This window comes from Chiloscyllium punctatum, chromosome 42 (genome assembly GCF_047496795.1).
Source record: "Chiloscyllium punctatum isolate Juve2018m chromosome 42, sChiPun1.3, whole genome shotgun sequence".
In the NCBI taxonomy this organism is placed as follows: domain Eukaryota; kingdom Metazoa; phylum Chordata; class Chondrichthyes; order Orectolobiformes; family Hemiscylliidae; genus Chiloscyllium; species Chiloscyllium punctatum.
Window position 1 is genome coordinate 39,628,203 of NC_092780.1, and position 72,089 is coordinate 39,700,291.

Genomic DNA, 72,089 nt, shown 5'->3' on the forward strand with positions numbered 1-72,089 from the left:
CTGCACTTCCACATACATCATCTAATGTGTCCATTGTTCCTGATGTGGTTTCTTCTACACTGGGGAGACAAGACACCCTACTTGCAGAACTCTTCAGAGAACATCTCCAAGATACACACACATAGCAACCCACCACTCCATGGCCAAACACTTTAACCCCCCATCCCACTCCCCCAGGGACATGCTGGTTCTGGGCCTCCTCCATCGCCAAACCCTAACCACCCGACACCCGAAGGAGGAATGCCTCATCTTCCGCTTTGGGACCCTGCAGCCACATGGGATCAAAGTTGATTTCACCAGTTTCCTCATTTCCCCCACCTTATCTCAGATCCAACCTTACAACTTGGCACTGCTCTCTTGACCTGTCCTACCTGTTTATCTGGATTAGTGGTGCTGGAAAACCCAGCAGTTCAGGCAGCATCCGAGGAGCAGTAAAATCTACATTTCGGGCAAAAGCCCTTCATCAGGAATACCTGTCTATCTTCCTTCCCACCTATCCGTTCCACCCTCCGCTCTGACCTATCACCATTACCCCCACCTTCACCTACCTATCACATTCCTAGCTACCTTCCCCCAGTCCCACCCCACTCCCATTTATTTCTCAGCCACCTGGCCCACAAGCCTCATTCCCGATGAAGGGCTTATGCTCAAAACATCGATTTTCCTGCTTCTCAGATGCTGTGCTTTTCCAGCATAATAACCTTGACTCTGATCTCCAGCATCTGTAGTCCTCACTGTCTCCTGATAGATGCTAATAGCAAATTAGTAGGTGGCATGGTGGCTCAGTGGTTAGCACTGCTGCCTCACAGCACCAGAGACCTGGGTTCAATTCCCACCTCAGACAACTGTCTGTGGGGAGTTTGTACATTCTCCCCGTGTCTGTGTGGGTTTCCTCCGGGTGCTCCGGTTTCCTCCCACAGTCCAAAAATGTGCAGATTACGTGAATTGGCCATGCTAAATTGCCCATAGTGTTAGGGGAATGGGTTTGGGTGGGTTTCTCTTCGGCGGGTCAGTGTGGACTTGTTGGGCTGAAGGGCCTGTTTCCACAGTGTAAGTAATCTAAAGCAATCTAATCTAGTTTAAGAAAACAAAATGGAGATGGCGAGCAGGTGATGTGTTGCAACTACAATATGTGGGTGCTGATGGACACCAGTGTGATCCATGTGACTAGAACTGTTGCAGGTAACTGCAACTGAAGAGATGTTAGTTTAGAGTTGACAAACTCAAGCTTCAGATGTTATGAGGTACCAAAGAGGAAGACCCTTCATTTCAGGAGGCAGTCATGCCATTTAGGTTAGGGTCATCTGGTTTGATTCATGGTCAGGGCATAAGGGTGCGACTGTAAGTGAGATGGGTATGGAGATCAAGAAGGTAGTAAGGTAGGAAGTTCAGCCCTTGCAATTGTCTGAAAGTACTGCATTATTACAGCCTGTGTGGATGAGAGTGGGGACTGTAGGAAAGATGAGCAAACCAACCATGGCACCATGGTGAAGAGAGCCATTAAAGAGCGGAGAATAAAAAGGCATATAATTATAGTAGATTGTAGCACAGTTAGGAAGAAAAGCTCTGTTCTCTGCACTCGAGATCTTAGGTCCTGAAGGCTGTGATGCTGAGCCAGAGTAAGTGTTAAGGACATCTCCTCAGGACAGGAGATGGACTTGAACTGAGAGTTGTTCTGGTCCATGTGGATACCATTGATGCAGGTAGGACCAAGAAAGAGGTTCTACTTTGGAAGCTGCTGCTAAATCAGTGCTAAATGTGAAAAGCAGAACCATAAAGGATATAATCTCTGAACTATTACGTGAATCACAAACAAACTGTAAAAGGGTAAATAAGATCAGGAATTGAATGCATGACTTCAATAGTCACCTTGAAGAAATGAGTTTCGATTCAAAGGATATTCCCATTAATGCCAAGGAAAGAAGGAGCTGTGCCATTGGGATGGTCCTCACTCAAACCACATTGAGACAAACAAAAACAGAAATTGCTGGAAACATTCAGCAGGTCTGGCAGCATCTGTGGACAGAAATCAGAATTTATATTTCAGGTCCAGTGACCCTTCCTCAGAATTGATGGTAGATAGGAAAAAGTTGATTTTTATGCAGAAGACAGGGTGAGGGGGAGGCATAAGGAGTAAATGATAAGTTGGGTTAGAGCCCAAAAAGAGAGAAGAATTGTTGTACTGACAAAGGTATGGGTAACAATCTGGCTAGGAGGGTGAATAGCTATTAATGGGGACTGTTAGTGGCTAACAATGGGTCATGTGTAATAGCAGATTCTGAGATTAAAAAGCCCTGGTATGTTGGAGTTGGGGTAAGGACAAGGGAAAGCTCAAGCCTTAAAGTTGTTGAACCCAATATTAAGTCGAAAAGGTTGCACAGTCCCCAGGCGGAACATGGGGTGTCGTTCTTCCAGCTTGCACTGAGTTTCACTGGAGCACTGCAGCAAGCCTGAGACACATGTTGGCCAGGATACAGGGTGGGATAAGTAACCAGTTATATTGATGACTTGCATAAAGAGGCAGAGTTAATATGTTTAGATCTCCTGGTGAAATGAAGTTAGATTGGAATGCAAGCCTCAAGAAGGAAAAAAGATATTGCAAAAGTACATAGACAGTTTAGTGAATATAGAACAATGTCACTATTGGAACATGACATAGGAATTGTGAGATTATTCAATTTGCTTGTAAGAATGGAAAATCAGAACACTTATTAAAGGCATCAAACTTATAAATGTTGATGTTCAGAAGATTTGGATAAAAGGAGAAAATGACGACGGCAGATGCTGGAGAATGTTAGAATCGAAAAGTGTGGCACAAGAAAAGCACAACAGGTCAGGCAGCACCTGAGGAGCAGGACAGTCCATATTTCGGGCATAAGCCCTTCTTCAGGAATTTGGATATATCCACACAAGGAGGACAAACAAATAGCCAGCAAACAAATAAACAGAATACAATGAAGAAAGCAGGTGGTATGTTGGATTTTGTTACAACGAAATTGGAGAACAAGAATAAAGGAGTTTTGCTACAATTGTCCTTGGGATAAGAGTGTATTGAGTGGATGAATACATTTGGCCTCCACTCTCTGGAATTTAGGAAAATGGGAGGAGATTTTATCAAAACAAATAAGCCTATGAAGGTGCTTGACAAGGTAGACACTGAGAGATTGTTTCCCTAGTTGGGGAATCCAGAACTTAGAGACACAGGGACAAACATTTAGGACTGAGGTGAGGAGTAATTTCTACACTCAATGGATTGAGTGTCTTTGGATATCTGTACCCCAGAGGGTTGTGGATAGAGTCATAGAGTCATTCATATGGAAATAGCCTATTCAGTCCAACTCATCCACGCAAACAGATATTCTAATCTTGTCCTACCTGCCAGCATTTTACCAAAATCCCTCTAAACCCTTCCTTTTCATATACCCATCCAGATGCCTTTTAAATGTTGTAATTGTACCCAACTATACCAGTGAGTGAGAACGTGGAGTTGAAGCCATGATCGTCCTGACTGATGGAGCAGATTTGACAGATCACAAGACAAGCTCCTGCTTCTGTCTGAAGCTCTTGCTTCTGTCTCCAGTTCTTTTTGCATTGCTGAAGCATCAGTCCCAAGAGTGGCAAGAGTAAGCTGTTTCCTCCCTCAGGAAGTTAGCACCATTAAACCCCTCCCAAGTAGCTGAAGCAGCAGACCCATAGTTTCAGATGTTGATGGTTTGCTCTACAACCCTCCTGCTTTTAGCATAACTCTCATTGGATACATATTGTCCATGTGTGGTCTCTAAGCAGAAGGGAGCCATGACTGTGTGCAGGGCAGTAAGCTCTAGTCAGTTAACAACCCCAGTTTTTGTTTCTGACCTGTCAATGCTACCTTGTATACAGCAGGAACTAAGTAACTGGAGCACCATGGGTGCTGCCAGGATGAGCCGTTTGACCCACATGTCGCTCTGTTCATGTTACAAACCAAGCTCACATTAAGGGAGTGTGGTTCTAGTCTACCTTCTCCGTTGAGCAGTGTTGACTGTAAAGGCATATGGGCAGAGATGTTGATTCCCTGATGCATTGGGAATCCTGAATCCCTTGAAGGTCACATCCAAGTCTGTCTTCGATCTCTGTACTGAAGGAAGACCGAGAAGTGCCTTCTCCTGGTGTAGGGGGCCTGTTGCAGCCTCCCTGATATAGTAAATGGGAATGTTGCTGTTTCCAGGTTGAAAGAGGCCCTGAGGTATAGAGATTGAGGGCAAAAGTATGATCACTGGCAACACCATGCTCAATTCACTGATGATACAAAGATTGGCAGGAAAGTAAGTTTTGAGGAGAACCCAAAGAATCTTCAAAATTAGGTGGCTTAAAAGTGTGTCAGAAAATTATCAGCTGGAGTATAATGGAAGAAATAAGGAGGTGATCTCACTTCAGGAAGAATGGAAAATATGGATATTGTTTAAATGAAGAATGCCTACATAAAGCTGCAATACAGAGGGATCTAGATGTCTTTGTAACTGAAGCACAAAGGGTCAGTATGTAAGTGCAGCAAATAACTAGGAAGGCAAGTGGAAAGTTGGCCTGTATTGCAAGTGGGATAAAGTATAATAGTGGGGGAGATGGTAGTGTCACCCAACCAGCAATCCAGAAATCCAGCTGATGCTGTCGGTATAAGGGTTCGAAACTCTCAAGTTGATTGTGAAATATGAATTCAGCAACAACCTGAAATTTAAAAAAAGCTAGCCTCTTGGCAACCATGTTTCCATTTCTTTCTGTTGTTAAAAACCCAAGTGGTTCACTAATGCTCTCGAGGAAAGGTAACTTCCATATTTACCTGGCCTGGCCTTGATGTGACTCCAAAACCAGAACAACTCTTAAGTACCCTCTGGGTAATTAGGGAATACAATACCTGTGAGCCTACGTCCCATGAACGAATACATTTTTGAAAGTTTTACTATTGATGTTTAGGTCTACGGTGAGACCACGTCTGGAGTTCCACATATACTTTAGGTCACTTTACTTAAGAAGGGTTAAAATTGCACAGGATATAGTTTGGAGAAGATTAACTAGGCTGGTTCCTGGAATGAAAGGAACTTAGATTTGGATTTAGATTTAGATTTAGATTTAGATTTTATTGTCTTGTGTACTCAAGTACAGGGTACAGGAGCACAGTGGAATGTATATAATGTCACCACACATGGTGCCATCTTGGGTACAAAGTAACTCAGTACAAAATCTTAGTTACAAAAGTAGAAAAATAAAGAAATTATTTAAAAAGTTCAGCACATTTAAAAAGTTCATGGTATAAAAATGGAAAATAAAGAAATGAAGTTAAAAGATCAAACATTACCGTCCTTTCTTAAGCCATGGGCCTGCAAGCTGGGCTTTTCCCAAAAGGGCTCGCTCTCCCCTGTGATGTACCCATGCTTGCCAGCTATCTTCACTTCTAACCTCTGCTGCTGACCTCCATTGGTCAGGCCAGGCCTCACTGCAAGGCTTCGGCCCCAACTGTTGTTTCACTGTTGCTAGGAGACAGTGAGGTCTGCAGATGCTGGAGATCAGAGTTGAGAGTGTGTTGCTGGAAAAGCACAGCAGGTCAAGTAGCATCCGACGAGCAGGAAAATCGATGTTTTGGGCCAGATCCCTTCATCAGGAAGGAGGCTGGGAGCCTCGGGAGAGATAAATGGGAGAGAGGTGGGGCTGGGGAGAAGGTAGCTGAGAGTGCAATAGGTGGATGGAGGTGGGGTAAAGGTGATAGGTTGAGAGGAGGGTGGAGCAGATAAGTGGGAAACAAGATGGACAGGTCATGAGGGCAGTGCTGAGCTGGAAAATTGGAACTGGGGTAAGGTCAGGGAGGAAGTGAGGAAACCAGTGAAGACCACATTGATGCCCCGGTGGTCAAGGGTTCTGAGGGGGAAGATAAGGCGTTCTTCCTCCAGGCTTCGGATGATATAGGAGTGGCGATGGAAGAGGCCCAGGACCTGCATGTCTTCAGCAGAGTGGGAGGGGGAGTTGAAATGTTCAGCCACAGAGTGGTGGGGTTGGTTGGTGTGGGTGTCTCTGAGATGTTCTCTAAAGCGCATTGCGAGAAGGTGTCCAGTCTCCGCAGTGTAGAAGAGACTGCATTGGAAGCAACAGATTCAAAAAATGACATGTGTGGAAGTGCAGGTGATGGATGTGGAAGGCTCCTTTGGGGCCTTGGATGGAGGTGTGGTGGGGGGGGGGGGGGGTGTGTGAGAGTGTGGACGCTGGTTTTTCAATACCTGTGGTGACAGGGGAAGGTGCCAGGAGGAGAGAGTGGCTTGTTGGGGGGCGTGGACCTGACCAGGTGGTCACAGAGGGAATGGTCTTTGCGGAAAGCGGATGGGGTGGGGAGGGAAATATATCCCTGGTGGTGAGGTCCATTTGTAGGTGGCGGAAATGTCGGCGGATGATGTGATTTATGCGGAGGTTGGTGGGGTGGAAGGTGAGGATTGTTTCACTGCTGCTGCCTTGCGAGCTCACGCTGGGCCCCAGCTGATGTCATGTTCCATTGCTGCGTTAGCTGCCTCACTGCAGAGTCCTGTGCTGGTATCGCTCCAGACATCAATGAATCCGCGATGCTGCCGATGATGACCAGCAATCTCAAAGTCCCCCACACACTGCCGTCACTGCTGCTGCCTCCATGACTGAGCTCGAAAGACTAAGGAACTAAAAGAAAGATAGAAAAAAAAGCATGAACAGAAGAAAGAAGAAGAAAAAAAGCCGTCAGAACAGATGAGCTGTAATGAGAAGCCCTACTCCATGGTTATCTTGTCTGATGAATCTTCTGAGGAAAGAAGGAGAAGGTTAGCCTCATACCCACTGGAGATTAGAAGAATGAGAGTTCATGTCACTGAAACACATAGGATTCCAGTTGGTCTTTGCAGAGTGGATTCTAAGAGAATTCCTTCAAGGGGGATCTGGATCTAAGGGCATAGCTTCACAATACGGTGTAGATGTAGATGAGGAGAAATTACTTTTCCCAGAAGTTTTTGGAATTCCCTACGAAATAGTCTTTGGAATTCTCTTTCCCTGCAATCAGTGGAGTCTAGATAAAAGCAAATTACTGCGGATGCTGGAATCTGAAACCAAAAAAAAGAAAATGCTGGAAAGTCTCAGCAGGTCTGGCAGCATCTGTAAGGAGAGAAAAGAGCTGACGTTTGGAGTCTCACTAACAAAGCTTTGACAAAGGGTCAGTTAGACTCGAAACGTCAGCTCTTTTCTCTCCTTACAGATGCTGCCAGACTTGCTGAGATTTTCCAGCATTTTCTCTTTTTTGGAATGGAGTCTAGATCATTGACTTTATTTAAGGCTGGAGTTCAGCTGAGTTTTGATTGACAAGGAATCAAGGTTTATAAGTGCCAGGGATCCGGGTTCAATTCCTGCCTCAGGCAACGGTCTGTGTGAAGTTTGCGCATTCTCCCCGTGTCTGTGTGGGTTTCCTCCAGGTGCTCCGGTTTCCTCCCACAATCCAAAGATGTGTAGGTTAGGCGAACTGTCCATGCTAAATTGCCCGTAGTGTTAGGTGCATTAGTTAGGGGAATGGGTCTGGGTGGGTTGCTCTTTGGAGGGTCGGTGTGGACTTGTTGGGCTGAAGGGACTGTTTCCACATTGTAGGAAATCTAATCTAATAGGTCAGTGGAAAGTGGAGTTCAGATAACTGTCAGGTCAACCATGATCCTACTGAGTGACAAAGCAGGCTTGACAGGGTGAATGGCCTACCTATTCCTTCACCTAAATTTTGCATTTTTATTTTTATCCATCTTAAGAATTGTAGGTTCTTTCAGAGGAGCTGCAATAGTTCTATGTCTATTTGGAATACTGTGATCAGTTTTTGGCCCCGTATCTAAAGAAGGATGTGCTGGTATTGAAAGGAGTCCAGATGAGGTTTACAAGAATGATCCCAAAGATGAAGGGCTTGTCATATGAAGAACAGAGAGGGCTAACTAGATTGGAAAGGATGTTTTCACTAGTAGGAAAGACAAGGACCTTATAGAAGGCTGTGGAGGCCAAGGTATTGAGTGTCTTTATGAGAGAGATAGATAGATTCTTGATTAGTAAGGGGATCAAGGGTTACAGAGGGAAGGCAGAAAAATGGGATTGAGAAACATATCAGCCATGATTGAATGGTGGGGCAGACTTGATAGGTCAAATGTCCTAATTTTACTCCTGCATCTTATGGCTTTACCTCCTTAGTACATCATCACCACCTCAGTTACTGCTCATAGTTGAAAAAGGCGAGGAGATGTGCTGTCTGAATATTTTGGAGGATATAAAATTGTATTGGATGTGAGCATCTGCTTTCTCACCTTGCACACAGCTCTCTGTCTCCCTTCAATGTTGCAGCCAGGCAGAACCATTCCATTCAGCTATTGGCTGAAAGACCTTCAAACTCCACTGGATTCCCTGAAAAAAATCCAATGCCACTTCTTTCTGATTCTAACAACTTGTCCAAGTTCTTCCAACAACTCAGTCTGCAGTACTTCCGAAACAGGAAATAGAAAGTGTCTTGCTTGAGGGTCCCACAGTGATGTCTTTGAAGAATGCTGTTAGGAAAACAGAGAATCCTTAAAGTGTCAAAGAGGCATTTAGAATCATAGAATCCTGACAGTGTGGAAGCAGGCCCTTTGGCCCAACAAATCCACACCCCTACCCTTGCCTCCACCCACAAAGAGTAAACCACCTAGTCACATTGCCCTATATATCACCTGACCACTGCACCTAACCCACACATCCCTGATCACAATAGGAAATTTAACATGGCCAATTCACCTAACATGCACATCTTTGGACTGTGGGAGGAAATCCACAAAGACACGGGGAGAATGTGCAAACTCCACACAGACAGTTTCCCGAGGCTGGAATCGAAGCTGGGTCCCTTGCACTGTGAAGCAGCAGTGCTAAAAACTGAGCCACCGTGCTGCTTCAACCCATCAAGTCCACTTCATCCCTCCAAAGAGCATCCCACCAAGACCCACCACCCTGACCCGAGAACCCTGCATATCCCACAGTTAATCCACCTGGCCTGCAGATCTCTGAACACTATGGGCAATTTAGCATGACCATCCATCTAACATGCACACCTGGACTATGGGAGGAAACTAGAATATGCAGAGGAAACCCACACAGAGACAGGGAGAATGTGCAAACTCCACACAGACAGTCGCCCAAGGGTGAAATCAAACCTGGGTCACTGGCAGTGTGTAGCAGCAATGTTAACCACTGAGTCACTGTGCCACCCAGTGTCCATGTCCATCTTGAAGAGAGGGTATTTACAGGGATTTCAACAAATTCAGACAGCAGACATCTCCACTAGTGTGGCTGTACTGACATTAATACGTCATGGGCAGCACAGTGGCTCAGTGGTTAGCACTGCTGCCTCACAGCACCTGGGTACAATCCCAGCGTCAGGTGACTGTCTGTGTGAAGTATGCACATTCTTCTTGCGTCTGCACTGGTTTCCTCCTACAATCCAAAGATGTACAGGTTAGGTGAATTGGCCATGTTAAATTGTCCACATTAGGTGCATTAGTTAAGAGGTAAATGTAGGGTAGGGGAATGGGTCTGGGTGGGTTACTCTTCAGAGAGTTGGTATGGACTTGTTGGGTCAAATGGCCTTTTTCCACACTGTAGGGATTCTATGTGAGGGGCTAACAAATTGGCAATATACAGAGGTGCACTGGGATGTGTTCATACTGTTTGCTCTAGTGCACGTACACCTCTCTCAATCCTGGCTTTCATTTTCAGACTGTCCAGACTCCAAAACCATCAATAGCAACAAACCCAGATCTGCAGCCTTGCTTTCTGAACTCTATTGCTGGGAAATGATATCTAAGGATTTGCTTTTGATTTTTATAACTCTTACAGCTGGATGTGAGTCACTCAAAACAAAACTGAAGACACGTCTTAACTAAAGAAAAATATTGAGGCAGCAATCATCCCTGTTTTCTTTGCTCCCCATCACAAAGAATCATTCCTGGCTGTAATCACAGGGCTTGTGTGTCTACAAACAGTTTAGAAAATAAAACGACATGAATGTCTATCGTATTTGCTTGAAAGAAAGCTTTGAGTGTTCAATACCCAGTTTTGTGCGTGATCTTCTGGAAAAGCTCAATGTAGAGTCAGACCCTTACATTGACGACTAGATAACCTTTCATCATTAAGTCATGTTACTCTGCAAATCCCTTAGCTGGGGATTTCTGCAGACTACATTTAGTAGGGATACAGATATGAGGTCAGAATCACAATTCAATATATCAGCCTAGAAGTTAGGAATTAGGTTTTATTGTCATGTGTACTCAAGGACAGGAGTACAGTGAAATATGTGTAAAGTCACTACTCCCAGTGCCATCTTAGGTACATAGTACGAGGTACAATATCTTAGGGACTAGTAGAAAAATAAAGAAATAAGTTAGAAGTACAACATTACAGTTCTTTGCAGTATAAAGTATTAAATAAAGAAAAGTAAATAAATAAGTATCTTATTTACCTCATTCTTCTGAGAAAGGAAGCTTTAAGAAACAGATGAAAAGATGTGAATAATTTAGGAAGCTTACTTTAAATAAGGAGTTTTGGCAACTTTGGTATCTGTAAAAAGGGTCAGCTGCATTATATATATATATATCGTTGAAGCCTTTGGGTGCTTCATAGCCAATAAAGTGCTTTGACGTATAGACACTGTTATAATGTCAGAGCACAAGAATAGTAGCAGTTAATTTACATACTGTGAATTTTAAAAGCAACAAACAATAAAGACCTGTTTTAGTGCAGAATTTAAACATAAGTATTGGCCAGAGCTGTAGGGCGAGAGGGGGAGGGGTAGTCATGGGAGCTGGGCTGAGAGGGGAAGCGGGTGGTTGAGGAGGATGAGAGGTAATAGGGGCTGGGCTGTGGCTGAAGGGAGGAGGACTTGAGTTGATGGGGGCTGGACCATTGTTGGGGAGGGGGGAGGTTGAGGGGGAGCAAAGTGATGGGGACTGGGCTGTTGGGAGAAGGGGAAGAGGAGTTGATGGGGCCTGGGCTGTGGAGGAGGAGTGGAGTTGATAAGGGCTGGGCCATTGTGGGAGAGCGGGTGGGGACTTGATACCCCTACACAGGCAAGTCAAGCTCCCTGTCCTCCTGGACCATCCCTGATGTGATGATGAATCAGGTTGGGCTCTTTCTAAATGTTTGAACTGAGGGTGGACTGTGCTGCTCCTGAGGATGTGGCCTGATACCTTTGAAGTCTGGAATATGCCGATCGGTCACAGTGATATATTTTGATATATCTGCAAATCTTATCTTTTCGCTACAGCTGTGTACAAGAAATTTATTCAAAATTCATCTACTATCAAACCACCCACAGTTAGTTTAAAATCTTTGAATGTTTGACTCATGCTAGAAACTGGTTATTTTTTTGTTTGCTTTTATAAAACATTTGTCCCTTTATAAAATTTTAACATATGATTGAATCAAGCAGATTTTATTTTGTCTCTCCTCACCTCCTGTGTCTTCCCACTCCATCCTCTCACACGTTCTCATCTTTCTTCACCTCCTTTCTTCCCTCTCCTCAACTTCCAACACCTCCCTTTGTCTATTCTCACTTTTCCCCTCATGCTCTTCCCTTCCTTCCTCTCTTTTCTCCTTCCTTCCCATCCACTCCCACTCCACTCCTTCCATTACCATTCCTCTCTTTTCCTCTTCCTTCTCCCCTCATTCTTCTCCTCCTGTGATGTCTCACTGCTCCCCTCACCTCACCAATCAATTGGGGATGGTTGAGAATGGACAATTGGATGAGAGTGGGCAATTGGATGAGAATGAGTTATTGGTGTTTGGTTGAGAATGGGCAATTGGTTGAGAATGGGCGACATTAACATTGCCTAGTAATGGAAATAAGAATAAATGCCAGAATAAAACAGTCCAGTATCTCTCCATGTGAAGAGCAAGACTTAGACCTATCATTCCCAGACTGAAGCCACATGTGCTACAGTGAGACAGCCCTGCAGAATATTTTACTTTCATATCCCTACCCTTTTTGCTGCCAGAGACACTTTGCAAACTAGAATTATTATCATGATAAAAACAAGCCAATTCTCCTCATGTAATGCATGTTTATTGTTCACCGACACATTGTGATTTTTATTTATTCTATTTTTTTTCTTTTTCACAGTCACACACTGATCCAATCTCCAAAAGGGGGAAAATACCCGAGTGGCCAGTGACAAGCACTGCCCTTCATATCAAAGGGCAATGCTGTATGAAGTCCTGTTCTTTTTTTTTCTTTTATAACCCCCACACTACCGCCTAACTGCGGTAGTGCTTATTTTTTTGATTTTTTATTTATTCTATCACAGGATGAGGGATTACCAGATAGGCCCATCCCTAATTACCCAGAAGGCAGTTTAGAATCAACGGCATTGCTGTGGGTCTGGAGTCACATGGAGCCCAGACTGGATAAGAACAGCAGAGCAAATTGCTACAGATGCAGGAATCTATTGAAAACAACAAATACTGGAGATCACAGCAGGTCAGGCAGCATCTATGGAGAGAGAGCAAGCTAATGTTTCAAGTAAGAATGGCAGTTTTCTTCTCCAAAGGACATGAGTGAATCAGATGGATTTTCCCCTCACAATTGACTCATGGTCATCATCATTAGTCTTTTAATTCCAAATTTTATTGAATTCAAATGCCACCATCTGCCTGGTGGGACTTGAACTCAGGTCCCCAGAGCATTACCTGGATCTCCAGATTACTAGGTGTTAGTGATAATATCATTAGGCCCGTCACCTCCCCAACAATACTCTTTTTGGTCGCAGTCCGGTAATCTACAAACATCCAATATCTTGGCACAACATCTCTGCTGCACAGACAAGGTGCACATGACAAGATGATGCAACCCTATGAAAAAGGAGAACCTTCAATCTCTGACCCCTTGGAAGAGGTGAAATCCTGGAGCTGGAAATCAGGGCAGAGTGAAAGCAGAAACCAAGTTCCACACAGAGTTGATATCAGTCTCATTAGTTCTTTGAAAAGGTAACCAAGGAAGTGGACAAGGGTAAAGCAGTAGATGTGGTGTATGTGGATTTTAGCAAGGCGTTCGATAAGGTACCCCATGGCAGGCTAATGCAAAAACTACGGAGGTATGGCATTGAGGGTGCATTAGAGGTTTGGATTAGGAATTGGCTGGCTGGAAGGAGACAGAGGGTCGTAGTGATGGTATAGGTTCATCTTGGAGTGCAGTTACTAGCGGTGTTCCACAAGGATCTGTTTTGGGACCATTGCTGTTTGTCATTTTTATAAATGACCTGGAGGAGGGGCTTGAAGGTTGGGTGAGCAAGTTTGCGGATGATACAAAAGTCGGGGGAGTGGTGGACAGTGAAGGAGGATGTGGCAGGTTACAGCGGGATATAGATAAGTTGCAGAGCTGGGCAGTAAGGTGGCAAATGGAATTCAATGTAGCTAAGTGTGAAGTCATTCACTTTGGTAGGAGTAACAAGAGGATGGATTACTGGGCTAATGGTAGGCTACTTGGTAGTGTGGATGAGCAAAGGGATCTTGGTATCCATGTACACAGATCTTTGAAAGTTGCCACCCAGGTAAATAGTGCGGTGAAGAAGGCATATGGTGTACTGGGCTTTATTGGTAGAGGAATTGAGTTCCGGAGTCCTGAGGTCATGTTGCAGTTGTATAAGACTCTGGTGCAGCCTCATCTGGAGTATTGTGTGCAGTTTTGGTCGCCATACTATAGGAAGGATGTGGAGGCATTGGAACGAGTGCAGAGGAGGTTTACCAGGATGTTGCCTGGTATGGTAGGAAGATCGTATGAGGAAAGGCTGAGGCACTTGGGGCTTTTCTCATTGGAGAAAAGAAGGTTTAGGGGAGATTTGATAGAGGTGTACAAGATGATTAGGGGTTTAGATAGGGTTGACAGTGAGAACCTTTTTCCGCTAATGAAGTCAGCTGTTACTAGGGGACACAGCTTTAAATTAAGGGGTGGTAGGTATAGGACAGATGTTAGGGGTAGATTTTTTACTCAGCGGGTTGAGAGTTCATGGAATGCCCTGCCAGTAGCAGTGGTGGACTCTCCCTCTTTATGGTCATTTAAGCGGGCATTGGACAAGCATATGGAGGTTATTGGGCTAGTGTAGGTTAGGTAGGCTTCGGTCGGCGCAACATCGAGGGCCGAAGGGCCTGTACTGCGCTGTACTTTTCTATGTTCTATGTTCTGCGTTCCTTACACCACTCACTGGTTCGGAAAACAGACTGGGGAAACAGATGGATCATTTTCCAGTTGGCAAGCTGTTATTCTGGAGTGCTATAAGGGTCAGTGCTGGGACTACAATCTGAACAGATGACTTGTATGAAGGAACTGAATGTAATGTACCCATGTTGGCTGATGATATGAAGTTATGTTTGGAAATAAGTTGCAAGAAGGACACTGAAGTGTGAATTTTCAAGACCTGTCACAAAGGAAAATGAGCGTGGACAAAACCTGTGTGGCAACTTGATGACCCCATTCCCGATGTCCACCATTTTAACTGATGCAGAGTTATTTTAGTCATAAGATATGGACATCACTGACAAAACCAGTAATTATTAATCATACATAATTGTCTTTTAACTGACTTATTTGTTAAGCCCATTTCATAGGGCTGCTCAGTACTAAACAAGTGACTGTGGATCTGGAGTTACATGTCAGCCAAAGCAGGCAAAGATGGCCAGCTTCCTTCTTTAAATGAACAATGAACTGGGTACTAGGAAGGGCACACACTTCCAGGAGGGTGTTAATTAGGAGCCTTGTTGAATAGGGATTAAGCAGACCTTTAGGAATTTTCCAATCAGTCTCCAGGTTACCCATGGTGCAGCACAACTGCCCAGAGGCCAGGATCTAGCAGTATATTTGTTTAAAAGGGAGTGTTGTGCATACAAGAGTCACAGAGTCATAGAGATGTACAGCACAGAAACAGGCCTTTCGGTCCAAATTACTCATGCCGACTAAATATCCTAAATTAATCTAGTCCCATTTGTTAGCACTTGGCCCATATCCCTCTAAGTAGCTTCGAAATCGACGTTTTGGCGTCGATTTCGAAGCTACTTGGATGCTGCCTGAACTGCTGTGCTCTTCCAGCACCACTAATCCAGAATCTGGTTTCCAGCATCTGCAGTCATTGTTTTTACCCCTATCCCTCTAACCCTTTCCCATTCATATACCCATCCAGATACCTTTTGAATGTTGTAATTGCAGCAGCCTCCACCATTTCCTCTGGCAGCTCATATCATATACGCACCACCCTCTTCATGATAAAGTTGCCCCTTAGATCCCTTTTAAATCTTTCCCTATTGCCCTAAAACTATGCCTCTGGTTCTGGACTTCCCCATCCCAGACAAAATACCTTGTCTGTTCAGCCTATCCATGTCCACCATGATTTTATAAACCTCTACAATGTCACCCGTCAGCCTCCAATGCTCTTGAGAAACAGTCTCAGCCTATTTAGCCTCTCCCTATAGCTCACACCCTCCAACCTGATATGCATGTATCATATTTAGCCATATATAAACGTTCTGAAGGGCGATCATGCCATCAGTATTCTCATACTCTCTCTTCTGTTTCTATTGATGACACAAGGCCCAGCGTGATCTTTCAGACAGATGGAACAAGATAGTATTTCACAAAGCTCCCCATCGATTAATCAATCTCCCAAGGGTCAGTCAACGTAGTACTGCAGGTCTGCTATTCTAGACTCTGAGCTGAAAATAGCTTGTTGTCAGCATAATCCAAGCCTTATCAAACAGGACACAAACTGTCTGTGTTCTAATTGGAACTGAGTTTTCAAACTTATTGTAAACCAGCACAGACAGTGAGGGATAGAAAAACAAATCTAATGTCACAACCCCAACCTGTGAAGTCTTTATGTTCATGTTGGACTGCTGAAATGGAGCGTCTTCCTGCGCCAGCTCTGAAAACATTCTAATGAAACAAAAATAGTCTAACAGCTTGAACTTCATTGGAGATCATGTCAAGGCTTTCTGTCTGTGTAAATGCCTGGAGTACACAGGGCAGTAAAGATAGCTATCACCTCAGACGGCATCCTATATATGCACCAGAAAACACTTCTCACCTTTACCAATTGGATAGGAATCAAAAGTCACGGAGTCTATATTGTGAGTTTCTATAATATAAATTACCTGCTATCTGTCTTTCACGTCATTGAGTCATAGTCATATAGCATGGAAACAAACCCTTTGGCCCAACTCATCCATGCCAACTAAGTTTCCCAAACTGAACTGGTCCCATTTGTCTGCACTTGGCCAATATACCTTGAAACCTTTCCTATCCATATATCTGTCCAAATATCTTTAAAATGTAATTGTACTCACCTCTGCCACTTCTTCTGGAAGCTAGTTCCGTATACACACCATCCTCTGCCTTTAGGTCCCTTTAGGTCCCCCCATCCACTGACTCAGTTGTGGTCGTAGGGGACAGGACTTAAGATGAGGAGGGTGACTATTCTACCGTGTTATTATTCCCTACCATCCGCTTATATTAGTGTCTGTTGCCAAGGTTTAAGACTGTCTATTCACCCATAGACAGATCAAGGCCCTTGTCTGACCAATTAACAGCCTCAATCCACCCTCCACCACACGTTCTGTGGGGAAAGCAAAGAAATGACAAGAAGCCATTGGCTTTCACTGCACAAGAAGCTGATTGGTAGGAAAGAGGTTTATCTCCTTCAAGGGGCTCTTGTATTTCCATTGAGGCAGTGCCCAAGATCGCAAACTCCATTTTAACGAACATTCTATGCGTCTAAAATTTGACATCTCAACACCCTGACCTCTTCTCCAACCTGATCACCAATCTAATTCTCCTGTAGAGCCAATCCTCAAAAGCTAACTGGGTTTTGCCAGGTAGGCCAAGCTCATATTAGGAAAGATCGCGGGAATTTGGTATGAATGCTCTTGAATACAACATGGTCATTTCAAGGGCGGCTAGGAGTCACCCATATTGCTATGAACCTGGATTCAGATGTAAGCCAGACTAAAAAAGGACATCTGTATCTTTCCTTAAAGCAGATCAGCAAACTGTTTCGGTTTTTCTCCAACAATCAACATTGGTCATCATTAGATCCTTAATTCCAGTTTACATTGAATTCAATTGCCCCATCTGTCATGGTGGGATTTGAACCTGAATTCTTAGAACATTTACCAGGTTACAGTAAGGAAAACCTAACTAATCAGTGAGTGATAATACCACAAGGCCACTGCCTCTGATAGCATCCTGGGGGAGGGTGGTATTAATTGTGTCAGAGTAGATCTTTGAGCCTAAAGAAACAAGAAATCCACCTGTAGAGAACTGACTGGTCAGCAGCTTTGCAGTCCCAATGGCCACCATCTGATTGCTCCCAGGTCCTTAACATGAAGATCCAGGCTTCCAAAGTCATTGGCACTAACGAGCTTTAGAGATTGAGCAGAAGGAAGAGGTTGTTTTGCTGATTACTGTAGGGGAAGATGATGGCCTTGTGACATTGTGGTTTGACTAGTGATCAAAGTGATCTGGGGGCTTGGATTCAAATTTCATTAAGAGCAAAATTTAAAGTCAATTTTAAAAATTGACATTGCAACTCTAATGATGTCCATGAAGTGATTGTTATAAAAATTACTAATGTTTCTAAATCAAGAATGAAACTATTGCCTACATGTGACTCCAGACCCAAATATGATTGACTCTTAACTGCTGTCTAGACAATTCGGGATGGGCATTAAATGGGCAGAGATGCCAACAACCCAAAACAAATCAAAAGGAAATCTATCACCACAGGCTGTTTGACATAAAATGGAAGGTATTACCAGCCAAGGGTTGGAGACTGTGGGTAATTCCTCCTCTGGGATTCTTACCCTTTGGTTTCAATTAGAAAATTAATGGTCTTGTCCCAGCAGAAGCTTCAATACTGATCGAGTAAGTTTCATTCCTGTACCTCCCAACATTGAGAGATATCACTGCAGACTCAACTTGTGTTTATACTGTTTTCCAGATCCCTAAATGTGAATCTCTTTGGGAGATAGTTTCCTGTGTTTAGGAACCAGTGAGGACCAGTCACAGAGTGCAATCCCAGACAATGTCATTCCACCACAGCTTTATAAACAGCAATACAACAGTGCCCCGTGACACACTTGATTGTGACTTGTCACCAGTCAGCAAACTCCTGGAGCTGTTGCAAAGTTTGTTAATGCACTTGTTGCTTGGGGGACCCATGAAGATGGTTGCCTGGCAGCCAACACTGAAAGAAACTCACAATTCAAGAGGCAAACAGCCCAATGAAACACTATCATCACTGCACACTGAAATTAATCCATATTTCATTAAATATTGTATTTGTTCGTTGTTCTGTTGAAAGGACAAACACTGTGACTCCTAAGGTAGTACAGGTAGAAAATCCTTTTTCCGAACATCCGAAAACCAAAAAGCTCTGAAATCCAAAGGTTTTTTGTGAAGTCTTTTTCTCATTAACAAGGTAGTTTGGCAGCAAACAGTTAACTCATGTCAATACCCACTTAATGTGTGTCACTCAGATGCGACATGTGGGGGTGTGGCCAAGCACATTCTTACTTGGAAGTTTACTCCTCCAAGTACGATTTTTTAAAAACTTCACCATTAAACTGTCAGTATTCTGAAGACCAAAAAATTCCGAATTCTGAAAAATAGCTGCCCCCAAGCATTTCCGATAAAGGACCTTCTACCTGTACAGAAATCTAAAACAATACCGACAGTGCAGGAGAAGCTCATCAGGTGTGAGGAGAGAATCAGAGGTAATGTTTTGTGTCCAATCCAACTCTTCTTCCAGATGTCTGATGCTTATCTTCTTTTAAGATAGTTTCTGTGAGTATGTGGAAAGTTCATGGACTATTAAATTGCTACCAACTGTAGTGATAGTAATAAGGTCAGCCAGATGGATCTCATAGAATAAGACTTTCCTGATCAGGGCTGTTAATCTGGTCCAATCAGGGAGCACTGTCTGACAGGGATAAACAGGAGATCTAACCTTGTGTTTCTCACTGTGTCTCACAAAGAAAAGAAAAAAAAGAAAAAGAAAAAAGAAAAAAAAGAAAAAAAATAAACAGGAGATCTAACCTTCTCCTCTGCTTTTGGTTGCACTTCACTCCCATGCTCCTGATCTTCGGGCACCCGGTACGGAGGAGGGAGGGCAGGTCCGAAGACCTCCTCGTGGGTCTGCTCCTGGGCCTGGCCAAACTGGCCATCAACAGGTCCAGGCAGCGGGCCGTGGAGGGGGTCGTTAGGGCCGACTGCCTGCCCCTCTTCCGGGGTTATGTTAGAGCCCGGGTGTCTCTGGAGAAGGAGCACGCGATGTCCATCAACACCCTGGAGTCGTTCAGGGAGAGGTGGGCGCCGCAGGGAGTGGAGTGCATCATTTCTCCCTCCAACTCTATTTTGATTTAGTCCCTACCCTCCCCTTCACTGTTTTGATCACACAGCATTGCCCTGTGGTTTGAAGGGCAGTGCTTGTCACTGGCCACTCGGGTGTTTTTCATATCTTCCTGGTGGTGGAAATTGAATAAAGATTTGTGCACTTTGTGTCCTTCACTGTGTTTTACACCTGCGCACACACACACCATGGGTGCTTGGGAAAAAAATAAGCACTACCGCACTTAGGCGGTAGTGTGGGGGTTAAATTTAAAAAAAAAGAAAAATAAACAGGAGATCTAACCTTGTGTTTCTCACTGTGTCTCACAAAGAAAAGCAAAAAAAGAAAAAAAGAAAAAGAAAAAAGAAAAAAAAGAAAAAAAAGAAAAAAATAAACAGGAGATCTAACCTTCTCCTCTGCTTTTGGTTGCACTTCACTCCCACGCTCCTGATCTTCGGGCACCCGGTACGGAGGAAGGAGGGCAGGTCCGAAGACCTCCTCGTGGGTCTGCTCCTGGGCCTGGCCAAACTGGCCATCAACAGGTCCAGGCAGCGGGCCGTGGAGGGGGTCGTTAGGGCCGACTGCCTGCCCCTCTTCCGGGGTTACGTTAGAGCCCGGGTGTCCTTGGAGAAGGAGCATGCGGTGTCCACCAACACCCTGGAGTCGTTCAGGGAGAGGTGGGCGCCACAGGGAGTGGAATGCATTATTTCTCCCTCCAACTCTATTTTGATTTAGTCCCTACCCTCCCCTTCACTGTTTTGATCACACAGCATTGCCCTGTGGTTTGAAGGGCAGTGCTTGTCACTGGCCACTTGGGTGTTTGCCTATCTTGAGAGTTGGATCAGTGCGTGCGTGTGCACGTGTGCACGTGCAAGGACTCTCTTCCTTGAAGGGGACTCTCCCTGTTGCTGCTTGGGGCCAGCCTCACTGCTGCTGCCTGGGACTTGCATTGGGGCCCCTCCCCAGGACCTCCACCACTGCTGCTGCTGTTGCCTGAGGCCTGCCTTCCACCACCGCTACCTGGGACTCGCCTTGGGGACCCTCCCCAACAGGCCTGCCCCCCACTGCTACTACCGAGGAGCTGCCCAGGAATTGCTAGAGGCCTGCCTCCACTGCTGCTGCCTGAGGCCTGCCTCCACATCCGCTGCCTGGGACTTGCCTTGGGGACCCTCCCCAACAGGTCTGCCCCACACCGCTGCGACCGAGGGCCTACCTGGGACTCGCCTGAGGCCTGCCTCCACCTCTGTTGTCGCCTGAGGCAGGTCTCCACCGTCGCTGCCTGGGACTCTCCCTGCGACCTCCACCACTGCTGCTGCCAGAGGCCCGACTCCACCACCAGCAGCAGAGGATGGCGAGCCCGAAGGTCGCGGGGCCCAGCCGCACCTACGCCGGGGTAGCCGCTGCCTTAGGCTCGGCTGGCCCAGCCCCGGCTGCAAACCACACCCCCTTCAGGCACCTCACGAAACGCCTGGGGGTCAAGGCCTATCCCCACCCCAATATGACCATCGAGGCCTGCAGCAAGGCCATGGCTAGTGTGGTCGGCCCACTGGCCATAGTCGCTGCGGCACGGATGTACGGGAAGGCCGTATTTTTCCTGAGGACCGAGCAGGCGGTCCACCTGGCCGTGGAGAGGGGGCTCACTGTGGGCGGGACACATTTGCCCGTCGACCCTCTGGAGGTTACGGCCCAGAGGGTCGTGATCTCCAACGTCCCGCCCTTTATTGCCAGCGAGCTCCTTCTCCCCCACCTCACCACCTTGGGGGAGATCCGGTCAGGGATCCAGCCGCTCCTGCTCGGTCTGAAGGACCCCGCCCTCCGGCACATCTACTCCTTCCGACGCCAGGTGTTTATTTGCCTGGCCCGGGAGGAGGTCACGGAGGGCTCCTTTACCCTCCTCCACGAGGGCGTGGCCTACCGCGCCTTCTGGACGGCGTGCGGTGCCACCTGTGCCGCGAGGTGGGGCACATTAGAAGAAACTGCCCCACCCAGAAGGCCGCCCAGCCCACGCCAACGGCTGACGGTGGTGCTGCCGCACCCACTCCCCCTCCCCCAAAGTCAACACCACAGGCCCCGGCACCGGAGCCTGAGCCGGAGGCTTCCGATCCTCCAGCCTCCGGCAGGGAGGGGGGTGAGCGTCCAGCCGGCCGGAAGGCGCTCAGGCAGGCGCGACGCGTCAGGCCCGCCCACGGGGAGACCACCCTATCCCCATCCCCGACACCCAGCCCACGACCTGCCCCGCCCCGGCACGACAATGCCCTTGCGGCCGTGCCAGCGTCGCCCCGGCGCGGGAGCCCTGACCCCCAAACCCCCGAACCCGTGCCCGACCCTGACCCCACATCTACCCCCCGCCCCGATGGAGAAACCCCTGGGGCTGCGACGCCCGCCCCGGGCACTGCAACACCTGGCCCCGGGGACCCCGAGCCCGAGCCCCACCCCACCCCACCCAGCCACACCCTGGCACTAACCTCGGGGGGACCACCGCTGCCCGACCTCCCGCAGCCACCGTGTCTCCAGGCCCCGGAGATGGAACTGGGCCCCTGCCCTGCCCGCCATCACCTGATAAACCAGGGGCGGGGCAGGAAGTGACACGGCTGACCCTCCCCACCCTGGCCACGCCCCCTGCCTTCCCCCAGCCAATCGTATTCCGGGAGAGGCTGGGGGGAGGGGCCTCAGGCCCCATGACCACCAAGGCGGGCGGGGAGGGAAAGGCCCATAAATCCCCCCCTGTCTCTCTGGGGAAGAGGGGCTGGCCCTTGGAGGGGAGAGACAGTCCTGCAGCACGCCGGCAGCGCTGCCCCTCTCCAGGGGACGGGCCCACGGGACCCCCCGATGATCCCGCACCGCAGCCCGACCTGCCAAAACCCCCAGGGGCTACAGCAGGGCTTCCTGCTGCCTCGACTCCACTGGCCCCTGGGGGGGACTTTAACAACCACGAGGGCTGCGGTGCGGGTGATGACAAAGGACCCTTTACTGGGTCGCCGAGCGGCGGAGGGGAGGTAGGTGTTATCCCCGCTCCTCCCTCCCAGACTGTTTTTCCGGGGGCCTTGGCCCTGGGGGATGACCTTTTCCCCGAGGAGCCAGGCGTCCCGGTGTCGGGAGGAGAGCGGGGCCCCGAGCCTCCGCCGCCCGACGACCCGAACTCGGGGCGTTCCAGGACGGGGTGCGCCGAGGAAGGTACTGCCGGTGACCGTGGGGGTGGGGTCGCCGGGGGTTCGAGGCCGGTTGGCGGCGCCGGACCAGCCCCCATCCTCTCGGTGGGGGAGGGGTCGGCGACCGAGGGCGACCTCCCGGAGGAGGGTTCGGGGTCGGTGGCGGACACCGGGGACGACGCGGACTCTGTCTGCAGTGACGTTTTTGAGTCCCAGGTGCCCCCCGCCGATCTCCCCCTCATCCCCCTCAAGGAACTCCGGGAATTTGTCGAGGAAACTCGAGGTCGCCGGGATAGAGCCCAACTGGCGCTCGACCGCTGGAGCTCTTTTGAAAAAGTTTATTGGTCGGCCCACGCTGCTCGCCAGGCGCCTGGGCTCGACGTCAACGAGCGAAAGCGAGTCAGGAACTTCCTGGGGGCACTCCTGGTGAGGGTGAGGGACTCCTGTGCCCCTCCCTCGTCCTCCCAGTAATTGTATTTGTTTTTTAAACTGTACTGGTGGTGGTAGCACAACGCTTCCGACATGGAGACAACTATAGCCAGCCTCAACATCAACGGCAGCAGGGAGTCACCGCGCAGATTCCAGACCCCCTCGGTCCTTCGGGACGGGAGGTATGCGGTGTGCTTCCTGCAAGAAACCCACACTACCCCGGGAGACGAAGCCACCTGGCTCCTGGAGTGGCGAGGGGGGGTCTACATGAGTCACCTCACCCGCAGATCTGGCGGGGTGGCTATCCTGTTGGCCCCGCATTTTCAGCCCGAGATCTTGGGGGTCAGGGAGCCGGTGCCAGGCCGTTTGCTTCACCTGACGGTTCGGCTGGGGGGCGCGGTGCTTCACTTGGTGAACGTATACGCTCCCCTGGCCGGGCCGAGGCAAGCGAGCTTCTTCCAAGAACTGGAAGCCAGATGAGCGGACATCGACGAGAACCAGTGCGTCGTCCTCGGGGGAGATTTTAACTGCGTCCTCGAGGGCAAGGACCACGGCGGTGCCCGCACTGGCTGTGCGTCGGGGAAGAGGTTGGGGGACTTGGTCAAGTCCTTCGACCTGGTGGACGTCTGGCGGACTCTCCATCCCGACTCCATCGCCTTCACCTTCGTGAGGCCTGGGGTCGGAGCGTCCAGAATCGACCGCCTGTACGTTTCGCGGGCGTACGCCTCCTGTTTTCCAAAGGCCTCCACGCGGCAGGTGTCGTGCACGGACCATCACCTGGTGTGGGCGGAACTCCTTCCGTTCGGCGCCAGGCTCGGCTCCGCGTACTGGCACTTTAACAACCTGCTGCTGGAGGACGAGCGGTTCCGGGACTCGTTTCGTCGTTTCTGGGCCGGCTGGAGAAGGAAGCGGGGAAGCTTCCCCTCCCTGAGGCTATGGTGGGACGTGGGCAAGGCTCACGTCCGCGTCTTCTGTCAGGAGTACGCGAGGGGGTCGACCAAGAGGCGGAAATCCAGGATCGTGGAGTTGGAGAGGGAGATGCTCGACCTGGAGTCACGCCTCGGTCAGCCCGACACGGACCCGGCCCTGCGCGGGGTGTACGAAGAGAAGAAGGCCGCGCTCCGGGACCTGCAGCTCGTCGGGGCTCGGGGCGCGTACGTGAGGTCGCGGATCCAGCTCCTGCAGGACCTGGACCGCGGCTCCCCCTTCTTCTACTCGCTGGAAAAAAGGCACGGCACCCGTCAGCAGCTCCTTGTGCTGCTGGCCGACGACGGGTCCCTCGTCTCGGATCCGGAGGGCATCAGGGCCCACGTCCGAAACTATTACACGGCTCTGTTCTCTCCGGATCCGTCCAGCGAGGACGCTCGCAGAGTTCTGTGGGAGGACCTGCCGCAGCTCAGCCCGGAGGACGCCGGGAGGCTCGACGCTCCCGTCACTTTAGAGGAGCTGACCGGAGCTCTCGAGGGGCAAAACCCCGGGGCTGGACGGGCTGACTGTGGAGTTCTTCAGGGCGTTCTGGGACATCCTGGGGAACGACTACGCACAGGTCCTGGGGGAGTGTCTAAATGCCGGACAGCTGCCCCTTTCTTGGCGCAGGGCGGTCATCGTCCTGCTGCCGAAGAAGGGGGACCTTCGTTCTTTGAAGAACTGGCGTCCGGTCTCCCTCCTCAGCACTGATTACAAAATTTTCGCCAGGGTGTTGTCTTCTCGCCTGGCTTCCGTGCTGGCCCACGTGATTCACCCGGACCAGTCCTACACGGTCCCGGGCCGGAGGATACACGACAACGTCCACCTGGTCCGGGACCTGATCCATTTCTGTCGACGGGCTGGTCTGCCGAGCGCCTTCCTGTCTCTCGACCAGGAGAAGGCGTTCGACAGGGTCGATCACGAGTACCTGCTCGGGACTCTGCGGGCGTTCGGGTTCGGGACGCGGTTCGTCGCCCGGATCCGACTTTTGTACGCCGCCGCAGAGTGTCTGGTTAAAGTTAACGGGTCCCTGACGGCGCCCCTTCGCTTCGGGAGAGGAGTGCGTCAAGGCTGCCCCCTGTCCGGCCAGCTGTATTCCCTGTGCGTGGAGCCTTTCCTGCGCCTCTTACGGAGGAGGTTGTCGGGGCTGGTTCTGCGCGGCGCGGGCACGGGGGTGGTCCTCTCGCCGACGACGTGCTCCTCACTTTCACCGACCCGACTGACCTGGGGAGGATGCGCGAGTGCCAGGCCCTGTACTCGGCGGCTTCTTCCGCCAGGATCAACTGGGCCAAGTGTTCCGGACTACTGGTCGGTCCGTGGCGGGTGGACTCTCTGCCGGAGGAGTTACGGGGGTTCAGCTGGAGTACCACCCATCTCCTCTACCTGGGGGTCTACCTCAGCCCGGCTGAGGAATCCTGGCCGGCCAACTGGCAGGGGCTGGAGGCCAAAGTCTCGGCTCGCCTAGGCCGCTGGACAGGACTGCTCCGAGTGCTATCTTACAGGAGTCGAGTGCTGGTCATAAACCAGCTGGTGGCCGCCATGCTGTGGTACCGGCTGGTCACTTTGGTCCCTCCTCCTGGCTTTGTCGCTGACATCCAGAGAACGTTGGTCGACTTCTTCTTCTGGGACAAAAAGATGCACTGGGTCGCCGCGCAGGTTCTGAGCCTCTCTATTGAGGAGGGCGGTCAGTCGCTGGTGTGCGTCCGCACCCAGGTCGCGATGTTCCGCCTTCAGACCTTGCGGCGATACCTTTACGTCGAGCCTCCTCCTAGGTAGTGCGCCCTGGCGACATATCTTTTCCGCCAGTTGCGTAACCTCAACTACGACACGCAGCTCTTGTTCGTCGACCGCGACGGTTTGGAGGTCTCCCTCAAGGTGCTGCCTGTCTTTTACCAGGACCTGATCACTGTCTGGAACATGGTCGAATCGCGTCGCGCCTACCCTCCGGCTGGAGTAGCGGCTGTCGTCAGGGAGCCGTTGCTCAGGAATCCGCACCTCCGTACTCGCGGGTTCGAGTGGCTGCCGGAGGGGAGGGCCGTGGCGGCGAGGGCGACCAGGGTCAGGGACGTGCTGGGTGCCGGGGGCCTGGGCTGGACGCTGCCGCAGGACATAGCGAGCAGGGCAGCGGTAGACGTCCGGTTCGTGGCCGCCGCCATCCGACGCCTTAAAACGGCAGTGCTCGGACCCGACGTAGTGCACCAGTTGGAGGACGCTCAGGTGTGCGGTGGGATTCTGTCCGCACTCACCCCAGCCTGGACGGAATTTCACATTGACCCCAAGGTCCCGTACTTCCTGCGGGAGCCTGTGCCCCACAACCTGAGCCGCCTCCAGAATTTTAATTTTGTTTCTTTTAAGGATATTAAAAGGAAGGCCCTGTATCGACTGCTGCTGCACACCGTCCACCTCTTCTCCCTCATCCACCGTCCGGACACGCCTTGGCGTGCCTATTTGCCACCGGGCGGTGGGGATCCCCAGTGGAGGGCTCTCTACGCGGGAGTCCTCCCCCTTTCTCCCGGGGATCTGGGGTGGAGGGTGCTGCACGCAGCAGTCCCCTGCAACCGCAGATTGCGGTGGTTCACGGACTCCCAGCCCAACTGCTTGTTCTGTGGCGCCGTGGAGTCCGTGGACCATGTATAGATTGGGTGTTGGTGTTTGCACTCCCTTTTTTTTTTTGATTTTCTGAAAAACCACCTCCTCCTCTGCTTTTGGTTTCACTTCAGCCCCACGCTCCTGATCTTCGGGCACCTGGTACAGAGGAGGGAGGGCAGGTCTGAAGACCACCTCGTGGGTCTGCTCCTGGGCCTGGCCAAACTGGCCATCAACAGGTTCAGGCAGTGGGCCGTGGAGGGGGGTCGTTAGGGCCGACTGCCTGCCCCTCTTCCGGGGTTACGTTAGAGCCCGGGTGTCCTTGGAGAAGGAGCACGCGGTGTCCACCAACACCCTGGAGTCGTGCAGGGAGTGGAGTGCATTATTTCCCCCTCCAACTCTATTTTGATTTAGTCCCTACCCTCCCCTTCACTGTTTTGATCACACAGCATTGCCCTTTGATGTGAAGGGCACTGCTTGTCACTGGCCACTCGGGCGTTTTTCATATCTTCCTGGTGGTGGAAATTGAAAAAAGATTCGTGCACTTTGTGTCTGTCACTGTGTCTCGCACTGCACACACACACACCATGCGTGCTGGGGAAAAATCTAAGCACTACTGATGTTAGGTGGTAGTGTGAGGGTGGGGATAAAAAGAAACAGGAGTGTCAGACATCCTGTTCACTCTTGGGGGGGGGGGGGTGGAAAGAAAGGAAAAAAATATAATAAACAGGAATATCAGAGGTTCTGTTCACTCAGAGTTGGGTCTGAGAGAGCAGGATCAGTGTCAAGGACATTTCACGTGTAAATAAAGGTCGACTTGGTGACAGGATATTTGCTTCTGTGGAATTATTTCACTGATGGAGTATTTAAATGACAGGCCATACAATTCTTTACAAGCCAGCCTGCACATCTTCGTAACAGCCTCCATAACTTCTCATTCATGCCCAGCTACACCTCAAGGCTTGAGCTCTTAACCAATGCAAGTCTTAACCTCCTGCTTATTGTTACTTTGCATTCTCGCTTCGTCTGATATGTCCAGCTGTTTTCAAAGCAAGTTTTTAAAAAAAACTATTCATGATATGTGTTACTGGCTAACCCGGTGTTGGCTATCCCTAATTGCCCAGAGGGCAACTACAACTCATCCACATTGATCATTAACTCTGGGTACCAATAACTCAAGACTCACAAATTATAGTTTGCAACTTTATTTGCTGCTTGAACATAAGCTTACACTCAGTAAGACTGATACTCACACATCCCCAGGTACCAGGTTGCGTAGGCTCATCCAATAGAGGGAATGATCAGCTTTCTCTTTCTGGTCTCCTAGTACAGTGTATCAGTTCCATTCCTGATGAAGGGTTTTTGGGCGAAACACCGATTTTCCTGCTCCTCGGATGCTGCCTGACCTGCTGTGCTTCTCCAGCACCACTCTAATCCAGACTGTATCAACCTGAGCTAACAGTTCTGTCAGGACTCAGTTCTTTGTACCCAGCTCAATGCTTGCAACCTGCATGATCGGCTCCAGATAAGCTGAGAATGCTTTGTGAGGCCCTGTGTTTGGGCAGTTCCCTTTTAGCAACCTCACCGTGTTTTTGGCTATCTTAGAAAACTAATTCCCTGCTCCCCAGTATTCACATGATCAATGAGGTAAGAATCACATCTCTGCTAACTTCTCAGTTACCAAACAGCCATTGATTTAAATTGTTTATTACAACGTTAATGTATCAACTTAATATTTAATTGGGCGGCACGGTGGCACAGTGGTTAGCACTGCTGCCTCACAGTGCCAGGGACCCGCATTCAATTCCCAACTCAGGCGACTGACTGTGTGGAGTTTGCACGTTCTCCCCATGTCTGCGTGGGTTTCCTCCGGGTGCTCATGTTTCCGGGTGCTCATGTTTCCTCCTACAGTCCAAAGATGTGCAGGTCAGGTGAATTGGCCATGCTAAATTGCCCGTAGTGTTAGGTGAAGGGGTAAATGTAGGGGAATGGGTGGGTTGCGCTTCGGCGGGTCGGTGTGGACTTGTTGGGCCGAAGGGCCTGTTTCCACACTGTAAGTAATCTAATCTAATCTAATCTTAATCTAATTTAGAGCATTATCCTGCAGTTTTTTTCTCCATTCTGTTCTTTTAAGAAACAGTTACAAGAAACTTTGTTTACTATAAACAAACCTCATGCCAGGCCTTAAATGTGAATAGAATCAGTTGAACTCCATGTTACAGACTCAGTATAATCCACCCTCACCCACTGCATCCCTCCCTTTCTTCAGACACTTGTTTTTTGTCCCAGTTGGTTGTGACTTATATACATCACCTCCCCCCTTCGCCAGGTATCATACCAATCACAGGGGCATTAGATAAAGGCAGGGAGGATTGCTAACACTATTGTGGTGGTATTTTGTATGCATATCTGCAGCATGGGGCTCTGGATTATTAGTTAAACTACATTTCATAGAATAATAGAAAACCTATAATGTGGAAGCAGGCCATTCAGCTCGTTGGGTCAATACTGACCCACTGAAGAGCATCCCACCCAGACCCACTCCTCTAATCTATCCTTGTATCCCAACATTTCCCATAGCTAATCCTCCTAACCTGCACATCCCTGGACACTATGGGCAATTTAGCATGACCAATCCACCTAACCTGCACATCTTTGGACCATGGGAGGAAACTGGAGGAAAATGATGCAGACACAGGGAGAATGTGCAAACTCTACACACAGTTGCCTGAGGGTGGAATTGAACCCGGGTCCCTGGTGCTGGGAGGCAATATTTATTTCACAAATAAAGCTCTCTTCTGCATTGTTACATTCTATTTTGAAGTCACACCATAGGCCAGACTAGAAAAAGATGGCATATTTCCTTCCCTGCAGGACAATAGTTAAGCAGATGTGTTTTTGTGACAATCAACAATTGATAAATGATTATTGAGACTCGCTTTCAGTTTCAGATTCTTTAATTCAGTTTAAGTTCCACCAGCTGTCATTACTTCATGCTGTTACTTCATAATTCTCCTGCAGGTTCCCCTCTCTGAGCAGCTCTAAAACCATCACCCAGTTACAAACTGCTGTTTTGTTACCAAGCAAAAATGGTTTTATTCTTGTTTGTTTCACCAATTTTTGTTCAGTGTATTTGGCCAATGTTATAGACAGAAACGAACATTCTGTACTCATCTCCTGCTGGCACCTACACCCACTTGTACTTCTGTCTAATTTTGGTAACATTACAAAACAGGAGAAATCATGTATTTAATGTCACACAAGATTATACTGTGACAAAGCTTTGATTATGTTTTCTTTTCTCCTCCAATTTCTATGTTTCTTCACAAGAAAGCACTGAGTCCAACTCCACCTGGAACAACCATCATTCAATGTCAGGTCAAATGCCATTCTTCCTGTTTGAGTCTCGGCTGAGTGGCAGCAGCCTAATACATGCCTGGATCTCAAGAATATCATCAGTGTCAGCTGCAATGTTTCAGATATCACCATTTGATCCTAGCCTTAAGTACACTCATACCCGGGAATGTTCCGGCATCTAGTCACATCAAATCATTCACATAAGACACAAGCTGATCTTTTGTTGATAGAACATAGAACAATACAGCACAGAACAGGCCCTTCGGCCTATGATGTTGTGCTGAACTTCTAACCTAGATTAAGCGCCCATCCATGTACCTATCCAAATGCCGCTTAAAGGTCGCCAATGATTCTGACTCTACCACTCCCACGGGCAGCGCATTCCATGCCCCCACCACTCTCTGGGTAAAGAACCCACCCCTGATATTTCTATCCTATGTTAATCTTCTGTGACTTTGAAATTTGTTTCCCCCTTATAAAACCCTTAAATGTATGACCTCTTATTCTGAGATTGTGCCCTCTTATCTATGACTTTCCAACGAGAGGAAACTATCTTGCCACATCTACTCTGTCAAGTACTCAAAGAATCATAGCCAAAAACACAAATTGCTGGAGAAACTCAGTAGGTGTGGCTGCATGTTTGGAGAGAAAACAGAGTTAATGTTTCAGATCGAGTCACCCACTCTAAGAATCTTGTAATTTTCAATAACGTCACCTCCCTTAATCTTTTATATTCCAACGAATACAGGCCTACTCAACCTCTCTTCATAAAACAATTCCTTTATGCCTGAGATCAATCTAGTGAACCTTCTCTGGACTGCCTCCAATGTCAGGATATAATTCCTTAGAAAAAGGGCACAAAACTGACCACAGTATTGCAGTTGTGATGTGATAAGTGCCTTATCTAGTTTTATTAAAACCTCCCTATTTTTAGAATATAAGAGCTAGAAGCAGGAATAAACCGTCTGGTCCTTCGAGTCTGCTCCACCATTCAATAAGATCATGGCTGACCTTTCAATGACCTTCACTCACCCGCCCTTACCATAACTCTTAATTCCTTTATCATTCAAAGAAAATCTATCTTAGCTTTAAAAGCATTTACTGAAGTAGCGTCAACTACTTAATTGGGCAGGGAATTCCATAGATTCACAAGCCGCTGGGTGAAGAAGTTCCTTCTCACTTCAGTCCTAAATCTGCTCCCCCTAATTTTGAGTTTCACCTGCCAGTGGAGACATCCTGTCTACGTGTATCTTATCCATTCCTTTCATAATTTTATTTGTTTCAAAAGATCCCCCCTCATTCTTTTACATTCCAATGAACATAGTCCCAGTCTAGTCAGTCCCTCCTCATAAGCCAAACCTCTCAACTCTGCAATAAACCTCGTGAACCTCCTCTGCACCCCCTCTAGTGCTAGTACATCCTTTCTCAAGTAAGGAGACCAAAACTGCATGCAGTACTCCAAGTGTGGCCTCACCAACACCCTGTACAGCTGTAACATAACCTCCCTGTTTTTAAACTTAATCCCTTTAGCAATGAGGGGACAAAATTCCACTTGCCTTCCTAATTACCTATTGTACCTGCAGACCAACCCTCTGTGATTCATGCACAAGGACACCCAGGTCCCTCTATATAGCAGTATGCTGCAACTTTTTACTGCTCAAGTAATAATCCTTTTTACTGTTACTCTTACCAAAATGGATGACTTCACATTTACTAACATTATATTCCATCTGCTGAACCTTTGCCAACTCAAAGTAACTATGTTTCTTTGCAAAGTTTCCCTGTCCTCTGCACGCTTTGCTCTGCCACTCATCTTAGTGTCATCTGCAAACTTCGACACATTACACGTGATCCCCAACTCCAAATAATCTATATAACTTGTGAATAATTGCAGTCCCAACACTGATCCCTGAGGCACCCAAATAGTTACTGATTGCCAACCAGAATAGCACTCATTTATCCACATTCTTTGCTTTCTGTAAGTCAACCAATGCTCTATCCATGCTAATGCTTTACCAATAACACCATATATCCTTATCTTATGCAGCAGACTCTAGTCGAAGACTTCTAGGAAAACTAGGTACACTATACCCATTGGGCCCCTGTTGTCCATCACGTTAGCAATGTCTTCACAGAATTTCAAAAGATTAGTTAAGCATGACCTGTCTTTCATGAACCCAAGCTGCATCTGCCCAATGGGACAATTTCTATCTAGATGCCTTACTATTTCTTCCTTGATAATAGACTCAAGTATCCTCCCCACTGCAGGAGTTAAGCTAAACGGTCTATAATTCCCCATCTTTTGAATACTGCCCTTTTTAAACAGTGGCATCCATTGATTCTCCATTGGGCCACCATGCCGAATCATTGAATAAGCTGGAAAATTGGTGCAGATAGCAGCTGATGGGTGTGATGCTGGAATCATTACAAGGTGCATTGTGTAAATGTGTCAGTCTTTCGCTGCCTGTGAGTGCTGCTGAATGAGGGATGGCACAAGTTGTGGTGCATCAAGCAGACTGAGGTGTCGATGGTGTGGAGTTCAGGAGAGAAAGCTGTCATGCCATTTGTGCTTATCCCCCTATGAACATTCTTCCTCACAGGTCTTTATATGTGGACTTGAAACCAGAGCTTCTGGCTCTGAGACAGAGTTTCTCCCCATGTCCTCAACCCAATCAAAAATCTTCCCCTCAAAATTCAATCTGACACCTTCCATCTGAGAATTTTTCACTGCTTTCCCAATCTCTCAACACTCCTTTGCATCATCATGTATCACCTGTAAATTCAGCTCTCACTAAAACCCTAATTGAATCCAATATCATCTTTCTCCAGCTGCTCAACCTGCTCGTTCATGCGATTCCTGGGAAACCTAGCCTCAGTGTGCAGATGTCTCAGGTATAAGCTGCTGATGTTGGTATTGCAATGGTTGCTGGTCTTGTAAAGATGTTAGTGGGGCTGGTTAGCTCAGTTGGTTGGACAGCTCATTTGCAATGTAAAGTGACGTCAATTCTCACAACAGCTGAGGTAACCCTCACAACAGCTGAGAGCAGCCCTATGATCTGCTAGGACTAGGGCAACTTTATCCTTTTTTTAAAGAGGTCAGAAGTCACACACGATGCATCAAGTTATAGTCCAACAGGTTTATTTGAAATCACAAGCTTTTGGAGTGCTGCCCCTTCATCAGATGAAGTGAGGAGAAGACACACATACCCAGAATTTATAATCAGAGAGATCAAAAGATCATACAAATAGTGTGAGTGGAGCGTGGACAGGATCAATAATAAGTCTCTGCAGGTGATCAAGAATGTCAGACAATGTGAGTAAAATGTTAACAGCTGAATAGCAAGTGAAGGGATAATCTGTAATCCGATTAATTAAGACAAAGAAATGATTACAAAAAATTAAAAACAAGGTGGTGCTGGAGACAAATCAAATTACTGGAATAACGATAGTTATAAGAGTCAAATGTCAAGGATCTAACCAAAGTAACAAGTAATCCAAAACTGTACAAACTAACTAAAGTAAAGTGATCATAACAAGTTATCAAGGTGATGGTGTCAAGATAGGACAGTAGGGAAGATTTTACAGATACAGAACAATATGATGGGGTTACATGTAGCGCGACATGAACCAAGATCACAGTTGAGCCCACCTTCATGAGTACGGAACTTAGTTATCCGTTTCTGCTTGGCGATTCTGCGTTGTTGTATATCCTGAATGTTGCCTTGGAGAATGCTTACCCCAAGATCGGAGGCTGAAGTGTTCCCTGACTGGAACACTTTTGTTTGGAAGGTGTCACTGCCGCTGTTGTGCCTGTTGTTCTGGCGTATATTGATTTTGTTTTAAAGCCAATAGGTGAAGTGAATACAGTGCAATTGGTGACAGTGATCTTATTACTGTTGATGAAAGTGTCTAGCAGCCAGTGTTTATATGAGGAAATAAACAAAATTAGACACAGTGATAAATGAGACTAATTACAAAGTATCGCTCCAAAATCATTCATTGCACTGGTACCTGAATTGTCAATGATGAGGAAATGTTAGAGACTGAACTCCTTCCTGGGCAGAAGGGGAACTGTGGATTTAGAATGAGGTTTTATTATCATTTGCATAGGGTTACATGAGTACAAGGAAAACTTTACAATGCCGGCAATCAACCCTGGGGTAGGAGGGTGGGTAATGTATATCACCATCCCTAGTGTAGGAGAGTGGATAATATTCATCATCATCCCTGGGGTAGGGTAGTGGGTAATACACAACATCATCCCTGGGGTAGGAGGGTGGGTAATGTACATCACCATCCCTAGTGTAGGAGAGTGGATAATATTCATCATCATCCCTGGGGTAGGGTAGTGGGTAATACACAACATCATCCCTGGGGTAGGAGGGTGGGTAATGTACATCACCATCCCTAGTGTAGGAGAGTGGATAATATTCATCATCATTCCTTGGGTAGGGGAGTGGGTAATATACATCATCATCTTTGGTGTAAGAGATTGGGTAATACACATTATCATCTCTGGGGTAATGAGTGGATAATATACATCATCATTCCTTGGGTAGGGGAGTGGGTAATATACATCATCATCCCTGGAGGTAGGATAGTGGGTAATACACATCATCATCCCTGGGGTAAGAGAGTGGGTAATATAAATCACATCTCTGGGAGGAGAGTGGGTAATATACATCATCATATGTGGGGTAGGGGAATGGCTAATGTACATCATCATTCCTGGGGTAGGGGAGTGGTAATATACATCATCATCCCTGGTGTCGGAGGGTGTGTAATGTACATCATCATTCCTGAGGTAGGGGAGTGTGTAATATACATTATCATCCTTGGGGTAGAACATAGAACATAGAACAATACAACACAGAACAAGCCCTTCGGCCCACGATGTTGTGCCGAACATTTGTCCTAGCTTAAGCACCCATCGATGTACCTATCCAATTGCCGCTTAAAGGTCACCAATGATTCTGACTCTGCCATTCCCACAGGCAGCGCTTTCCATGCCCCCACCACTCTCTGGGTAAAGAATCTACCCTTGACATCTCCCCTATACCTTCCACCTTCACCTTAAATTTATGTCCCCTTGTTGTACCCAGGGAAAAGGTTTCTGACTGTCTACTCTATCTATTCCTCTGATCATCTTATAAACCTCTATCAAGTCACCCCTCATCCTTCGCCGTTCCAATGAGAAAAGGCCTAGCACACTCAACCTATCCTCGTACGACCTACTCTCCATTCCAGGCAACATCCTGGTAAATCTTCTCTGCACCCTCTCCAAAGCTTCCACATCTTTCCTAAAGTGAGGTGACCAGAACTGCACACAGTACTCCAAATGTGGCCTTACCAAGGTCCTGTACAGCTGCAACATCACCTCATGACCCTTGAATTCAATCCCTCTGCTAATAAACGCTAGTACACCATAGGCCTTCTTACAAGCTCTATCCACCTCAGTGGCAACTTTCAAAGATCTATGAACATAGACCCCAAGATCCCTCTGCTCCTCCACCTTGCTAAGAACCCTACCGTTAACTCTGTATTCCGCATTCTTATTTGTCCTTCCAAAATGGACAACCTCACACTTGACAGGGTTGAACTCCATCTGACACTCCTCAGCCCAGCTCTGCATCATATCGAAGTCCCTTTGCAGCCGACAACAGCCCTCCTCACTATCCACAACTCCACCTATCTTCGTATCATCTGCAAATTTACTGACCCACCCTTCGACTCCCTCTTCCAAGTCATTAATAAAGATTACAAACAGCAGAGGACCCAGAACTGATCCCTGCGGAACTCCACTTGTAACTGGGCTCCAGGCTGAATATTTACCATCTACCACCACTCTCTGACTTTGACCGGTTAGCCAGTTTTCTACCCAACTGGCCAAATTTCCCTCTATCCCATGCCTCCTGACTTTCCTCATAAGCCTACCATGGGGAACCTTATCAAATGCCTTACTAAAATCCATTTACACTCCATCCACTGCTCTACCCTCATCCACATGCTTGGTCACCTCCTCAAAGAATTCAATAAGACTTGTAAGGCAAGACCTATCCCTCACAAATCCGTGCTGGCTGTCCCTAATCAAGTAGTGTCTTTCCAGATACTCATAAATCCTATCCCTCAGTATCTGGATTAGTGGGGCTGGAAGAGCACAGCAGTTCAGGCAGCATCCAAGGAGCTTCAAAATCGACGTTTCGGGCAAACGCCCTTCATCAGGAATAAAGGCAGTGAGCCTGAAGCGTGGAGAGATAAGCTAGAGGAGAGTGGGGGTGGGGAGAAAGTAGCATAGAGTACAATAGGTGAGTGGGGGAGGGGATGAAGGTGATAGGTCAGGGAGGAGAGGGTGGAGTGGATAGGTGGAAAAGGAGATAGGCAGGTAGGACAAGTCCGGACAGTCATGGGGACAGTGCTGAGCTGGAAGTTTAGGACTATGGTGAGGTGGGGAAGGGGAAATGAGGAAACTGTTGAAGTCCACATTGATGCCCTGGGGTTGAAGTGTTCCGAGGTGGAAGATGAGGCGTTCTTCCTCCAGGCATCTGGTGTTGAGGGAGCGGCGGTGAAGGAAGCCCAGGACCTCCATGTCCTCAGCAGAGTGGGAGGGGGAGCTGAAATGTTGGGCCACGGGGTGGTGAGGTTGATTGGTGCGGGTATCTCTGAGATGTTCCCTAAAGCGCTCTCTTAGGAGGTGCCCAGTCTCCCCAATGTAGAGGAGACCACATCGGGAGCAACGGATACAATAAATGATATTAGTGGATGTGCAAGTAAAACTTTGGTGGATGTGGAAGGCTCCTTTAGGGCCTTGGATAGAGGTGAGGGAGGAGGTGTGGGTGCAGGTTTTACAGTTCCTGCGGTGGCAGGGGAAAGTGCCAGGATGGGAGGGTGGGTTGTAGGGGAGCTTGCACCTGACCAGGTAGTCACGGAGGGAACAGTCTTTGCGAAAGGCGAAAAGGGGTGGGGAGTGAAATATATCCCTGTTGGTGGGGTCTGTTTGGAGGTGGCGGAAATGTCAGCGGATGATTTGGTTTATGCGAAGGTTGGTAGGGTGGAAGGTGAGCACCCTAGTTCTGTTCTTGTTACGGTTGGAGGGGTGGGGTCTGAGGGTGGAGGTGCGGGATGTAGACGAGATGCGTTGGAGGGCATCTTTAACCACGTGGGAAGGGAAATTGCGTTCTCTGAAGGAGGCCATCTGGTGTGTTCTGTGGTGGAACTGGTCCTCCTGGGACCAGATCCGGCAGAGGCGGAGGAATTGGGAATACGGGATGGCATTTTTACAAGAGGTAGGGTGGGAAGAGGTGTTATCCAGGTAGCTGTGGGAGTCGGTGTGTTTGTAAAAATTTCAGTGTCAAGTCGGTCGTCATTAATGGACATGAAGAGGTCCAGGAAGGGGAGGGAGGTGTCAGAGATGGTCCAGGTACATTTAAGGTCAGGGTGGAATGTGTTGGTGAAGTTGATGAATTACTCAACCTCCTCGCAGGAGCACGAGGTTGCGCCAATGCAGTCATCAATGTAGCATAGGAAGAGGTGGGGAGTGGTGCCGGTGTAATTACAGAAGATCTACGTAGCCAACAAAGAGACAGGCATAGCTGGGGCCCATACGTGTGCCTATGGCTACCCCTTTGGTCTGGAGGAATTGGGAGGATTCGAAGGAGAAATTGTTAAGGGTGAGGACTAGTTCGGCCAAACAAATGAGAGTGTCAGTGGAAGGGTACTGTTGGGGACGCCTGTAGAGGAAGAAACGGAGGGCTTGGAGGCCCTGATCATGGCGGATGGAGGTGTAGAGAGATTGGATATCCATGGTGAAGATGAGGCATTGGGGGCCGGGGAAATGGAAGTCTTGGAGGAGATGGAGGGTGTGGGTGGTGTCTCGAACATATGTGGGGAGTTCCTGGACTAGGGGGGATAGGACAGTGTCGAGGTAGGTAGAGATGAGTTCAGTGGGGCAGGAGCATGCTGAGACAATGGGTCGGCCAGGGTGGTCAGGCTTATGGATCTTGGGAAGGAGGTAGAACCGAGCAGTGCGGGGTTCCTGGACTATGAGTTTGGAAGCTGTGGGTGGGAGATCTCCTGAGGTGATGAGGTTCTGTATGGTCTGGGAGATGATGGTTTGGTGATAGGGGGTGGGGTCATGGTCGAGGGGGCAGTAGGAAGAGGTGTCCTCGAGTTGGCGTTTGGCTTCAGCGGCGTAGAGGTCAGTGCGCCAGACTACCACTGCGCCCCCTTTATCCGCTGGCTTGATGGTGAGGTTGGGATTGGAGCAGAGGGATTGGAGGGCTGCGCGTTGTGAGGGTGAGAGGTTGGAGTGGGGGAGGGAGGTAGACAGGTTGAGGCAGTAAATGTCCCAGCGGCAGTTGGAAATGATGAGGTTGAGGGCAGGTAATAGACCAGCGCGGGGTGTCCAGGTGGATGCAGTGTGTTGGAGGTGGGCGAAGGGGTCCTCGGAAGGTGGGTGGGAGTCCTGATTGTGAAAGTAAGCTCGGAGGCGGAGGCGACGGAAGAATTGTTCGATGTCACGGCGTGTATTAAATTCATTGATGCGTGGACGGAGGGGGATGAAGGTGAGTCCTTTGCTGAGGACTGATCGTTCGTCCTCAGTGAGGGGGAGGTCTGGGGGGATGGTGAAAACTCGGCAGGGCTGGGAGCTGGGATCTGGTGTGGGTGTAGAGCTGGGAATGGGGGCAGAACCTGTAACTGGAGTGGGTGTGATGGTGGGGGGAATGGGGGTGGAGTCATGAGCAGGGGTAGTGTTCCATTCGGGGTTCTGGGGTGTGGGGATAGTGACAGTGGGGTCTGTGGGGGGGCATGTCAGCAGAATGCAGGTGAGTAGCGCTGGTGGGGGCAGAAGTGGTGGTGGCGGAAGTCACTGAGCATGTGGCATCAGTGATGATGTGAAGGGCGGAAGTGGTGTCACGTGTGATGCATGAGGAATTGAGGGGTGGAAGTGGTTGTGGGAGTGGCCATGATGGGGGCGGAAGTGACATCATCAATCAGCATCGGGGTGGCGGCTGCATCAGCCGCATGGCTAATGGCGGAATAGATTCCGAGGCCAGGGGAATCTTCTGGAATGTTTGTAGAGCCCTGGTTATGGAGGTGGGTAGATAAAAGTTTGTTGTACTTACAGTTTTTGATGTTTGAGATGGAATTGAAATACTGTTTGTTGAGAGTATGAATTCTCCTGAGGATGTAGTACAGAGTGGGTCCTTTGCAATTCTGAGAGAGTGTGGCCCTCAGCTGAGGCAGGGCTGACTGGAGAGAGGTTAGGTGACGGCGCATTGCTGCAACCGTGGAGCGGAGGATCTTGAAGGAGAACTATTGCTGGTGTTTTTGAATCTGTAGTCTGTACTGTTTGTCCTGTTCGGGTCCGAACTCTGCTGGTTTAAAGGTGGTCCGGAGTCCATGTGGGATAAGTTGGTTACGGAGGCCACCTCCTCCAAGACTTCCATTTCCCCAGCCCCCAATGCCTCATCTTCACCATGGATATCCAATCCCTCTACACCTCCATCCGCCATGACCAGGGCCTCCAAGCCCTCTGTTTTTCCCTCTCCAGACATCCCCAACAGTACCCTTCCACCGACACTCTCATTCGTTTGGCCGAACTGGTCCTCACCCTTAACAATTTCTCCTTCGAATCCTCCCACTTCCTCCAGACCAAAGGGGTAGCCATGGGCACACGTATGGGCCCCAGCTATGCCTGCCTCTTTGTTGGCTATGTAGAGCAGTTGATCTTCCATAATTACACCGGCACCACTCCCCACCTCTTCCTACGCTACATTGATGACTGCATTGGCGCCACCTCGTGCTCCCGCGAGGTGGTTGAGCAATTCATCAACTTCACCAACACATTCCACCCTGACCTTAAATTTACCTGGACCATCTCTGACACCTCCCTCCCCTTCCTGGACCTCTTCATGTCCATTAATGACGACCGACTTGACACTGAAATTTTTTACAAACCCACCGACTCCCACAGCTACCTGGATTACACCTCTTCCCATTCTACCTCTTGCAAAAATGCCATCCCGTATTCCCAATTCCTCCGCCTCCGCCGGATCTGCTCCCAGGAGGACCAGTTCCACTACAGAACACACCAGATGGCCTCCTTCTTCAGAGAACGCAATTTCCCTTCCCACGTGGTGAAAGATGCCCTCCAACGCATCTCGTCTACATCCCGCACCTCCACCCTCCGACCCCACCCCTCCAACTGTAACAAGGACTGAACATCCCTGGTGCTCACCTTCCACCCTACCAACCTTCGCATAAACCAAATCATCCGCCGACATTTCCGCCACCTCCAAACAGACCCCACCAACAGGGATATATTTCCTTCCCCACCCCTTTCCGCCTTCCGCAAAGACTGTTCCCTCCGTGACTACCTGGTCAGGTGCAAGCCCCCCTACAACCCACCCTCCCATTCTGGCACTTTCCCCTGCCACCGCAGGAACTGTAAAACCTGTGCCCACACCTCCTCCCTCACCTCTATCCAAGGCCCTAAAGGAGCCTTCCACATCCACCAAAGTTTTACTTGCATATCCACTAATATCATTTATTGTATCCATTGCTCCCGATGTGGTCTCCTCTACATTGGGGAGACTGGGCGCCTCCTAGCAGAGCGCTTTAGGGAACATCTCCAGGACACGCGCACCAATCAACCACACCACCCCGTGGCCCAACATTTCAACTCCCCCTCCCACTCTGCTGAGGACATGGAGGTCCTGGGCTTCCTTCACCACCTCTCCCTCACCACCAGTCGCCTGGAGGAAGAACGCCTCATCTTCCACCTCGGAACACTTCAACCCCAGGGCATCAATGTGGACTTCAACAGTTTCCTCATTTCCCCTTCTCTCACCTCACCCTAGTTCTAAACTTCCATCTCAGCACTGTCTCCATGACTTGTCCGGACTTGTCCAACCTGCCTATCTCCTTTTCCACCTATCCATTCCACCCTCTCCTCCCTGACCTATTACCTTCATTCCCTCCCCCACTCACCTATTGTACTCTATGCTACTTTCTCCCCACCCCCACCTTCCTCTAGCTTATCTCTCCACGCTTCAGGCTCACTGCTTTTATTCCTGGTGAAGGGCCTTTGAAGCTCCTTGGATGCTGCCTGAACTGTTGTGCTCTTCCAGCACCACTAATCCAGAATCTGGTTTCCAGCATCTGCAGTCATTGTTTTTACCTCTATCCCTCAGTACCCTTTCCACTACTTTGCCTACTACCGAAGTAAGACTAACTGGCCTGTAATTCCCGGGGTTATCCCTATTCCCTTTTTTGAACAGGGGCACAACATTCACCTCTCTCCAGTCCCCTGGTACCACCGCCATTGACAGTGAAGACGAAAAGATCATTGCCAACGGCTCTGCAATTTCCTCTCTTGCTTCCCACATAATCCTAGGATATATCCCGTCAGGCCCGGGAGACTTGTCTATCCTCAAGTTGTTCAAAATGCCCAACACATCTTCCTTCCTAACAAGTATCTCTTCTAGCTTACCAGTCCGTTTCACACTCTCCTCTTCAACAATACGGTCCCTCTCGTTTGTAAATACTGAAGAAAAGTACTCATTCAAAACCTCTCCTATCTCTTCCGACTCAATACACAGTCTCCCACCACTGTCCTTGATCTGACCTGCCCTCGTTCTCGTCATTCTCATGCTTCTCACATACGCATAAAAGGCCTTGGGGTTATCCTTGATCCTACCCGCCAAAGATTTTTCATGCCCTCTCTTAGCTCTCCTAATCCCTTTCTTCAGCTCCCTCCTGGCTATCCTGTATCCCTCTAATGCTCTGTCTGAACCTAGTTTCCTCAACCTTATGTAAGCCTCCTTCTTCCTCTTTACAAGACATTCAACCTCCCTCGTCAACCAAGGTTCCCTCACACGACCATCTCTTTCCTGCCTGACAGGTACAGACATATCAAGAACACGTCGTATCTGTTCCTTGAAAAAGTTCCACATTTCAATTACATCCTTCCCTGACAGCCTATGCTCCCAACTTATGCTCCTCAGATCCTGTCTTACAGCATCGTATTTACCCTTCCCCAATTGTAAAACCTACCCTGTTGCACGCACCTATCTCTCTCCATAACCAAGGTGAAAGTCACAGAATTGTGGTCACCATCACCAAAATGTTCCCCCACTAACAAGCCCATCACTTGTCCCAGTTCGTTACCAAGTACCAAATCCAATATGGCCTTCCCTCTGGTTGGACAATCTACATACTGAGTTAGAAAAGCTTCCTGGACACACTGCACAAACACCATCCCATCCAATCTACTTGATCTAAAGAGCTTCCAATCAATATTTGGGAAGTTGAAATCGCCCATGACTACTACCCTGTGGCTTCTGCACCTTTCCAAAATCTGTTTCCCAATCTGTTTCTCCACACCTCTGCTGCTATTGGGGGACCTATAGTAAACACCCAAAAAGGTGACTGCTCCTTTCCTATTTCTGACTTCAGCCCATACTACCTCCAAAGGCAGATCCCCCTCAAACTGCCTTTCTGCAACCGTTATACCATTTCTAATTAGCAACGCCACACCCCCTCCTTTTTTACCACCCTCCCTAATCTTACTGAAACATCTGTAACCAGGAACCTCCAACAACCATTCCTGTCCCTCTTCTATCCACGTTTCCGTGATCGCCACAACATCGTAGTCCCAGGTACCAATACACGCCTTAAGTTCACCCACCTTATTTCTGATACTCCTTGCATTGAAGTATACACACTTGAACCCATCTGTGTCTGCAAGTATTCCCTGTCAGTGCTACCTTCTCCACAGCCTCCCTGCATTCTTGGACATCCTGAAAAACAGCTAACCTACTTGCTGGACTACAAGTCCGGATCCCATCCCCTGCCAAATTAGTTTAAACCCCTCCCCCCCCGAAGAGTGCTAGCAAACCTACCTCCCAGGATATTGGTGCCCTTCTGCTTCAGGTGCAACCCGTCCTGCTTGTACAGGTCTCACCTTCCCCAGAATGCAGTCCAATTGTCCAAATACCTGAAGCCCTCCCTCCTACACCATCCTTGCAGCCATGTGTTCAACTGCACACTCTCCCTATTCCTTGCCTCACTGTCACGTGGCACCGGCAACACCCCAGAGATGACGACTCTGTCTGTCCTAGCTTTTAGCTTCCAGCCTAACTCCCTGAGCTCCAGAATGACCTCCCCACCCCTCTGCCAACGTGCACCACGACTTCTGGCTGCACACCCTCCCCCTTAAGGATTCTGAAGACACGGTCCGAGACGTCTCAGATCCTGGCACCCAGGAGGCAACAAACCACCCGAGAGTCTCACCCATGTCCACAGACCCGCCTGTCTGTCCCTCTAACTATAGAGTCTCCTATAACTAGCGCTCGCCACCTCTCCCCTTTTCCCTTCTGAGCCTCAGAGGCGGACCTCGTGCCAGAGACCCAGTCACTGCAGCTTACCCCTGCTAGGCCGACACCCCCAACAGTATCCAAAGTGGTATACTTATTGTTGAGGGGAATGACCACAGGGGATCCCTGCACTGCCTGCTTCCTCCCCTTCCCACCTCTAACTGTTACCCAGCTACCCCTGTTCTCTGGCGTAACCATGTCCCTGTAGCTTCTATCTATCACCCTCTCAGCCTCTCGAATAATCCTCAGCTCATCCAAACTCCAGCTCCAGTTCCCTAACTCGTTCTGTGAGGAGCTGGAGTTGACTGCATTTCCAGCAGATGAAGTCGGCAGGAGCATCAGTGGTCACCCCTACCTCAAACATCCTGCAGGAGGAACATTCCACTGCCTGCGCTGCCATTACTCTACACTTAGTCTCCAAAACAAGAACACTGAGTAGCTTACCTGTAGACTTTAAAGTTAGGTTAGAGGAGGAGGATGGGAGGGAGGCCGTACTTTGTAGGGTCTGGGGTCTAGAATACACCCACTCAAATATCAATCACTTACCTTCCCGACCAGCTCTGCGCTCCAACTTCACTTCCGCCCAGCTCGCGCCGCTCTCTGTTGTGAAATAGCAGTGGGTATATACATTGTCATCCTGAGGTAGGAGAGTGGGTAATATACATCATCATCCCTGGGTTAGGGAAGTGGGTAATATACATCATCATCCCTGGGGTAGGAGAGTGGGTAATATACATCATCATCCCTGGGTTAGGGAAGTGGGTAATATACATCATCATCCCTTGGGTTGGGGAATGGGTAATAGACATCATCATCCCTGGGGTAGGGTAGTGGGTAATATGCATCATCATCCCTGGTGTAGGAGAGTGAGTAATATACATCACATCCCTGAGATAGGGGATGTGGGTAATATACATCGTTATCCCTGAGATCGGAGAATGGATATATACATCATCATGCCTGGGGTAACGAGTGGGTAATGTACATTGTCATCCCTGAGGTAGGAGAATGGGTAATATACATTATCATCCCTGGGGTTATGAATGGGTAATATACATCATCATCCCTGGGGATAGGGGAGTTGGTAATGTACATCACATCCCTCAGGGTAGGAGAGTGGGTAATATACATAATCATATGTGGGGTAGGGGAGTGGGTAATATGTATCATCATTCCTGGGGTAGGTAAATACTTCATCATCCCTGGTGGTAGGATAGTGAGTAATGTACATCATCGTCCCTAGGGGTAGGGGAGTGGGTAATATCTATCATCATCCCTGGGGTAGTGTTGTGGGTAATATACATCACATCCCTGTGGTAGGCGGGTGGGTAATATATAACATCATCCCTGGGATAGGGGGGTGGGTAATATACATCATCATCCCTGGTGTAGGAGAGTGGGTAATATACATCACATCCCTGAGGTGGGGGAGTTGGTAATATATATCATCATCGCTGGGATAGGAGATTGGGTAATATACATCATCATGCCTGGTGTAGGAGAGTGGGTAATATACATCACATCCCTGGGATAGGGGAATTGGTAATATTTTTCATCATCCCTGAGGTAGGAGAGTGGGTAATATACATCATCATCCCTAAAGTAACGAGTGGATAATATACATCATCATCCCTGGGGTTGGGGAATGGGTAATATATATCATCATCCCTGGGGTAGAACAGTGGGCAATAGACATCATCGTCCCTGGGGTAGAACAGTGGGCAATAGACATCATCATCCCTTGGGTAGGGTAGTGGGTAATATATATCATCACCTCTGGTGTAAGAGAGTGGGTAATATACATCATCATGCCTGGTTTGGGAGGGTGAGTAATATACCTCACATCCCTGGGGTAGGGGAGTTGGTAATATATATCATCATCCCTGGGGTAGGAGAGTGGGTAATATACATCTCATCTCTGGGGTAGGGGAGTTGGTAATATGCATCATCATCCCTGGTGTAGGAGAGTGAGTAATATACATCACATCCCTGGGATAGGGGATGTGGGTAATATACATCGTTATCCCTGGGGTAAGTGAGTGGGTAATATACATCGTCATCCCTGAGGTAGGAGAATGGGTAATATATATCATCATATATGGGATAAGGGAGTAGGAAATATACTTCATCATCCCTGGTGGTAGGATATTGAGTAATGTACATCATCATCCTTCGGACTAGGGGAGTGGGTAATATCTATCATCATCCCTGGGGTAGTGGGTAATATACATCACATCCCTGTGATAGGCGGGTGGGTAATATATAACATCATCCCTGGGATAGGGGGTGGGTAATATACATCATCATCCCTGGGGGTAGGATAGAGGGTAATGTACATCATCATCTCTGGGACAGGGGAGAGGGTAAAATGCATCATCATCCCTGGGGGTAGGAGAGTGGGTAATATATAACATCATCCCTGGGATAGGGGGTGGGTAATATACATCATCATCCCTGGGGTAGGAGAGTGGGTAATGTACATCATCATCTCTGGGACAGGGGAGAGGGTAAAATGCATCATCATCCCTGGGGTAGGAGAGTGGGTAATGTACATCATCATCCATCATCCTTGGGTTAGGGGAGTGGGTAATATGTATCATCATCTCTGGGGTAGTGTTGTGGGTAATATACATCACATCCCTGTGATAGGTGGGTGGGTAATATATAACATCATCCCTGGGATAGGGGGGTGGGTAATATACATCATCATCCCTGGGATAGGGGGGTGGGTAATATACATCATCATCCCTGGGATAGGGGGGTGGGTAATATATAACATCATCCCTGGGATAGGGGGGTGGGTAATATATAACATCATCCCTGGGATAGGGGAGTGGGTAATATATAACATCATCCCTGGGATAGGGGGGTGGGTAATATATAACATCATCCCTGGGATAGGGGGGTGGGTAATATACATCATCATCCCTGGGATAGGGGGGTGGGTAATATACATCATCATCTCTTGGGTTGGGGAATGGGTAATATATATTATCATGCCTGGGGTAGCGAGTGGGTAATATACATCATCATTGCTGGAGAAGGGGAGTGGGCAAAATACATCATCACCCCTGGCGTAGGAGGATGTGTAATGTACATCAATTTTCCTGGTGTAAGAGAGTGGGTAATAAACATTATCATCCCTGGAGTAGGGGAATGTGTAATATACGTCATCATCCCTGGAGTAGATGAGTGGGTAATATACATTATCATCCCTGTGTTTGGGGAGTGGGTAATATACATTATCATCCCTGGGGTAGGAGAGTGGGTAATGTACATCATCATTCCTGGGGTAGGGGAATGGGTAATATTATCATCATCCCTGGGATAGTGTTGTGGGTAATAACATCACATCCCTCTGATAGGCGGGTGGGTAATATATAACATCATCCCTGGGATAGGGGAGTGGGTAATATGCATCATCATTCTTGCGGTAGGAGAGTGGGTAATATCTGTCATCATTCCTGGGATAGGGGAGTGGGTAATATCTGTTATCATCCCTGGAGTAGGAGGGTGGGTAATTTGCATCATCATCCTGGGGTAGCAGAGTGGGTATTGTACATCATCATTGCTGGGGTAGGGGAGTGGATAATATACATCATCATATGTGGGGTAGGAGGGTGGGTAATATACATCACCATCCCTGAAGTAGTGGAGTGGGTAATATACATCATCATCCCTGGGGTAAGGGAGTGGGTAATATACATCATCATCCCTGAGGCAGAGGTGTGGGTAATATACATCACCATCCCTGAAGTAGTGGAGTAGGTAATAAACATCATCATCCCTGGGGTAAGGGAGTGGGTAATATACATCATCATCCCTGAGGCAGAGGTGTGGGTAGTATATATCATCATCCCTGGGGTAAGGGAGTGGGTAATATACATCTCTGGAGAGGATGGCTGAAGCGGGCAGTTGAAATGGTTCCCTGGGGCAGAGGTGTGGGTAATATACATCATCATCCCTGGGTAGGGGAGTGGGTAATACATCTCTGGAGAGGATGGGTGAAGCGGGCAGTTGAAATGGTTCCCAGTGACAACTTGCTACGTTTCTTATGAGGGAGGATTTGGAGAAGTATGAGATGTTGGATTGGGTTCAGTGAAAAACAACAGGCTGGTTAGCTTTCTGGTGCTTATTTTATTTCTAAAAGATCTATAATTTGGTTCATAACTATTCATAAATCATTGTGCATCAGGTGTGGTTTAAATTGGATCTTTTTAATTCTTCAATCGCTCATGTGTGGCAACATTCACCTCTCTGCAAAGGAGATGTTGGGACCAGGTCAGGAGGGGTATTTGCCCTCTCCACATTTGACTACAAAAGGTTTTTGTTACAGAATAAAATGCCCATAAATTCCATGAGTGTTTAACTAGTTACACGTTGTGACCATACTATAGTGTGAAAGCAGGCCATTCGGCTCATCGAATCCACACCAATCCTCTGAAGAGCATCTCACCCAGATCCTACCCATCCCTGTAACCCTGCATCTCCCATGACTAATCCACCTAGCTTGCATATTTTTGGACTGTGGGAGGAAAGTGGAGCTCCCGAAGGAAATCCAAGCAGAGATTGTCCACACAGACAGTCACCCAAGGCTGGAATCAAACCTGGGTCCCTGGCGCTGTGAGCCAACAGTGCTAACTTCAGAGCTATCATGCTGTCCTAATGCATACATGATCAGACAAATTCCCCTGAATTTGTAAAAAGCAAAGAATTTCTTTTCCATAAAACACAGTCTAAGTAAAAAAATAATAAAATGCTCCAATTCTCTCTCATTTACATACACACAAACCAGAGTAGGAGGACAGATTACATAACTTGGAATCTAGAAAAATGAAAGAGTGAGTTTGTGAATTTTGCTGACTTCGCCAGTTTAATGTTGAAATTTGTAGTTTCAGCATTTTGAGCATCATAGGAGTTTAAAAACGTAGTTAAATATTTATGTGTTGCTGGACACAACAGCACTGGATCGAACATTTTTAACATCTCTGTGGCACTTGAACAGTCAAAACCAGCAGGCAGGGTTCAAAAGATTGGATAGAGAAAGACAGCAGGGCGAGGAATACATCAGGGTCTTGTTCCTGCAGTATCTCTGTCATTTGTCCCATTGTGCAGAAAAACTAAGAGCATAGGGAGACAAAGAGTTCACTTGTTATAAGATAATCTCTCACTAAATGTTCAGTGAACCAAATATGTTCCTGAATAGTTTTATTATTATTTTATTATGGCATTTGTTCAACTTAGGTATGAAAAAGAATCATATAAGACTCAAAACTCTGTTTCTCTCTCCAAAGATGCTGCCAAATAGCTGAGTTTCACCAGGATGTTTGGTTTTGATTTCAATTGTCATTTGAATGTAGCTGAGTATTTCACCCCTAGCCATGGTCATCTTGACAAAGTGATTTTATCTAAGGGTTTGTCCTCACCCAGGTGAACTTTTGGATACTTTACTGATGGGACAGGGCATGGCCCTATCCATCACAGTCAAGGCAATTGTGCACGGTGTGGCTTTGCAAACAGGTACCTCCATTTCAACAGCATTTTAAATGTGGATGATGTGAATACACCAAATGGAAACCACACAGCAACTGAGATGAGAAGAGTTTAATTCTTCCACATAACTTTTGTGGATCCCTCCTACTGTTGATCATATTTCAGCTCTGTGTGTCATAGAGTCAAGGTGGTCTACAATACAGATAAATGCCCTTTGGCTCATCACTGCTTCACTGATCAAAAACAAACATGTAACTTTTCTAATCCCATTCTCCTGCACTTGGCCCATAGCCTTCTATGTGTTCAAGTGATGTGTTAACTGAAGTGTTGAGTTCCAAAACACATGCTGACTTGGACTACAGTGGGAAAGATAGCATCCTGCTCTGCCATGATTTGAATTAGTGTGTAAAGGTGGCAGAGCTGGCATCAAATCTGCATTACACACTGGCTAATCTGCCCATCAACATACTTCAGTGAATGTTCCCTGCCTATACGCTATCACTGTCACTAGAATGAAATCCAGCACAGGTAGAAGTCCACAGAAATGGTGGATAACTCAGGAGGAACAGCTACTGAGCACTAAAATGCTGAATTTTGCACCTTTCTGAGACGTCAGCAACATGAGATGATCAAAATCATTTTAAAAAATGTTTCCCAGCAAAAGTAGTCCCAATGGGGCAAGTGATCCAAAATTTCAGGCAATGTTCTGGGACCTGGGTTCGAATCCAATGGTGGAATTTAATACAATACAAGCCTGGAATTAGGAGTTTAATTATAAACATCCACCCATTGCTGACTGTTGGAAAAACCCATTTGGTTCACTAATGTCCTTTAGGGATGGAAACTACCATCCTTACTTTGTCTGGTCTACATGTGACTACAGACTCATAGCAACGTGGTTGACTCTTAACTGCCCTCTGGGCAATTAGGGATGGACAATAAATGCTGGTCTAGCCAATGATGGCCTCATCCCATGAATAAACAAAAACAATTATAATCTCCAATTGTTTGTAAATTGGAAATTCTCCAAATCAGAAAATGGTTGCATGATTATTAAAAAGGCAAGGAGTATTCACTAAGGTCTGCATTTGTTGACATACCTCAGAGAGGCTCTGAGGTTCACTGTACAAAGCTGATGTTGTGCAAGAGGCTAAATATAGCTCACAAGACTATTTAGTGCTGGGCTCATCACCTGGTTGGAGAGGGTCAAATATAAGGAGGCGTTTTAAAAGGCTGGATAGAATCAGGTTAAACTCAAAGATCTTTTCCAGAACAGTGAGTGAGTGAGTGTGAGTGAGTCAGTGAGTTAGTAGATGGGTGAGTGAATGTGTGAGAGAATGGGTGGGTGAATGGATGGGAGTGTGTAAGGGCGTGGAAGTGAATGGATGACTATATGAGTAAGTGAATGAGTGAATGCGAGTGAATCAGGGATTAGTGAATGAGTGAGTGAGTGAGTGAAAGTGAGTCAGTGAGTGAGTGAGAGAATGGGTGAATGAGTAAGAGTGGAGTGAATGAGTGGGTGATTGAGTGAGAGTTAGTAGGTGAGTGAGTGAGTGAATGGGTGAATGAGTGAGAGTGGAGTGAATGAGTGGGTGATTGAGTGAGAGTTAGTAGGTGAGTGAGTGAGAGAATGGGTGAATGAGTAAGAGTGGAGTGAATGAGTGGGTGATTGAGTGAGAGTTAGTAGGTGAGTGAGTGAGTGAATGAGAGGTAGAATAGGTAAGTGAGTGAGAGTGAAAGTGATTGGGTGGAAGAGTGTGAGAGGATCAGGGATGGATGAATGAATGGATAGATGGGAATGGGTGCTACCTGGGGGTCAGCCAGGTGTGGAGACTGTTGAGAAAGATTGTAAGCAGGTAAGATCGGGTCAGGGGTGTGGGAGAGTGAGGATTGGGTCAGGGGTGTGGGAGAGTGAGGGCTGGGTCAGGGAGTTGATTGGGTGTTGACTATAACACTTGGTTCAGTTGCAGTATTCACTAAGTTTGTCTGGGTATTAAGCAAGTTAGCCAATCCCTGGGCATGAATACCTAGGTCAGTGCCGCATGTCTGTCCCGAGCCACTGAGCCTGGGGATTGAGGTAGTTACGGGGAATCCCAGGCAGAGAAATTAGCTCATTTGGTGTTTTAACCTGACAGCAGCCATGAGCTGACACACACCTCCTAGGTTCAGTGCAGGTTTGGAGAATACAGAATTTGGAGGATTTGGCCCACTGTACATTAGCAATAAAATAAATGTGTTCATCTAATAAATAGCAGTAAATTGTGTTTCCTACAGTGCTCAGGCGATTTAGTTTAATTCCCTGAAAACTCCAAGACAATTCTGGAAGGTCTGAAATCCTCATTAGGTTTGAGTTTGTTTCCTATTTCCTTGCAGTTGACAATGAAGGCAAGTGGCAATATCTGGGTGTGAGCAGCAGAGCCAGGCAAACAGTAAATAAATAGATGCTGCCTTTAAATTGGAGATGTTTCTACAAGGCACCTCAAGAAACCTGATATCAGTCAGTGACAGGCTGCTGTTATCAGGAGGAACCCAAGCAAATCAATGTGTGAACGTCATTTTGTCAAAGATTTTGGTCTCAGAAAATTGGCTACAGGAGATAAGGAGCAAACTTCTGGAAAGTGTGATCTGTCAACAGATTAGAGGGATCTACAACAGCCAGGTGGAAAGATCAAACCTCAGCCACAGACTGGACAGCAGCGGGACATTTGACCCTCTCAGGGGCCTGGGCACTATTTAAAGGCATTGAGTTGTCAGCTGCTCCAGACGTCAATGTACTCAGAAATGTTGGACAGGGGACATGTGAGGCACCAGGGCAGGAGTCAATGTCGAGGACAAACTTCACAGGGAAAGAGCAGACAGGTTCCAATAGGCAGCGGAAGGGATGGTCAGCAAAACAATTTAGTCTGTTCTGACAGTAAGTCCTTGGAACTTGTTTGAATTGAAGGAATACAACACATCTGGTGACAGAGGGTGACAAGCCTTCTGTAGGGAGAGCCCTGAAACTGAGGGCACAGTCCAGAATGCAGGTCATTCTGCTATAATGTGACAGCTGTGTTCCTCTGCAACCATACGCTTCAGAAAACTGCGTTATTGAAAATCGTTACAGAAAATTGCTATACCCATTCAGCAGGACTTTTGCGTTATCCAAACAATGTCCACAATTTGTCAATCGCATTATAGCCAATTCATGCTGACAAAACATGGGTTAGAGCAGAACGACCTGTATCCCCTTCAAATATAGACAGCCCTGAATACCTCATTTCAAATAAATAAATTCCAATTACCCTCTTCAATACAGACACTCCTCTGAACCCTTCTTCAAATATAAACATACTTCTGAAACACAGCTGTAAGTACTGACACAGTCCTGGGTAGCTGACATTTCAGGTTTTTCACATTGAAGTGGAGGGAGTGCGTTTTTTTTATTCACTCATGGGATGTGGCTGTTGCTGAAAGGGCCAGCTTTTATTCTCCTTCATCATTTGCCCTTGAGAAGGTGCTGATGTGCTGCCTTCTTGAACTGTTGGAGTCCACCTGCTGTGTGTTGACCCACAATGCCTTTAGTGAACGATTTCCAAGATTTTGACCTAGTGATAGTGAAAGAATGGCAATAAATTTCCAAGTCAGGATGGTGAGGTGCTTGGAAGGGAACTTGAGGGTGAAGATTTTACCATGTATCTGCTAGGTGGAAGTGGTCGTGGGTTTGGAAGGTGCAGTCTAAGGATCTTTGGTGAACTTCTGCAATGCATCTTTTAAATAGTATACACTGCTGCAATTGAGAGTCAATGGTGGAGGGAGTGGATGTTTGTGGATGTGGTGACAATCAAGTGGACAGCATTGTCCTGAATGGCATTAAGCTTTCTGAGTGTTGTTGGAACTGCACCTATCCAGGCAAATGGGGAGTATTCCATTACCCTTCTGACTTCTACTTTGTACATGGTGGACAGGCTTTTGGGAGTCAGGAGGTGAGCTTCTCTCCCAGTGTCTGACCTGCTATTGTAGCCACTGTGTTTGTATGGCAAGTCCAGTTGAGTTTGTGGTCAATGGCATCCCCCAGGATATGATAGTGGTAGAATCACTGATGGTAACACCATTGAATGTCAAGGGTCAGTGGATAACTGGTCTCTTCTTAGTGATGGGCATAGCCTGGCATTCGTGTGGCACAAATGTTATTTGACACTTGTCAGCTTAAGCCTGGATATTGTTCAGATCTTGTTACCTTTGAACATGGACCTCTTCAGTGTCTGAGGAGTCATGAATTGTGCTGAACATTGTGCAATCATCAGCGAACATCCCCACTTCTAACCTTATGGAGGAGGGAAGATTATTAATAAAGCAGCTGAAGATGATCGGACCTGAGGAACTTCTGCTGAGATGTCCTGGAGCTGAAATGACTGACCTCCAACAGCCACAAACATCTTCCTGTGTGGCAGTAATGACATTTCTATGAATTGCCTCAATACAACTATTGGAATTAGACAAGGAAAGCTAACTGTACAAAGCAGCTGAGGTGTGGTCTCGCATGTCCTTTACAGTTATATCAAGACTCTTCTCCTTCCATTTCAGGAATCAGTGATTGGTTAATATGTCTTTTCTGGTGTTGCTTATGGGAATAATGCTGTCAGGACAATGGGAGATTTTCCCATATTTTCCTAGGTGCTATGAAAGTTTGAGTGAACCACTGAAATAGGTAGCTGCAATTTCAGTTTAATGAATAGCCTGAAGGTAAGACCAACAAGACCCACTGGAATCAGATGAAATCTTGAAGTCAGACTTCAATCTAAACTCCTTACAGAATGAAAACACTGCCAGCGGAGCCAAGCTGAAAGCACTTTAATGCATTAATGATACAGGAGACAACAAACAAGAGTTTGCAAATTACTCAACTGGTGCGACGAGATCATAGCTAGGACAGCAAGCTTCATGCTGTAGAATCAGTTCCATGGGCATCTGAATCCACTTTTCAGATTACTGAGTGAAAATGGAGAGTTTTCTATGTGTCGTTGGATATCCATTGATAATGTTCTCCTTGTATCTGACAGGGATAATTTATGTTATAAGCTGGTGACCAATTAAAAGACAAATATCACAGATTATGGAGATCTGAAATAAAAACAAAAAAATGGACATTCTTATGAAAGCAAACAATTTCTTTCTCACTTATATATTTATTGTAAATACCGTGTCATATATCACTCCTTTATTCTTTCACCACTGCGTTTTGTGATAAAAATGGGTGACAAACTCAAACTTCCTCACTTTGTCCTCTCTCTAACCTGCTTCTGGCTTACTCTGATCATTCCCTCTACTTTTACACCTCCAGCAGCCTGGCCATGAATACCAAGCAGCTAAATGCAATCCAATCAAGGGTCTTGCAGATGTTTAACACAGTTTGGCAATATTGGTGTGGTGTGGCAGCCTCGCAGTGTGGCATCATCTTGGCCTGGCATGGTGTTAATGTGGAGTCCCGGTCTCAAGATGATTCCAGAGTGGTTCCCCAGTCTCATCAACCTCATGACGAATCCTGGCATGATCTGGAGCCAAGGTCCGATGCAGACTGGATGCGAGGTGCCAGCGTGCTCTGCATTGGAAGACTGTTGTTCTGAACTTTTATTTCTGCAATTCAGGACTTTCTTATTTCTCTATTTTCTAAGATATTGTAATTAAAGAAGATGTACTTAGGTACCTTTGTATCTAGGATGGTGCTATAAGTGACGACTTCTAAACTTTTCACTGGACCCATTTGAGTACATGTGACAATAAAGCTCATTCTAATTCTACAGGTCATACACAGAAACCATTCCTTTAGTAACAGGAATCCAGAACTAGGGGGTGAAATTTTAAACATAGGCTCAGGTTGGCTAAGAGTGAAGTAAAGAAGTGATTTGTCACACAAAGAGGATGTGAAAACCTGGGGTGCCTCTGGTGAGGTTGTTGGCACTGCCAAGTTGAATTGGGTGAGTGGATGGTGACTTTGTTGTCTTCCTGCCTTTGCCCTAATTGAGGAAGGCTTTTGGATGATCTCCATCTCCCTCAATGCCAATCAACATCTTTGAGTGAGTGGGATTTAAATTCAATGAATATATCTGGAACGGAAAGTTCTTCTCAGTATTAGTGACCATGAAATCATCGTTGTTAGTTCCATCTGGCTCATCTTTTAAGAATGGAGGTCAACCGCTTTTTACCTGGTCAAGCCTACATATGACACCAGAGTGACAGCAATGAGTTTGACTCTTAACTGCCCTCTGAAATGGCCCAACATTTCTCTTAATTCAGTTGGGGATGGGTAACAAATGCTGGCTTGGCCAGTCATTCCCATATCCCAACAGAAAAAAAGAAAAGTAAAACTTCCCCTCTTTCTCATCTGATATCTACTGACCATATCTACTAGATTCAGTGAATACTCCATGTGATAGTGAGTTTCACTTCCAAATACGCTTTGGGTAAAGATTTGTTCTTGAATTATTCATTGGATTTATTAATGGTGATCTGTATTTCTGATTCCTGGTCCACTTGGACTGCCCATAAGCTCGAAACATCAAATCTGTGTCTACTATTATTTCAAACATTTCCCAAACTTTCAGAGACATCAATCAGGCCAGTCCTCATTATGTCCCTTCCTCCAAAATCAGACTTTGTGCATTCCTTCCATCCCATCACCATTGGCTCCTGCTTCAGTGTCCAAATTGTTTGTGGTCTCACTTGATCATGCTCACCCCTTCCTTGGTTGTGGCAGTCTCCCTGCTCTCTATCTCCTCTCTCGCTGACGTTGTTTGTACCTGCCTTACAATCCCTTAGCCCAATTCCTGTATTCCATCCTTTCTTTATTCCGAAAGCTATGTTGTTGCCATGGTGATAGCTAGGACTGAGCTTCACATTTTCTCTTGAATGAAGATTAAAGTTGTGAAGAGGGTGATAGAGCAAATGATATTCCACTTAAAATCATAATACCTAGGCAAAAGGAACATTCAGGAGAAAGGATCAATTTGAGTATCACTTGTACCTTGACTGTAATCTAAAGGAGTATAGGAGGTTATGGGACAATTTTATAAAGGTTTATAAAATCATGCTAGGTATGGATAGGGTGAATGGCAGGTGTCTTTTTCCTAGATGGGGGATTTCAAGACAAGGGGGGCATACTTTTAAGGTGAGAGGAGAAAGATTTAAAAGGGCATTAGGGGCAATCTTTTTATACAGAGAGTGGGTTTGTGTGTGGAAAGACTTCCAGAAGAAGTGATGAATGCGGGTACAGTTACAATGTTTAAATGACATTGGATAACTATATGAATAAGAAATGTTTGGAGGGATATGGGCTATGCTCAGGCAAGAGGGACTGGTTTTGTTTGGGATTATGGTTGGAATGGATCGGTTGGACCAAAGGATGTGTTTCCATGACTCTATGACTCCATTCACCTTGCCTCTATACCCCCGTTACTTGACAATCTCACTTATCTGGTCTCAACTCCCTTCAAAACAACATGACAAAAAAATTATTCTTAAGTTTAGTTGTTGCTCATAGCAATTCCTGAAGAGTTCAGAGCAATCCTGGAGGAATGTGAACTCATCCATTAGAAGATGTGGGTTGGCATGGACAAGATGGACCAAATGACCCCCTTCTGAGCTGTATCATTTCTGTGGTTTTATGGTTCCAATTTGCCGTCCAATTTGCAAGTCCTTCATTAGCGTCTTACTCAGCACTAGCTTTTAATTTTCCTTCATTTCTTCCTCACAAAAGGCAAAATTGAAACAGTGATGAAGATAATTGCTCTTCTCAAACACAGTAGCTCGGCCACAAGCTTTTACCGAGAGGTAATTTTCTCCTGGCTGCATCTTGTCTGTACTATGTAAATTATTTCTGTCGCACAGTGAGAGGCAGCTCTCTCTCCACTGACAGCCTCCATTGAACTGTAAAATAAACAAGGTAATTTGTACTGTGCAACAGGGCTCCATTTGATCAGGTTTGTCATCATGCAGGGTGGATATAATGAGGGAGAAGTCAACTCGTGTAATATGTAGAGGAGAAATAATACAAAACAATTGAGTTATTTGGAAATCGGTTGTTTTTTCAAATGATTCATTCCATTTAAAGTGCATATTTCAAAAAGCTGAAATTCTATTACATTGTACAAGAGGAAGAGTCAATAGAAAACTAGTATTAAGAAGTAATTTAATCATGTAGGTTTTGTTTATTTGAAGCACTCACCAGAGGCAGAGGGGGTTAAGCCCCATTTCAGCACCAACTATTGAATTTGCAGGGACAATATTGAAGCAAGGTTCCAGGTGGTCCTAAATAATCCTGATTTAAGACAGCAGGAGATTACATTCGGGATGCCTCAAAGGATGTTTATTTGGATACAACACATGACCTCACACCCACAGACCAACTCACTGCTGACCTGCCATAGGAACCTGTTTAAAATTAAGTTTTAAGTGAATGGCTGCAATTTGAGGAAAAAGGAAAGATGCTTCTGAGCTCTTTTCAGACAGTGAAGGCATTTTTTGATGTGCAGTCTTTGCTGTTGTAATGCAAGAAGCAGCAGAGCCCATTTCTGCACAGCAAGATCCCACTGACAATATTGCAATAACACTCCAGATATTTGGGTTAGTGCAAACCACAGAGAATTAAAATCGTAGGCTTGCAGACAAATGGTCACAGAGCTGAAATATTAATTTGGCTTCTCTTTCCATGGATTCGATCCAAACTACATTTCTAGCATATTCTGTTTCTCTTTTATCAAATCAATTTTAATGATGCTGTTTGATAGATTATCATTGTCTAGGATGTTGGGGACAGCTCCCCTGCACTTCTTGAAAATTAATTGAATCTCTACAGAGTGGGAAGAGGCCACTTGACCCTAGAGTCTGCACCGAACCTCTGAAGTGCATCCTATCCAAAACCAGCCCCTATTCCCATAACTAATTCCCAAGCCTGCACACGACAGGACAATTTCCCATAGCCAATCTACCTGACCTGCACAGCTTTGGGCTGTGGGAGGAAACCCACACAGACACGGGGAGAATGTGCAAACTCCACACAGAGAGTCACCCGAGGATGGAATCAAACTCAGGCCCCCTGTGCTGTGAGGCAGCTGTGCTAACCACTGAGCTACTGTGCAATCATTTACATCCATCTCTGAGGGCAGCTTCAGGCCTCAGTTTGACATCCCATCCGAAAGGCAACATCTTCACTGCATTCCCTCAGTAATGCACTAATGCAATGGTCTAGATTTTGTACTAAACCAGGGTCAGCCTTGAAGCTATACAACACAGAGAGGAGTTAGCTACAAACTCAAAATAACTAACAATGTTCAGGGTAGCCCAGACACCAGAACTGTTCCAGTTTTATTTCCTAGCTACCACTCAGAAAAGGCATCCTCTGGCTTAAGTAATATCAAAATTAATCATGTTTCCCGACTGCTGCTGAAGAGTGTGTTGTGTGTAACTGTCAAGGTGCAGTCAACCCAAAATTGGGAACATTCAGAAATGTAAGGTAGATAATGATAGATTTCAAGAGGAGATAGGCTAGATGAATGGGTGAACATGTTGCAAATGAAACTTAATGGAATTAAATGGGGGGGGAATTAATTTCGGTCAGAAGAATAAAGAGAGACAAAATGAAATAAAAGAAGCATTCGGTTAGGGGATGTTGTAGCAGAAATTCCTGGATGTAGAGTTGCACAGATTATTCATAAATTCATACAGTGCAGAAAAGGCCCTTTAGCCCATCGAGTCTGCACCAGCATAACTACCACTCAAGGTGCACTAATCCCAATTTCTGTCCTTGATCATTGAATGTTATGATATTGCAAGTGCTCATTTAAATATTTTGTAAGAGTTGTAAGGTTTCCAGCCTCCACTACTTTCCCAAACAGTCCATTCCAGATTCCCATCATCTACTGAGTGAAAAGGTTTTTTTCCCAAATCCCCTCTTAATCTCCTGTCCCTTACTTTATAACTATGCCTTCTCATGACTGACCCCTCAAACAAGGTGAACAGCTGCTCTCTATTCACCCTGTCCATCTGTCATACTTTTATACATTTCAATTATGTCCCCACCCACAGGCTTCACTCCTGTAAAGAAATCACTCCAAGCTTATCTAGTCTCGCTTTAGAGGTCAATCTCTCCATCCCAGGCAATGTCCTAGTAAACTTCCTTTTTATTCCCTCTAGTGCTATCGCATCTTTCTGGTAGTGAGATCACCAGAATTGCACACAGTACTCCTGTTGTGGCCTGACTAATGTTCTGTACAATTCTACCATTACCTCCTTGCTCTTATATTCTATGCCATGACCAATGAAAGCAAGTTTCCTATGTCCTTTCCTTACTATCCTATTCAAATGCACCTTGGCAGAAACTATTGAAAAAAATGGCTAAATGGTAATTTTAATTTTATTCTTTCTTTGGACATGAGCGCCGCTGTTTAGGCCAAATCTGACGTGAACAGGTTAAACTTCCATGACTTTAGCCCTATTCGAGCAATTGACGTGAAACACACTTAACTCTCACACCTTATCGCCAATGCCCCAACAGCTAGCCCCCTCACTGTTATACCTGACAATCTTTAGACCAACCCCAACCCACACATCTAGCTTCTGGTGTAAACAAATTCTTAAGACCTCTAACAACATTTCAAAGATTTGGAAAAGCTTATAAACTAGTCAGGATGAGCAAACTATTACTTCATTTGAAACTCATTATACTATTTAAGAACCTTGTATAACTGCCAGTATTCTCCTTATGCCGAGAGTCTCCTTAAACACTGTGACAAGAAAACTTGCTGAGCAGTATCTATTAGCATGTTAAAAGGCAGCTGAGCTCTCATATAATGAGATTCTACAGAACAATTCTTTCAATAAATCCTTTTGAGTAAAACCTGTTAAAGCCTTTGAACACAGAGAAAGAAACAGATAGAATTTCAGTCATCGGTCAAAGCCTTGCAATAGCGAAATAGATAGCTGAGCTGAACTCAAGGGGAAAAAAAATCAAACAAATTGAGACAGTTTGCGCCACCATACCTGCATTCCACACTTGAAAAGTAGTATTTATCTGGTGGATATCATATTCTAATCATTTGGAAGACTTTTCCTCATTTACAATATTGTTCTTTCTCATGACATCTTAGCTGTTGTCAGAAGTAAAAGATTAACATTCATATTATCTAATAGGAAGTTACCTTTTGAAAACAAAGCACTATGATTACGTACTGTGCTAAAAACATATATACACTACAGTACAAAATTTGATTATGACATATAAAGTAGGCAACATTTATTTACCTTTCAGAAAGATCTAGCCTTCAAACCATGGATTTCCCCATGGTTCATATCACCTCTGAATTGGTGCAATTCAGATTACCTTCTGAAATGACAATGTTGGGACAATATACTGGATTAGTGGTGCTGGAAGAGCACAGCAGTTCAGGCAGCATCCAAGGAGCAGCAAAATCAACGTTTCGGGCAAAAGCCCTTCATCAGGAATAAATGAAGGGCTTTTGCCCGAAACGTCGATTTCGCTGCTCCTTGGATGCTGCCTGAACTGCTGTGCTCTTCCAGCACCACTAATCCAGTATTTGGTTTTCAGCAGCTGCAGTTATTGTTTTTATCCCAATGTTGGGACAATAGACTGTGGGCTCCCAATGCACACCCTCAGCTCAGTTTCCTGTACCAACAGGATTTCCAATTCCAGAAATAGCATAAAAGATCCCCAGACTCCATATTTTCTGTTTGAACTTTAAGAAACAATCAGGCTAAAGATGAATTGTGTGTTGAATGGGCCAAGTTAGCTCCTTCCATTGCTAACACTGAGGTTTGTAACATGTTAATTCAAATGGAAGCAACCACATGTCCTGTTACATTAAATAAGGTCAATACATAGAAAATACAGCCACCCAAAGGGAAAATCTGGACTGGGCAAACAACTTTAAGGTTGTCATTAATAAAGTTCAGAAGAAATGTCCTATAAAACAAATGGTTATAATAGAAGTTCACTGCCACAGGGAGTGGTTTGGGTGAATAACTATTTAAGTGATGGGTGGATTAGTACACAAGGGAGAAAGAAAGAGAATTTTTTGATGACAGGTAGCGCAAAGTGGAGTGTCAACATGTCAGGCCCAATGTCCTGCCCTGCGAAATTCTAATGAATTTTATAGAATGACAGAGTGTTATGAATGAGACTGAAGGAAGGAAGGTGTGAGCAGCTGCATAAATGGTTTAAAACTGTAAGCATGCTTAAGTCATCAACACCATCAGATCATGGTCAGCACTACTTGCCAAGTGTTGCAGGCTGTTTAGGATTATCAGGAATGATGTCATTGCTGGTGACTACAGAGTCTAAACACTCTGTGAAACTCCATATCTTACTTATGCCTAAAACACAATGAGATGTATAACCAATGCATGCCCATAGACTCAGTTCCATGATGGGGACATGATGTTTTCTGCTATTGGATGTGGGGGGATGATAATGATCAAGTCCCAGTGAAGTTGCACAACAGAGAAATGGACAGCGATTTTTTTTTTATTCATTCATGACGCGGATGTTGGCTAGGCAACATTTATTGCCCATCCCTAATTGCCCAGAGGATAGTTAAGAGTCAACCACATTGCTGTGGGTCTGGAGTCACATGTAGACTAGACCAGGTAAAGATTGCACTTGTATTCCCTAAAGGGCATAAGTGAACAGATAGGTTTTCCCTGACTCATGGCCATCATTGCAATTTTTTAAAATTGAATTCAAATTCCATCATCTGTCATTGTGGGTTTCGAACCTGGATCCCCAGAACATTACCTGGGTTTCTGGGTCCAGTGAGAATACCACCATCGTCTCCCCCAGAGATTTTCTCAATCTTTATGAACAGTAAGTACATGCGCTTAACTTTGTTTCCTGGAAATCAAGTGGATGCTGTGCATGGTGCTTCATGTGGGCAAGTAGTGGGGTTAATAACATTTGACTTTCACTTTGTTTATCACTCCTTACCTCCTTATAACAAGGGTTTCTTTATACATGTGCTTCCTGGAAGTTGTCAAACATTCTCAAACTCAATGGCAACAAATTGCTGCTTTATGCAAAAGCCAATTTAACGCATTACTTTTTCAAAAGAGATCCAGAACATTTGATTTTTGTCATTTTTGGCATCAATTTTCAGTTTGTTCTCAAAATAAATCAGCAGCAAAGCAAAATTTTTAAAAAATTGTGTTTCTTGATGGGAAAATAAACATTCTTCTAACAGCCGAGAACTAGTCAGTTAACATAATTGTTTAAGGAGTCTGCTGTGGTCCAGTGGATAGAGAGATATTAGATTACTTACAGTGGAAACAGGCCCCTTGGCCCAACAAGTCCGCACCGACCAGCCGAAGCACAACCCACCCAGACCCATTCACCTAACACTATGGGCAATTTAGCGTGGCCAATTCACCTAATCTGCACATTTTTGGATTGTGGGAGGAAATCAGAGCACCCAGAGGAAACCGAGTCAGACACGGGGAGAATGTGCAAACTCTATACATAGAGTCACCTGAGGTGGGATTTGAACCCGGGTCTCTGGCGCTGTGAGGTAGCAGTGCCAACCACTGTGCCACCGTACCGCCTGCTCCAGAGATATGTAATAACATATCTGAAAAGGTTGATTAGAAAAATAGGTTAATTTTTCATAAAAAGACTCACAATCCATTCTTCAATGAGTTTTTTCTTGTGTTTTTCAAATGCTGTTTTGGCAAAGACAGTGTGATCAAACAGGACAATCTGATGGAAAGTCACCCTCAGCATCTCCCTTAGCATTACCTGGAGCCGTCAGCCTGGACTGAACCACTCAATTCCAATTGAGGGGGGTCAACGCCAACGCCTTCTAAGTCTGAGGTAAGAATGTAAGTCCCCAATCCAATCTACTGCTTGAAATTCAGAAGAGAAATCAATTGTGGTTAAGTGATTAAGAAACTAGTGACCTGGGTGAATCAGCTAATTTCTGCTCCTAAAAATATTTCTATTTGTTCAAACTGCATTTACAGTAAAAAGAATACTAGAACTTAGGAAAGTTCAATATCTATCCCTTTGGATTTAGTTTTGTTTATAATCTTTAAGAATTTTGATGAAATCCTACATCTTAAACCTCAACCCTCTTCATTTATGTGACCAATATGAAAAATAGATAAGAATTTTGCACCTTCACAACTTCAAGATGTCCAAAAGTACTTTCTGTCAAGGAGGTACATTATAAACTTCGTCACTGCAGAAAACATGGCAGCCATGTGCATAGCAAGCTCCCCCAAACAACAGTATGATCATGACCTAACAAACAACCCAGGTCTTTTTAAATATATAATTTCAGTTACATCACACTGTACGCTTTTGCTATAAATTCTGTATCCTATGATTTTATTCTCCACAACTGCCTGATGAAGGAGCAACGCTCCGAAAGCTAATGCTTCCAAAGAAACCTGTTGGGCTATAACCTGGTGTTGTGTGATTTTTAACTTTCCAACACTGGCACCTCCAAATCACGAAGATCATGACCAGATCATCTATTTTGATGATAACTGTTGTGAAAACCAGGATTCTTAAATGTATAAACACTGCAAATAACAGCAGGAATAGGCCATTCAGCCCTTCATGCCTGCTCTACCATTCAACGTGATCATGGGCTGACCATCTAACTCATTCTCCCCACATCCTTTAATCCCTTTAGACTCAAGAAATATGTATAACTCCTTCTTGAAAACATTTAACGTTTTGGCCTTTCTGTGGCAGAGAATTCCACAGGCTCACCACTCTCTGAGAGAAGAAATTTCTTCTCATCTCAGTTCAAAAAGGTTCACGCTGTATCCTTTAACACTGACCCCTAGCTCTGAATTACTGATCGGGGATATCCTTACTGTGTTCATCTTGTCTAGATCGGTTAGAATTTTCTATGTTTCCACACAATTCCCCCTCATTTCTATAAACTCCAGTGAGTATAGTCCAACTGATCCAATCTCTCTTCATATATCAGTCCTGCCATTCCCGGGATCAGTCTGGTAAACCACTGTTGCTTTCCCGCCACAGCCAAAACATCCTTCCCCAGATAAGGAGACCAAAACTGCACACAATACTCCACACGTGGGCTCACCAAGGCCAATGCACAATTGCAGTAAGACATCTCTGCTCCTGTACTCAAATCCTCTCACTTTGAAGGCTAACATACCATTTGCCTTCTTCACAGCCTGCTGCACCTGCATGCTAACTCTCAGCGTCTGGTGTACAAGGACACCCAGGTCTCACTGCTCCTCCCTCTGTCCCAATCTATTGCCATTTGGATAATCATCTGAAGCTCGCTCCGCTGTTTTTCAAATAATGCTGGGCATTCTCGGGCAGATATGGCATCAGGATAGGATCTCATCCAAAAGGCAGCACCTCTGACACTGCAGTACTCAGTCAGTACTGCAGCATGAGTGTCAGTCTGTACATTTTGTAGTCGAGGGCTGGATTTTCTGTCATGGGGCAGGAACAAGAAATTAGGATTCGTTCCAGGTCATATTGAGATAGGTTACCTTCACCAATGAAAGGACAAGGAGTGGAATTGCTGTCAGATAAGTTGAGCCAAATGGGTGACTATGCACTCAGTATTCAGGAGTCCCACTCAGCAAGCTGCTAGTTGCTGTTGTGAATGTGGAGTTAGTGACAGACAAGTTGAAGTGAATTTATTTCAATGCTTTAAACAACCATATCTTCTTGGCCATGCATGAATCTACAGGGATAAACCTACTAGAGGGCAGATACTGGATAAAAGGTGGGCTGGGGTATGAAGAGGTGGTTATCCTCAAGTGATCTATCAGCATCTCACACATAGGATCACTACAGTGTGGGAAGAGACTACTTAGCCCATTGAGTCTGCACTGACCCTCCAAAAAGCATCCCACCAAGACCCCCAACTTATTCCCCTAACTCTGCATTTACTAGAGCCAAATCACCTGACCTGTACAGCTTTGGACCGTGGGAGGAAAGTGGGGCACCCAGCAGAAATGGGCAGAATGTGCAAACACCAGACTGATAATCACCCAAGGCTGGATTGAACCTAGGTCCCTGGCGAAGCACCAGTGCTATCCACTGAGGCACTGTGCCAGCCGCTGTGGTCCTGTGCTGAATGTGGGCTCTCTGCCTGACTGGCTGTAAATTCCGGTTGGCTGGGTAATGCGCCGTAATTGGCCTCTCTCCACTGCCTACAGCTTGTTGGCCGACCCATAGAATCCCCAGTCGCACCCAAACAGCTTCAGGCCAGGATTACGGTGGTAAAAATCAAACTGCTTGTTTGCCCACCCATGTCTGATCTTGATTCCAAACCGTTACAAAATCCAGATCCAAGTCTCTAAAAAAGGATTGGCTCATGATCGAAGAGCCAAATGTGCCAAATCTGAGGTACAGCTGCCAAAATCACAAACTGACCTAACCTGCCAGCATCATCACAATATCCACCTCTAAATGAGCTTATTTCTGACAGACAGTGTTTGTATTTGTCCTTTATCATAACTACAATGTTTGATCAGTGTAACAATTACTCCTCTCTGTCCTTAGGTGACTGACTCCTCTCTAATTACAGTCTATTCTGATAAAAATCACTGGGTGCCTTTCGTGCATGCATTCAGACTGTTGTTCTGGGTACATGATACCTCCTGTCTCTGCCCCCGATCATTAGCGTATTTATATGAATGAGCAATCACTTTCTACTTTGCCAAAGTCCCTTTCAAACACTATCATTTCACGGAAGATTAAAAGAAATCAACATAATTGCTGGCTTCGGAGGCAGTGGCTATTCTTAGCTGTGAATGGTTCAACTGTGCTGAGAGTGGGTTAGCTTGAAAAGCTATCCCAAGTGGGGGTCAGCTCTGTGCTCCCGTAATAACTGGGATACAAAACGATTCAATACAAGCAAAAATCATTGTGTTCTCTGTGGGAGTCTTGCTCATACCCAAGTATTGTGTGCATTTGGCTATGGCCAAATGTTAGAACATGGGATTAGGATGGCTGGGCACTTGTTCTTAACTATTGCAGCCTCAACGGGCTGGAGGGCTTTTTCTGGACTCTAGACAACTATGATATGAAAGACCTCTAGCATGAATGCAGCACTTAAGATAAGTGCTTATGTAACCTGTACAGTGCTTGCAGCAATATGATAAATTGGAGCACTATGTACAGTTCTGTTTGTCCTGCAATAGAAGCATGTTATTAACTTGAAGAGGGTGCAGAAAAGATTTATCAGCATGTTACTGGGACTGGAGGGTTTGAGATATAAGGAGAGGCTGGATAGCCTGGAGTGTATAAGGTTGAGGGATGACCTCATAGACATTTATAAAATCAAGAGGGGCAAAAATAAGATGAATAAGGGTCGGAGAGTCCAAAACTAGAAGGTGAGAGGAGAAAGAATTTAAAGGGACCTGAGGGGCAACATTTTCACACAAAGGGTGGTTTGTATGCAGCATGGACTGGCAGAAGAAGTGATAGATGTAGATACAGTTACAACATTTAAAAGACATTTGGACAGGTACATGAGTAGGAAAGGATAGTGGTAGATGCAGGTACAGTTACAACATTTAAAAGTCATTTGGAGAGGTCCACAATTAGGACAAGTTTAAAAGGGATATGGGGCAAATACAGGCGAATGGAACTGGTTTAGTTTGGGAACATGGTCAGTGTGGATGAGTTAGTCAGAAAGTCTGTTTCCATACTGTGTGATTCAAAGACTCTTAATTCCTTAGAATGCGACCAGTTAAGTCAAAAGGGTAGCTTACCCTCATCCACAACAAAACTCAACACTAAATTGGACCCAGCATGCAAGGATTGGTCCCAACCAAAGCTTTTGCAAATGTAACAAATCATTGGAACTATAACCCCAGTTGAAATAAATAGCAACACGCCTTTTGCCATTAATTTTCTGTGTTTCCTGTAGAAAAACACACAAATCCCTTCAAACATGAACATTTAATAGTTTACTGAATATCAGCTAGGTACCTTCTGATCTACGGAGACTGGGTCAGGAGCTGCAGTTTCTTTAAAGATCATAATTCCAATTTTGGAAAATCTGAAGCTACAGGTCATTCTGCTATAACACGGGTTTCATCGGCACGAATTCACAATTACGTGATTGATGAATTGTGGATAATACAAACTTTCTATTAGCGACTTTCTACAGTGTGATTTTCTGGAGTTTTCCATAGTGCAATGTTTTATAGCGCAAGGTGGCAGAGGAACACAGTTGTTGAGTTATAGCAGAACGACCTGGACCACTTTTTGAATCTGAAGATTAAAGGTTGTTAGCTCCACACTATTTGCTCATTTCCCTGTCATGAATTGTTTGAGAACCTTATCTTTGTTTTTATTAATTACGTCAAGTTAATCACTTCCATAAGCCTTCTGAGTTTCCATGGTCTCTAGTATGTTTTTAGAATTTTCTACACTGAATTCGCCATTTCAATTTAACTTCTCTCAAACACGAAGGCACTCATGTTTACTTTTACTAATATCTTCCTTTGTACATACTTCGAAATGATCATACAATTTGTTTTTATATTTCTTACTAATTTAGTCTCAAAGGTTTGACTTTAAGAGAGCACTTTAGTTGCTGTCCTCCAAATTAACAAGTTATGGAGGCTGTCATTGCCTTTACCAACATCTTGCCTGCACCCCCAACACCATCTGACCTCTGAACTCCTCTCCATGTAGCAGCCTCCTGGAATAAAATTGATCATTGGCCCTTAATTGTATTTGAGGCAGAAACTCCACCCCTCAGAGAATTGCTAACCAACCAGTTGTCACTGTTGGGACAGCGTGAGACTAGGGATAGAGCAGTGGATCCAACTCAACAAGTGATCTGGGGTCATGCCATTACCTAGTTGGGCAAACCCCAGTCAGGAAAGCAGGCTGTTGGAACAGAAGGGCCAGAGGCGGGGGCACAGTAATGTCACACATTGTGGGGAGGCCGCTGTTGAGCTGAAGTGTTGCATTCAGGAGGGACAGTCCAACCACCATCCTGATCAGAGAGGCTGCTGGGCTAGTCACTGCCAGTTAAGCCCAGCAGTGGTGGCATTAATTACCAAATTAAGGGTGTCAATTAGCTCAGGTTGGGCTACTGCCCAAAATGCACAAATTGCAGGAGAGAGGGAGTGAGCATGCAGCTAGGACAGAGATGGAGCTGGTACAGGAATGATGTTATTAATTGAGAAGAATTGAAAGAATACAGAAAAGGTTTACCAGGGTGTTACCAAGACTGTAGGATGTGAGTTATAAAGAGAGGTTGGACATTTTTCCCTGGAGGAAGGAGGTTGAGGGGTGAACTTACAGAGTTTTATAAAATCATAAGGGGTATAGGTAAAGTGAATAGAAAAAGTCTTTCCCCCAGGTAGGAAAGTTCAAAACTAGAGGGCATATATTTAAGGTGAGAAGAGAAAAATTTAAAAGGGACCTGGTGGGTAACTTTAACACACAAGGGTGAGCTGCCAGAGGACATGGTGGATGCAGATGTAATTGTAACATTTAAAAGATATTTGGATAGGTATATGAATAGGAAAGGTTTAGAGGGATATGGGCCAGGCACAGGAAAATGGGACTGGTTTAGTTTGGGAAGCCTGGTTGGCATAGACAAGTTGGATGGAAGGGTTTGTTTCCATGCTGTATGACTCTATGACACTATGTTCACAGATCCAGGACTGGTCACAGAGAGAGAGGGCTCACCACAGAGCGAGGGATGGTCACAGTACCTCTCCATTATACACACTATGAGGGAAGAAACCAGTTCAATCCTGATTCTATTTTCGCATTCATCTTTAACTTTTCATTCGCCATTAGGCTCTGCCAGTCCTCAGGCTGAACTGTTCACCTCCTCAATATTATAAAATCCCATCTATTTAATCCAGTCTGAGCCTTAGCTACTTGAGTTAACCACAGGTGGATTTAACTTCCTGTTGGGATTTTATTTCTCAATGAAATTAGTTTTGTGAGAATTATGAATTAATTATTTATTTTAAATATTGTTCATCTACTACCATTTCTTTCAATTTAATTTTCCAGTATTCCTTAGTAGTTTGACCCTTGAGCCAACATAATTATTTTTCTATATGTTCAGTACTTAGCTAGGAATGCTGTGCACAAGTCAAGTTAAGCAGTGGCCCATGGGAAGCATTTGAAGGACTTGGTGTAGAATGTAGGAACAGTGGACAGAATTTAACAGTTGGGAGATGGACAGCAGGCGATTCCTCTAACTGGGCATGATGATGTGAGACAAGGTGTCCAGTATCACAGCTGAACCTGACATTGCAACGCTTAAAAGTTGGGATCCCACTTACCTTCCGTTTAAGGCCAACAGATTCAAACAGAGAGTGGTACATGAATGGAACGAGCTGCCAGAGGAAGTGGTAGAGATGGGTACAATTGCAACATTTAAAGGACAGGTACATGGGTAGGAAAGATTTGGAAGGAAATAGGCCAGGCACAGGAGGGTGGGACTAGTTCAGTTTGGGATGCCTAGTTGGCATGGACGAGTTGAACTGAAGAGTCTGTTTCTGTGCTGTATGACTCTATGACTGATTAATTTCAGGGCTCATCAAAACCTTTGTGGGGTACATCGTATGACAGAGTAGTAGTCTCCCTATTTCTGATACAGAAAGTCAAGTTTCAAGCCCCACCTGCTCCAGAGTTGTGGCATAACATATCTGAACAGAGTTTGGGAGAAGATTTGTAGCTCGGGTGCTCGTTGTTGTGGTTCTGTTCGCCGAGCTGGGAATTTGTGTTGCAGACGTTTCGTCCCCTGTCTAGGTGACATCCTCAGTGCTTGGGAGCCTCCTGTGAAGCGCTTCTGTGCTGTTTCCTCCGGCATTTATAGTGGCCTGTCTCTGCTGCTTCCATACATCAGGAGCATTTCTGAACTGACAGCCAGACTACTGTGACCACTAGGACTCATAACAGCCCACAAACCAACAGCCACGCTCAGACAACAACTCACCAGGACAAAGGACCCGATCCCCAACATGAGCAAAACTAATGTAGTGTACAAAATCCCACGCAAGGACTGCACAAAACACTACATCGGACAAACAGGAAGACAGCTAACGATCCGTATCCATGAACACCAACTAGCCACAAAACGACACGACCAGCTATCCTTAGTAGCCACACACACAGACGACAAGCAACATGAATTCGACTGGGACAACACTACCATTATAGGGAAAGCCAAACAGAGAACAGCCAGGGAATTCCTAGAGGCATGGCACTCATCCACAAACTCTATCAACAAACATATCGACCTGGACCCAATATACCGGCCACTACAGCGGACAGCTCGAACTGACAACCGGAAGCGGCAGAGACAGGCCACTATAAATGCCGGAGGAAACAGCACAGAAGTGCTTCACAGGAGGCTCCCAAGCACTGAGGATGTCACCTAGACAGGGGACGAAACGTTTGCAAGACAAATTCCCAGCTCAGCGAACAGAACCACAACAATATCTGAACAGACTAACGAAAGGTATTAAGGCAATTGTTCCTGATTTAATGCAGTCTGTATGACTTAATGGTGATTGTACAGGAATTGGGAATTGTTGTCTTAGGGAGCTGCAAACTGGGATGAAAAAAACAGGAGAAGAGAGCACTAGGGCAGGGAAGCCTGTCGTGATGTTACCGAGCATGTAAGTAGAGGTCAATTTTTCCTCTGAGGAGATGAAGGGTTAATGTCTGAGAAACCCATTTGGAAGAAGGGCTTGAGTTGAGGGGGATATGATTTCAGGGCAGTCTGCAGCAACAGTTGCTGGGAGAAATATTCAACCTGATCCAAAGAGAAGGAGGGAGAAGAGCCCTGATTTCCATGGTTACCAGAGAATTATTATGCTGCAGAAGAAGGCTATTTGTGCCTGCATCGGCTCTATTATCTGTCTTACCTCCATATTACCTCCAAAAAAAAAGTGTTCTCATGCATGTTTCCATTGAACTGGTCTCCCTACATTCCCAGCAACCAACCCACCAGCTACATAAGTGAACTTGACAACCAGTAAGACCAGAGCTGAAAATGTGTTGCTGGAAAAGCGCAGCAGGTCAGGCAGCATCCAAGGAACAGGAGAATCGACGTTTCGGGCATCAGCCCTTCTTAAGTAAGACCAGGGAAGGGAACATGGGCAGGTACATTCCAGGAGAAGACACAACCCTGAGTAAAGGTGTTTCCAGGTTGTGCATCAGCTGCCTTCAGATGGGTGAGCAGTGCAGTCAGCTCTGCCTATCCTGGGAGGAGATAACATTGCTATGTGACATGAATGGTGGGGAGCTTATTTTCTCTGGTGTGGCTGGCTATCCATTGTCTGTAGGACTGAAGATAATGACGCCACCGAACTTCCATGTATCAAGATCATTTTGAGCATTTGTAGGTGATCTGTGTGCAGTCTCATATCCTGTGGGTCACCATTTGTGTTAAAGACATAAAAATGCACTGTTCAGGGGAGTGGAAATCTTCATTCATTTCACCATTGATGGCAAGACCAAGGCTGAAAGATTGATCGGATTTGAGGCTGTGCTGGAGTTCCCTAACATACAAAGAGTTCATTGATTTTTCTCATGTCATTATTCGGAAAACAAGGCCAAAGCCGGGGGCTTTCGACACTCCGAGCAGTTTGCCCATTCCAGAACATGGAGAGTGTCTGTTATTCCCAACCTTAAATATCCTACAGTGTGTGCGTACCACCTTAGGGATAGTCAAAATGCCTTCTTTCTCAAACGTTCATTTGTACAACATCTCTTTGTGCTCAGTTGGACAGCTGGTTGATTGGAGATGAGAAGGAGTGCCTTCTTGATGCCTGTCAGATATCCAGGGTCTCGGAGGAAGAGAATTACAATGCCAGCTATGCCTCCACCAAAGTGACCATTGGGAGAACAATAGGTCGGCTTAAGATACAAACTTGTTGCCTCAACTGTCTGATGCGGCATCATAATATCCCACAGATTATTTTCCCCTCAAATATTGGGGTCGAGAGTGTGGTGCTAGAAAAGCACATCAGTCCTGATGAAGGGCTCATGCCTGAAACGTCAATTCTCTTGCTCCTCGGATGCTGCCTGACCTGCTGTGCTTTTCCAGTACCCCACTATCGACTCTGATCTCCAGCATCCGCAGTCCTCACTTTCTACTAGTCTCAGATATTGGGTAATCTGACCAAGCAAAGAGCAGATGAGGAGATGTTGAGCTGCCCCGATTCCTTAGATGGTGAGTCTAGCCATCACTCAGCGGGTGAACAAGACATTGATGATGACCTTGACAGTCCATACGGAGGGCGGGTGCCAGGAACAGTGAGAGACTGAGGTGATTCAGCCTTGTTGTTAGTGTATAGGCTGC